The sequence below is a fragment of the Sorghum bicolor genome, chromosome 2 (genome assembly GCF_000003195.3).
Source record: "Sorghum bicolor cultivar BTx623 chromosome 2, Sorghum_bicolor_NCBIv3, whole genome shotgun sequence".
In the NCBI taxonomy this organism is placed as follows: Eukaryota; Viridiplantae; Streptophyta; class Magnoliopsida; order Poales; family Poaceae; genus Sorghum; species Sorghum bicolor.
The window spans coordinates 71102293-71173136 of NC_012871.2; the positions used below are offsets into that span (position 1 = coordinate 71102293).

Below are 70844 nucleotides of genomic sequence, written 5' to 3' on the forward strand. Positions count from 1 at the left end.
CTTATCAAGAAAATAAATGTGAAGATAAACACTTTCACTGGCCATTACGTTGTTTGTCTACTACTCTTATAGACATTTTTTTCTTTAATAATATATAATCAATAACTCCTCATGTTCAGTTCGTTAAGGCCTTGTGTTTAGATGTATGTGTATCTACTTGAATTCACACGTGTTAGAGTAGATTGTAATGGAACTTAGTTTACTTATATACTTCAATCCACTTCAAAATATGTGGATTGAGATGAATATATGTGCATGCAAACAAGACCTTAGGATGTGTATTAGGTTTAGGGTACCATACACTTGTATACTAAGAATCTTCTTTTGTGGTGCATTGACCTTCACTTGATCATTGAAGAAAACTCTTCCTTCTTGAGCTCCCTCGGTGTAACAATCCGCCGTCATAGAATTATCTTGAGACTTGAGTTCACAAAGCAATACACGAAGACAATCAATGAGCACACCCCTCTTCTTGTTAATTTTCTATCGAATTTGAGGGTTCCTTCATAAATGTCTCCCTAGAAGAAAGCTGATTATTCCTCGTGGATGTTTTTGTATTTCTCCGGTTTCATATCAATAAGAGCACTTACATTACTCTCAAGGAGAGGCCATACAATTGTTATAAGGTAGGTACATAAACCATAAAATGTTGTAAAAGAAGCAAAAAAGTTGTGTTGTGACTTTTTGTTTGGGGGGTTTTGTGATAGAAAGAATCCTTAGATATGTCCCTAGTTTTGTGACTTTCTGTGTTTTTGTTGGGTTTTCCCCACTTTTGTATCTCTAATTTGAAGTATTTTGGGGCTGGCTTTTCCCTCATAATCTATATCTATACCTAATAATAAAGAGGAAAAATTTCTCGCCACCTTAATTTTGGTCCGACTAATTCTTCATTCCTCATATTAAAGTGGTAAAATTTCTTAAGGTGAATAGGAATCCTAATGTTAAATAGACTCCTTGACTTCATGCCTAGAATAGGAATCCTTACAAAGGAGTTCAGAAGGAAAAGAAAACGGACTACGATAAAAAAGAGAGAAACAAAAGCCAAGAGCCGATGGAAAGGAAAAAAGCATGGACATGGAATAAAAGAGAAACAATATCGCGGAACAAAACCACAGAAGGAAAAAGGAAAATAAAAATGGAGTTTTTGACGAAATAAAACAGAACTATGGATAAGAGCACGGAACAACAAGGCACAAAATCTACCTCAGCCCGTGAGTCCTCACCCTATATGTATATATAGATACATAGTAGATTTTCTGACATGTACGACAAGAGATAACAAAGTGTTGAATGAAGTCTAGACGAACCAGAACACTAGTTGAAGCTTGCCGTTTGACTAAAGCTTTCTTAAGCTTTCTTAATTTATCATACTTTACAAAATAAAAAATAAATAATAAATAAAGATATATTTTAGCTATTACCTCCTAGAAGGTAATAGATGATTGTAGCCATCCAATCTATTTAAACGAATGGTTTACAGTTGAGGGTATGGGTACCACAACAAAGCCAAATAAATTTTCTTTAAAATACTACTTGCTGAGTAGTAACCACGACTAGATTATGCATATGGTTTTTCGGATACCCGCAGTAACCGATGAATGCACTCGGACACTATGAATAGGCATGTGTGCCCTTTCCTTCCTCTTCGTCATCATCACCCAATAGAGCAAAACTCTGCTTAGTTTCAGTTCTGCAATGAACGGTAACATTGTAGCGACGACGGGCTTGGTCCTCCTCCTCCTGACCTAGGTGAGTGATCGACTTCATCCTACCTACAAAAGCCCGAAAAAAGAAATATGAATCATGTAGTTACTCGTGGTTTCATTTATAGTTGATGAAAAAAGAAAAAAATGATTGGTTGGTTCATTTGACACAACAGGTGTCGAGGCCAAGGTATGGCAATGGGTGACTCCCTATGATGTTGTGTGCCAACAGTCTGACTTGTCTCCCATATTACACTAGGAGCATACTCCGCGAGTTGCTGCGAAAATTGTGGATTAATGGATTGTGTAGTATAATGATGTGGACTCTACTTATTTATCTTGCTGACGTGGACACTATAGTTGTCATGTGTGCTATTGGATTTTGATTGTATATGTGATAGTGCATTGCATGTTAAGATAAATAGTTATTGAGGTTTTACTTAGTGATTTTTAATTGAATATGATAGTGCATTGCTTAGGTGGATAGCTTGCATGCTTAAATAAATAGTTAGTGGGGTTTAGGATTATAAGAGTTATAGATTAGGTCACTTAGGGCAGTTTCAATGGTGTATTTATGATAGTTTCTATCTCTATTAATTAGCATGCCAACTAAGTAGATTGTTGATGTGGCACTAGATTTATTGAAGAGAGAAGAGAAAATAGAGAAACCATTTCCTACTGAGGAAATGGAGTCTTCACGTTCGCCGATGCTCGAGGAAACAAGCCGAACTGCGTTGGGGAGAAACGGGTAGTTTCCTTCCTTCTCGGCTCGGATCTCGTGCTCCGCTCCACTCGCATCTTTCCTGCACGGCTCCAAAACTATTCATGAAGTCATTAATATTATTTAAATTTAGAAACTACTGAGGAAACTATGTATTCACTATCAAAATGGTGGAGTTCTCCAAGTGTTTTTTTCTGAATCTATCATGTTGACATGTTACTATAGTGGATTAAAAACTAAAGTTACAACACAGTCGATTTGTATTTTAACCATTATGTCGAAATCACAGGGTTAAATCCGTTCCTAGGTCCTGAGTAACTAACAATCGACTGTGAAACTATATTTCTATAGTTGATTCCTAATTATAATTCACCGTACAATAAATAGAGAAAATTCCCCGTTGGTCAAATAAAATCCAACCTGTAGTAGAATTATCACATAATAAGGTTCTAGGAAACAATTTAATTTTATATGAAAATTGCTAGTTAGAGTTGGTTCTAGAAGAATTATTATTAGTAAGAGCCACTACTACATACGACTTACAGAGGCTTGCATTTTTTTGACACAAGCCACTCAATTCCCAACCGCCTCTATAAAGACTTCCACCGAATCCCACTAACCAAGCCGCATATAGAAAGACATTTTTTAGAGAAGGCTTAGATTTTTTTCTTTCGAACTTGTAGATCAACTTTGAAAATTCATAGTGTCTTCATACAATATATATTTCCATGATATCTATCTATACACAGCTTCAGAATTGATAATTTTTTTATTTGAAGTCTCTATCTATATTTGTATATGTATCTGTAACTATATCTATATCTTAGATTTTTATTTGAAGTCTCTATCTCTACTCATGTAATAAATATCTAATTAATGAATGAGAATCCGAAGCAATGATATGCACATCCATTTTGTTATGAATAGTGGTAATAGATGCACTTAGAGCACTATACATGAACACCTGTGCCATTCTCTTTCTCTTCACTCTTCTCATCCGACAAATCATAGCTCAACTCAACCATGAAAGGGAGGGCCTTAGCGGCAGCGGCAGCCTTAGTGCTGGCCCTTTTAACCTTAGGTGAGGGAGGATCGACTGCATCCAAATTACAAAGCATGGAACAAATGTATCGTACACATGTCTAGTCACTGGGTTTAGTTGATGAATATGTATAACTAGGATATATATTAACATCATAGCATGATAGTCAAACTAAATATTGATTGGTTCCTTCATTTGATTGCATAGGTGCTGAGACCAACGCAGGTGTCACGTGCTCTCCAGCCGAGTGTGAAAGTTATTGTAAAAGCAAGGGCTACAAAGACGGAATCTGTCGTGGGGGCGGGGTGGTACCAGAATACTGCATGTGCATTAAACTTTATACCAACTTTATGGGTAAAAAAGGAGGTAAAGGAGAAGGAGATGTTGATGATGGTGGAGGCGAAGCCTTGTTTCTAGAGGATGAGGCGACAATTCCTTGATAGTGTTGATGACTAGGACTCTTGAGAGCTGGGTCCATGAATAGGCATGACTGATAAATTAATTACTTATTCACAACTTGGTATTATGTGCTTGAGATTTAGTTATTATTATGCATGCCAAGTCAATCTTGAGTGGATTTGTCACCTTTACTTGTGTTTTTTTGTGAATCCTCTAGCTCCAGCTTCTTCTCCTCTACCCACAACCTCATCTCATCTTAGCCCAGTCCTTAGATAGATGTGTGCATAGTCGAAGGCATAGTTGGTACTCGAAACTGGTTACCAGTTACCACTATTTCTAATTTGGTTACCACTGTTCCTAATTTGGTTACGAATTTCTTTTAGCTCAGTGGCATGTTTCTAATTTCGTTAAGAATTATTTTTAGCTCAGTGGCACTAGCATAGCTGGTATTTCGTTAGAAATTAAGGTTTCCATAAAAAAGTCCAACTTTTGCATTTGTACCCATATACTGTCTCCAATAATCTAAGCTGTTGATTAACACAATATTTCTTTTTTTTCTCTTTTTAGTCTAACTAGCAAATATGCCCGCGTGTTGCAACAGGAGAAAAAACATATCAAAGAAATATTACATATCTATTTATGTTTTCCATAAATGTAAAGTTTATAATTTATTTTCATGAGCACGAAATCCACAATATTAATTAGTATTAACAATAATACGATAATATCATATTAAGTCTATATCTAAAATAATACTTTGATTCACATATTTCACCCGCTATAAGACAGAGTTTAATATTGAGTTACAACCCTTGTCGAGGATTGAACTGGTAATGACATACTACTTGTTCAAACATTTGCTTATTATTTGATTAATTGGATTATTGATTGATCTAAGTTTTGTTCATAATCAAAACTTTATCAACAACTTAGAGGTGGGAATAATTATTTATTAATGAAATATAAGTATATTTATTATTTGTTTTGTATGGAAGGACAAATAAAATGGAAAAAAACAAAATGCATGGGCAAAAAAATTGGTCGCATCACATTCTGCATGCATGCCTATACCATCTCCACACATATGTGAGCCTGTGACGATGATAACGGGCCATGGGTATATGTTTGTCAAGAAAAATAGGCATAGCAAAATCAGAACTCGTTCTCATTTGTAGGCCACACCGATCCATGATAATGGATCCGTGTGTGGTATATAGTAAATAAAAGGAGCATAGGTGTGAGAGTCTTACTCAAAAAGATGAAAAAGGATATCGAAGAAAAACAAAATGAGAGTTGGAAAAAAGCCACAAAAATGAATAGAGTCGGATAAAAAAACTTTCCATGATTTAATATTATTGGCGAACTGAGTTTGACCAAAAAAATTATTCTTGATTTCTATTATGTCCTTTCTTATTTGTTTAGTATTCATATTCAACTTACTCAGATTGGACATTTCTGTTGGGATTAGGATTATGATTCCTAACTATCTAGGTTATCTAGTACATCTTTGAGAGTTTTTTTTGTTAGCGTGGCTTATTTTTATTTACACAAATACTACGTGCATCATAACTTGCTGGCGTTGGATCTGGGGTTCCATTTTTTTGTTGCACACGCTCTGTCTGTTTTTCTATTTCCTTATTAGTGTAGAAATGTTTTTTTTGTGTTTGCCTTTCTTTTCTTTGTTGTTTTACATAATCTGATTGGGTTTCGTCTTCTTCACTATCTTCTTTTTTCATATCCCATTTGTTCCATCACTTGCTATTGATTTTTAATCCATCACATAGGAATCAAGATTTCCAGTTTCTAACCCGATACATTTTTGTAATGTTATATTTGAGACTAACCAAACATGGTTAGATATTTGTCTTTACCAGGCAATGTGAAATCTCATAATATTATAATATTATAATGAATATAGTGAGAAAAAACATAGATAAATGCCCTGTTATGGTGTCCTCGATGAAATAAACTATGAACGTAGATGCAGGCCAGCCTAGTCCAACAGAAGTGGTTGAACAAAAATATTATTCTTTTTCAAAATTTTACTGAATGATGAGAAAATGTTGAACTATAACTTCATATGACCAACACCTCTCCTGAATGATCCATGTAATGGCTTCGATCTCCTCAAGGTGTAAATATCAGTTATCTCACACAACTGCAGTGGCAGAGCATTTAGCACTATTGTTTCGTACTCGGTTGAATGGAGACTAACGATGGGTGGGGAGGTATATATGGTGGGTGTGGGGGTTGTATATTTCAAAATGATACTAAGTCAATGCAAACAATCGTAAGTTTGTCCTATTTTATCAGACTAAATAAGTCTCGTTAGATTCATTAGAAATATAATTTTCATAATATATCTATTCAAAGTCATACATATTGATTATATCTTCTATAAACTTATTAAACTTAAGATAGTCGAACTTTGACCAGATCTAGAATTGCATACTTATGAGACTAAGGTAGTATATATTTATGTATCGGATATAAAATTTGCAACTCAACTAGATAGTACTTGGTTTGGGCTTTGGGGTTTTCATTTTGCTTTGACAACGACATCCAACTTACACAACCGACTGAATGACCAATGTCTCTAATGATCCTATCAATAAGTGAGGAGGCCTACCTTGGAATGAGCATCTATACTATTTGATAGAAAGGAAGATGACATAGACGATTCAAAGGGAACGAGTTTCTTATCAAGAAAATAAAAATGGGAAGATAAACCTCACTCGTTGTTATCTACTACTCCTATAGACATTTTTCTTTAATAATATATAATCAACAACTCCTCATGTTTAGTCGTTAAGGCCTTGTTTAGATGCACATGTTTAGATTTGAATGAAACTTTACACGTCAAACCACTTCAAAACATATAGATTGAGATGAATACATGCGTATCCAAACAAGGCCTTAGGATGTGTGGGTTTAGGTGACACCTAGGGATGAAGAGTGGATACTCAAGTGTGCATGTTCTCTTTTTTTTTCTACACTACTATAAACATAAGTTGTGGTCCAGTTGCATAGAGGAGTTTTCTTTCTTTTCTTTTCTTTTCGTTTCTTTCAATCAAAACAACATACAATAACTTTAATGAAATAGTATCACTTCGAAAATAAGTTTGATGGAAATATAGATAATAGAAATAGTAATGGATCTCCTAAAAAAGCTTCGACCTAAATAATAAATGCTTCAACTTCATGAGAACAATATTTTAGCTTATAAAATATAAAACGAGAAAATTGTAAACCAAATGCTGATTCATGAAGGAAAAACATAAGTAAAATAAATCAAAATAAGAACATTAGGAAGTATAACAATCAATGGATGGCAAAAAGAGAGTAACAGGAAAAAGATAAAGACAAACAAGTAAAGTTGTACTGAATGATTGATTGAATACGAAATGACCCTTGATATTTATAGGGTGGGAGATCTATCTCCAAATTCATCAAGATTTGCAACTAAAAGTGACTCAAATGTTAGATGTTTTGGGCCTTGGGCCAAACAATTCCAAATAAATCCCAAAGGCCCACTCATACATGCATGTATATATGGAAAGGTGGGGGACTTTAGTCTCACCTTGCTACTTCAAGTGGAGTGAGGCCAACTTAAAAGGTTGAGCTATCTCCATCTTGTTGAAGCAATTGGAGAGAGGAAAGGAAGAACCACACGCGCGCGCGCTCGCTCGCCTCGCCGGGCGGGGCGGGGCGGGGCCAATGGGCGCGCATGCACGTCGCTCGCCTCGCCTCGCCGGGCGGGGCGAGGCCAATGGGCGCGCATGCACGACATGCGCGTGAATGGTCCGGCGATTTCCCGCTTCAACCCTTGCGGGTGCGCGGCTTCCTTTTGCTACTTGGAAGTTTTGCATGCATGGAGGAGATTGCGCTGGCCTATTTGGTAAGCAATTATTTTTGTATTATGGCAAGTGCGTAAACGGCAGGTAAAGTTTCCATAATACGGTGATTGATTGCTTGCCTATTTGCTACCCACTTGGTATTGAAGAGGATAGCAATGTTGTAGCTCCTAGAAGGAGTAAAAGACAAAGGGTTGAAAAATCCTTTGGTGATGACTTCATTGTCTATCTCATAGATGATACTCCCACGACCATTGCAGAGGCATATGCATCACCAGATGCAAATTATTGGAAGGATGCAGTCCGTAGTGAGATGGACTCCATCACTGCAAATGGAACATGGGAAGTAGTAGATAAACCAGCGGGTTGTAGACCAATTGGCTGTAAATGGGTATTTAAGAAGAAACTCAGGTCTGATGGTGCTATTGAAAAGTACTAGGCAAGGCTTGTTGCTAAAGGATTTACACAGAAAGAAGGTGAGGATTTCTTTGATACCTACTCACCTGTTGCCAGATTAACTACAATCCGAGTGCTATTATCCTTGGCTGCTTCCCATAAGCTTCTTGTCCATCAGATGGACGTGAAGACGGCTTTCCTTAATGGAGAGTTAGAGGAAGAAATTTATATGAATCAGCCTGATGGATTTATAGCACAAGGACAAGAGGGCAAGGTGTGCAGGTTACTCAAATCCTTGTACGGCTTAAAGCAAGCACCAAAGCAGTGGCATGAGAAGTTTGAAAAGACGTTGACCTCTGCTGGGTTTGCAATAAATGAAGCCGATACTTGTGTGTATTACCGTTATGGTGGGGGCAAAGGAGTAATCTTGTGTTTGTATGTTGACGACATACTAATTTTTGGGACGAGCCTCGTGAGATCAATGATGTTAAATCATTTTTATCCCAAAATTTTGACATGAAAGATTTGGGAGAAGCCGATGTGATCCTCAATATTAAACTTAATAAGGGTGAGAATGGGATTACTCTTTTGCAGTCTCATTATGTGGAAAAGGTTTTGAACCGTTTCGGTTATATGGATTGCAAACCTTCTCCAACACCCTATGATCCTAGTCTAATACTTCGAAAGAATAAAAGGCTAGGAAACGATCATCTAAGATACTCTCAAATTATTGGCTCATTGATGTATCTAGCTAGCGCAACCCGCCCTGATATCTCATTTGCTGTAAGCAAGTTGAGTAGATTTTCCTCTAATCCAGGAAGTGATCATTGGCGTGGTATTGATCGGGTAATGCGTTACTTAAAAGGTACAATGAGTTATGCAATTCACTATTCAGGGTACCCAGGGGTACTTGAAGGATATAGTGATTCAAACTGGATTTCAGAAGCTGATGAGCTTAAGGCCACTAGTGGATACATATTCACTCTGGGTGGTTGTGCTGTCTCTTGGAGGTCTTGTAAGCAGACTATACTTACAAAGTCCACAATGGAGGCAGAGCTTACAGCTCTGGATACAGCCTCTACTGAGGCTGAGTGGCTAAGAGATATGTTGATGGACTTGCCGTTGGTTGAGAAACCAATTCCTGCTATTCTCATAAACTGTGATAATCAAACAGTGATCACAAAGGTGAAGAATAGTCAGGATATGGAAAGAAGTCCAGCAAACATATAAAGCGTAGACTGAAGTCTGTTAGAAAATTAAGGAGCTCCGGAGTAATAGCTGTGGACTACATCCAGACAGCTAAAAACCTGGCAGATCCCTTTACAAAAGGACTATCACGCACCGTGATTGACAATGCATCGAAGGAGATGGGATTGAGACCCATGTGAGTTAACCTCAGCAGTAACCCAACCTATGTGATCGGAGATCCCGTGAATTTGGACCTGGGAAGAACAAGTTGTTGGTTAATGGGAGAGTACAATCGTTTCATTTGACCCACTCCGTTGGAGATGCAGTACTCTCATTTCTGTAAGGCAGGTTGACTTTGTCTTAATGTGTTCTGAGGCTTTATAGCAAGATACTGTCCTACAGAGTATTCTTATAAGAACACACCTATGTGAGCCCAACTGTTAGTCGCAGTTTATAAGAATTGGGTATTCTTTAATAGGCTCATCAAGTGAGTTAGGAGTATGACTTATACGCTCCACTCGCGGGGTTGGCTATGGCAGCCTAGTACCAATCAAGACTTTGAGTGAAGCCCATTCGCACCAAACTGCCAATTCAAGGCCTAGTCCATTGTGCAGTTGCGGATGGGTCTATCTTGTTGTTCTAGGTGGATGTTCAATCTTAACCGGTCTCCACTGAATAGCTGGTATATTAACAGTACTGTGGTACAGGGAGTATGACTCGCGTGCCCTTGGGATGTGGTGGGGGATTGTTAGATGTTTTGGGCCTTGGGCCAAACAATTCCAAATAAATCCCAAAGGCCCACTCATACATGCATGTATATATGGAAAGGTGGGGACTTTAGTCCCACCTTGCTACTTCAAGTGGAGTGAGGCCAACTTAAAAGGTTGAGCTATCTCCATCTTGTTGAAGGAATTGGGGAGAGGAAAGGAAGAACCACACGCGCTCGCTCGCCTCGCCTCGCCTCGCCGGGCGGGGCGGGGCCAATAGGCGCGCATGCACGACATGCGCGTGAATGGTCCGGCGATTTCCCGCTTCAACCCTTGTGATTGATTGCTTGCCTATTTGCTACGTGCGACGCGTGTATAAATATGAGGCGAGACGTCATCCTTTGTAGTGCGACGCGTGTATAAATATGAGGCGAGACGTCATCCTTTGTACCTGAGATTCATCTCTCTCTCGTCACACTACTGCGCTGCCGCCGTCTTCTCCATCCCGTCGCCGACGTGCCATCGGTGTCGGGAGAGCAGGCTCCGAAGCCTACGTCTCCTCGCGTCCCTGCACGGGGTAGGGGGTGTATCAAGTTTTTGGGAAGCGCCGTCGCGACTGCTCGCTGGACGTCTTCTTTCCACTACGCCCGGTGTTCGCCGATCTCCGTCGACGGTCTTCTTCTTCTTCTTCTTCTTCCTTCGCGCCGACAACCCCACTATAAGGATGTCTATTCTCCTTCTGTTATTCGGTTTCATATCCTTTCTGTTGCTAGCACTAGATCCCGTGAACTTGATTCAAATCGTAGTGCTAGTTTCGTTTCATATATCTGTGATACATGTTGTTAGCCTTTTTATTGTTGTCGGAATTAATTTATGCATCGCTAAATTGTTTTTATTTCCAACATCAAACTCGATCTGAACTATCCAAACCAGAACATCTGGTATATACACAATACCGGATCCCTGCAGCTGATTTTGAGAAGAAAATTTTCTGGAGACCGTAATTATCTCATTTAGACACTAAATTAGTCGTTGTCCATATGCAATTAAGAGAACTGAACCATCTGGTATTTAATACTAGATCACTCATTTTTTGCTGATTGCACAAAATTATCAATTTTGGTTATGAACAGGCACCTAATAAAAAAAATAAATTCTCGTTCAGTTTCCAAATGAATTTATATGAGAAAAAGGAGTATCCTGGTTCATTAGATACGAATATAAGGAGCGTACATTTACATGGATGCTACATCAGAATAGAATCTCAGTGGTGTATGTAATCCTTCATCCAGATGCTTTGCATATCTTCTCAGAATGTCATCACATCCTGAGGAATCACAATTCTTTTTTTATCCTATGAGCCGTGCGCTGTCGGCTGGAAGGTGGCTCAGTCCTACTCCTAGTCTCGATCGAGTGCAGTGAAGAAATACGGTGCAGGTATATATATTCCCCCAACAAGTCCAGATCTTTTAGGCACTGTCCGGTTCCTGTAGTTTGAGCAACAAGAATAATTTCAGGTAGGAACGATTCACTAATTTAAATACTTTGATAAACTGGAACTATTCCTGGCTCCAAACCAGGACAACCGTAGGCTTTGTTTGGTTAATTAGGATTCCATCCAGGAATCAATCCAGCTAATTAATCAAAGCCTGTACACATTACATAAGCAATCTAGTCTAGACTAGTTCTTGGCCACCGATCCCTAAGAACCAAACAAGCCCTTACAATGTTCGCAGACGATGATATGAGCCATCGATCGCCATCCATTGCTACAATCCAATCTACTCCGCTCCACGATCAATGGTACTGTGTAAAAGTGTATTGGTAGAGTTATGCCTAGCACGATGATGATCAAATAGGGCCACTTTAGAGTAGACGGTCTATTTAGGATCCAATTGCTTTCTTTTCCTCCACACAATAATTCAGAGTATAGGATATATATCTAGATAGAATGGCTATGCTCTCGGTGACGGTGACCCATAGAACAAGTTTTACTAGTTGGCTTAGTCGGCTAGGATGGCATGTTTAAGTTGGGGATAGTATGCTAAATGATCGGTTAATCCAACCGATTCACATATTGGATGTGTCCACGTGGAATGTTCGGACCAGCCGTATGATTTGGAAATGAAAGGCTAACAAAATGACTTTTGTTTTCTTCAGATTATCATATCATATTGAGTAGCACAATCCATTACATTCACTTGGCTGAAAGTACTGCTTGCTGATTTGTTGTGCAAGATATATACTAAATAACTGGCAAATTCGACAGATAATCTCAAGCGAACAAGCTTTGAAAAATGACTTGATGGATCCATGGCGTATACAGTGCCGCATACCAGAGCACGCTGCCACTGTACGTAACTGCCTTGCAGTAGGTCACTAAGAGTAAGACTAATAATACAACCGACTGTTGGCTGTAAGGTTTCTTTACAGCCTTCTTGCAGCTCACTCATATAGTGGTTAGCTCATCACTATTAATACATGACCCACTTGTCTTTCTCACAAACTTTCTTGATTCTTGTGTGTGAGCCGGCTGTAAGCTTACAATCCGCTTCTACTCTCTCCGACTTACAATCTAATATAATACTTGCTCTAACCCTTTTCATCTAAACATGAGCGCCAATTGATGTTGGGCTAACCTCATTGCCTTCCTTAGTGGGCCGACGGGGTGGCCCGCACATGCGAGGCCGCATTTTGCACTCGTTGGCACAATTTTTATTTAGCGTCTTTGCGCCGCTACGCAATATTTTTAACTGGACTCTTCCAATTTATTAGGTTCAACTTAAAAGACTAATTAATTTCTTGCATAGCTGATTAAACTTTTATTTTTCTTATACGGATTTCTAATTTTCCTCTTTCCCTGTATGAAAGTCTATAAATATCGCTGATTAGTTCAATGTCTTGATTAGCTTTTTTATATGGTCATGGATTTATTCGCTGCTAGCCTTAGCAATAAATCAGCGCACAACGAGAGTCCTAACTCGTAGGCGCTTGAAAAGGGAATCAAAGGCTTAAGTGGGCCTCCCCGTACATGTTTAAGGGGGCCGTTATTAGGACCGTGGGCCTTAGTTTCCGTTTTGCCACTTCACTAGGACAGAGGAACACAGCTCGAACTTGAACAAATAAACAAGCAACATATTACTACAAGAAAAGCCATACGACTTAGCTGGAGCCTGGAAACCTCCTACGTATTTTTTTAGGTAATGGATAAAATCTGACTTCACACCTCTTCTCTTTTCAAAAAGAGGGATGAACTCAAAATTATTACAAATTTCGCTCACTCCACACAATGTGTTTAACACTAATATCCAATATTAAAAATTAAAAAAGGTCATCTATTGGAGGCAAAGAACTCCATGCGAGTGGAGCCGACCGGAGTTGCCTGTGGCAGCCAGGTGGCTCACACATCCACAACGGCCCATAGCTAGATCTCATTTTGGAGCTACCACGGTTGGATCCATAGTGCTGGGTGCCTGGGTTCCAGCAACGGGGTTGGCACCCCCTACTGGTAGTCTAGGGTGGCAGAGGGATCCGTGTGGCATCCCCTGTGTTGCCATGCGTCATGCGTGGCGTCATGGGTGGAGTAGGGGGAGTTCTAGGTGGAAGCATAGCTCGATTTTGGCTAGGTGGACGACAATGAAGCCTCAACACGTCACATACATCTTTGGAGACGTAGTTGTTGAAGCCCTTGTTTCCCACCGACGGCGGCAAATTCTGGGCATAAGCATGCCTTACAGGTTGTAAGGCCAACAACGATGGCGTTCTGTAGTGGTACCCTTGGGAATCACCCCGTTTCTAAAGGCATCGCTGAAAAATATCTTACGGCTCGTCGCTTGTCCCCCGTGTGGTTGCAGACATCCATGGCTCATTCCATATCGTCGTTTTTGGTGGAGTTCCTCATTGTGTCTGAATGTGCATATGTTCTACCTGCAATGGTTTGTCATGCATTAATGGACCTTGTTGTCGTTGTTTGGCTATCATAGCGGATGCTTTGCCGCTATCGCTCTCTCCATGGCAGATACTTGGTTGTCATTGGCTTCTCTGGCAGATACTCTGTCGCCGTAGTTGTTGGCCTCCTCTTTTGTTAAATGTTTTGCTATCTAGTGTGTCATGGTCATTCCCCTTGTAGATACTTTGTCGTAGTGGGCGCCTTCACTTCTTCCCCGGTGGATGCTTGGGCCTTGTTTAGTTCCCAAAAAAATTTGTAAAATTTTTCAGATTCCCCGTTACATCAAATCTTTAGACGCATGCATGAAGTATTAAATATAGACGAAAATAAAAACTAATTACACAGTTTGGTCGGAATTGATGAGACGAATCTTTTGAATCTAGTTAGTACATGATTGGATAATATTTGTCAAATACAAACGAAAGTGGTACTATTCCTATTTTGCAAAAAAATTTGGAACTAAACAAGGCCTTGGCCATTGGTCGAATCCCTAGTGGATGCTTTGACGTCATTGGCTCTAGGTCCCCTCTCTGGTACATGTTGCCGAGAGCGTGTTGACCCTCAACTTAGTGGATACTTGGGTGCCATGGTCTTCGCTGGTGGATGCTTTGCCACCATTGCTCTGGGTGGATACTTTGCCACCAAGGCATCATCTAGTTTGTAGACATCCATTGTTTCGTTGTATCCTTTTCTTAAAAGCTTATTTGGTAGGTTTTGGGTGTTGACGATAGTCGCTCTTTCTTTCTTTCCTTCTTTTTCTTTTTCATTATGATGTATCTCAGATTACTCACCACTATGGTGGTTTGTAATCTTTGCTACGAGGGCTCTTGTAGTTGTGCCATGTAATTCTCTTTCTTATAATGAAAAGCTATCCCCGGTCGCGAAAAAGAACTCTATCGACCTTGCTTCTAGTAGCTGGCAAGAGTAAACTAGGTGGTTCTTCAACCTTAAGTTCCTATGTGCAATAGAGCTCGAAATCAATGCCAATGCATGCAAAGTGTTTGATATTTTTTGCAAATTACACAATACAATGCAGACATTCACAATGCACGCATACTCACCCCTAAGAAGTAAGAACACACACGCAAACCCTACCCCTATGAACACCTCTGAAGGACTAGTGCCCCGCTGTTGATGGGAACGTCTACCGTTGAAAGCATAACACTGTTAAATTCCGAAATAAATCCAGAAAAATACGAGCACCTGTGCTAAGTTGATGACTTGAATCTAGGTGGGTAGGTTCCGCCACAAGGAACCCAATTAACTGATCTATAATCAGTTCACAAGTGTTTGATATTGGTTGGCAATTGTTAAACACACAATCATTTGTTTTGAGCCAAATAGCCCAATCAACTCTAATAATGATGTGGCATAGTATGTATTGTTTAAGTGTGCAGACAGAATCCAAAATCTATACCCAATGAACAATATATAGCTTGATAGTTTATACTTGATAGTTCTCACTTCTAACTCTGATTAGAACAAACAAACTAAACCATTCTTAGATTCTAATCACACTGGGATCCTCATCCCTGTGTTCAAATTATCATGAGCTGTTGTTGCTCTAGCAAATGCCAACAAGTTGACATATGATTTAATAAGTAACACCGGTATACAACCTAAGATGTGCTTCTTATGTCTTACGCCGTTTCATCGCCTTCTCAAATGCATCTGCTAGCACAGAAGGGCAGGTTGTCTTGAGATTCTTATAACCTGGAGTTGCTATCACCATATCCAGCACATTTGAATTTGAAGCTGTGAGAAACTCATGGCAAGCATCCTTAAGCCTATCACAGTTATGTTGATAAGCCAAAGCCAATGTTATTGCCACGTCCTTCACATTAAGTCTCTCACAAAGAATGCTTTGACATATCAACTTGAGCCCATCCACAGCATACCTGTCTGCAGCTACGATTAAATGGCGGATCATTTCAGTGATAGCATCTCCCCTGTGATCAACCATGTCAGGCAAAGAATCAGTATAGATAAAATGCAGGAGGGCTCTAAACACAGTAGGCTGCATGTCTTGGATGGTAACGAGCTCCGACCTCCCCTCCATCATCGTCCCATAGAGCTCTGCTTTGAAAACCGGTGACCGCATAGCAAGCACAAGCCTGTGTGCTGCAAAGGTCTCACCTCCAACACTGAATCTGACATCTGCACCCTCCTCTGTTTCTAACAAGCTACCAAGGTTCTCTATGATGTTGGATGGTGGGAGACCGATGTTGTTTAGGAATCCTGTCGTAGCTACCTGTGGTTTCATCATGACAATAACAACACATTCGATCGTGAGGCGATCGTTCTGAAGGTACCCTGACGCCACGAGGTCGTTCCTCTTCATGAACAGGTTTGTCTGCGGGGCAAACGCACTGCTTTGACCCTGATGAAATATCCTGGGCCCTGTCTTGTGCACCGACGTCGACAAACCGGTGTTCTGGACGACCAGGCTCAGGTCGCAGGACGCCCGCACCTTGGCGCCCTTGTCCAAGAGCTCAAGATAGACTGAGATGAAATCTGTATCCACATTGCCGGAGCTGGAGCAGTACCCATCAGGGTGGAAGCGAATGGCCCACTCATGTCCACCAACGGAGAAAGTGCCGGACCTAATGAAGCCGTCGTGGCCCATTCCCCTGTGCTTGCTGTAGCCGACGATCTCAAACACGTGCCTGACTTCCTCCGTGACTGGAGTGCACGTCGACACCACCGTCGTTGTACGCATATGGCGAGGCATCTAGAGAAGACGACGATGGCCGAAGCTGAAGTAATCGAGGCGGCGGCGGCGTAAGCGCGTGCTCGTGAGTCGTGACCTTTGAGATGGCAAAAAAGGAAAAATTCACAAATCAGAATCTGAGGCAGAGGGGAGAGAAGAGCCCGCGCCCCGCGGTGGAGGCAAATACAACCTTGTGAAGATGGCTGCCGCGGGCAGTGGCAATGACGGCGCCGGAGAAGACGTGGAGAGTCTGGAGACCCGGTGACGGCAGTTGGACTTCCTGGGTCTTCTCTCTCCCTCTCTCTCTCCCTGCTTCGTAGGCCCGAATAGCAATCAGAACCCGACAACTTTGAAACTAGCGGGCTGAGGCTCTCTAAGGCCCATACGGTTCTTATACCCAAAGGCAACCGTGACTTGAGCTTCATCCGCCCATCGTTCTTTTTTCAACGTTTTCGTTTGATTTGTTATGTTGTATCTCATATCTCTATCTCTATTATAGATAAATTTAATTGAAGTTAGACTAAACTATATTTATACAAATAAATAAATTATTATAAATTGATGATAGTGGATGGCGTGGCGTCGAATGACAATAATTAAATGTATATTATAGTAAACTAGTGAAGTGGACTGCTTGCATGACGAGATAGAATGACTAGTGGGGTTTAATATTATAAGATATAGATATAGATATAGATATAGATATAGATATAGATATAGATATAGATATACATATACATAATATTAATCTATATCTCTCTCTATATATATACCTAATATTAAAAGGTTAAATTTCTCTCTATCTATTTTTTCGTCCACCCGCACTTAATATCCAGTTAGTGAAGAGCTTCTTCCGTCCCACTTCTTTTACTTTTCAAACTGTATTCATGCCCTCCGTGTCTCTTACATGGCCTGGATTCATGACCTATATGCATACAAGTTAGAACAACTCACATCTAGCAATGATGGATATACGTCTGATTCCAATACGTACTAGGTCACACCCATGTATCTTGTATGACCTATGTTTTTACAAGTTAGAATAACTTGCATCTGGCCATTCTTGTATTTATTGGGTTCCATTGCGATGTATGAGCATATTTGCTAGTGAATAAAAAACTTGACAATCTAGAAGAAATTAGGTGACATTTTATTTTAATTAAAATATAAACATTTAAATTTGGGACTAGGACTTGAATCTAAATAGTGTAGGTATACATTCACGCTCTAGAAAATACTCCCTCCGCCTGGTATATTCACTAGCGCTCATAAAGGTTTTTAGGGACTTAACTCTTGATTGTAGAAACACTTTGCTTCTCATGCTTCGTAGTCGTAACTTTACCTTGCTAAGATCTCGTTGGATAGAGCTCCTTCTTAAATTCTTCCCTAGAGGAACCGAAGCAATTGAGGAGAAGTCACTTGTTGTGGCCATGGCTCTTAACTTTAAAACAACTTTGGCTCTTCTTTCGTATGAAAATAGCTTATCCTCCTGAAGTATTTGGTATAGTTCCTCCAGCTCTTCGACCGAAGTTGTTGCTAGACCCAAAGCTGGAACCTTGCTAAACTGCCCTAAAAATTAGAAAGCGATGGCTAGTGCAATACACACGTACTAGACATGACGTATTGGATTCTTGACGACCTTGCCTACCTTGATTTTTGTGTTGGCAAGATTTTCCTCTCTAAATAGGCTTACTGGGCCAAATGAGCTTTTCTTTGCTTATGCTAGTAAGGCTATGCTAGGTTAGGCTAGGCAAACCTTTCCGTGGAATCAAACACGACATTTATCTTCCTACTTGTTTGTCCTCTTTAGCTTTGTTATCTCGCTAGATGTCCGTCGTAGTTGAACTTATATCCAAACATTGTTATTCTAAAAGTAGATTATATATGGTTTTAAAAAAAACAATGTGTATATGCTCCTTTGAATTCTTTCAAAACTAGACGCTAAAGGAGTCCTAGCCAATTTCTATTAGAAAAGGCGAATTGCTATATATTTATTGACGTAGCCATCATGTAGGCAATTATGCACAAGTGTTCTCCTTCACCCTCCTTTGCCCCTTCCCCCGCTCCATGCTAGTGCCCTTCATATTAGTAGAATCTTATCTTCAAAAAGGTGTTATACAGGAAGGACTTAACACCCCTCATGTGCCACCGTCCACCAACCACCTCTCCTAGCCTAGGTCATCTGGATCCCAATGGGTGAGTCGCACGCAGGTTGCATATCGAGGATAGAAAGAGATGAGGTTGGAAGGAGATCTAAGATGTTAATGTTATATTTCATTTAGTGGTTCATAAATCTAATAGATATAGGAGTATAGTATGGTAAATAGCAAATTTCTTAGAAAAAATATGGAAGATGAGGAATCCTCCCTGCATACACGTGGGATTGATATACCATAGTTATCCCCCAAGGACATACTCTCTCTGTCTCTTTTTAGTTGTCGCCGTTGGTGTACGTGCCACAAGTTTGACTCGATTTGTAGAAAATACGTGCAATATTTGTATTTCCAAATAAATTTGTTAAAAAACTAGATTCAAAGATCTTTCTAATGATACTAATTATGTATTATAAATATTAATATTTTTTAATATATAATTAGCGATAGTTATTTTTTGAGAAGCGCAAACGACAATTAAAAAGGGACGGAGGGAGTACTTCAAGAATATACGACCAGTTTCATAGTAAACGTCTGCGGTTTTCTCGTGAGAATATGGTAGGATCCGTTCTCCCGTAGCCTCCTCGTTCATCTGCCGAGAGAGGAAAATCCAGGTGCAAAAGGCCTTCCAAAAAAAGTAGCCTGTCTGCGTCAAAATAGGAAGCCGGACGTGTATCATCCTGCGAATCTACGATACGCCACGGAATCCAGTGTCCCCACTCACTCTCCAGCAGGCGTTGACCTAGTAAACCCGAGCATCTCGCTTCTTGTCCGATGGCCGCCGCAACCGCCGCCGACTTGGTCGCCGACAAACTCCCCTCCAACGTCTCCTCGGATTCGGACTCCGACGACCTACTCCTCCCGAACCTCCTCCCCTCCAGCGCCGCACCCTCCTCCCCATCGCGCGCGGAGCTCCACCACTTCCAAATCCCCTCCCTCCCGGCCCCCATCACCGTCCGCGCGCTCCCCTCGCGGGGCCTCTCGTTCCAGCTCTGGCCCTCGGCCTCCACCCTCCTGCGAGTCCTCCCGGCCACCCCGCGCTTGCTCCCGCGCTCGCCTGCCCCGGGGTGCCCGCTCAGCGTCCTCGAGCTCGGCTCCGGCACCGGCGCCGCGGGGCTCGCCCTGGCCGCGGCGCTCCCGGCGCGCGCCGTCCTCTCCGACCTCCCCGACGCGCTCCCTAACCTCCGCCACAACGCCGAGCTCAACGCGGCCCTCCTCGCCTCCGCCGGCGGCGCCGCCTCCGTCGTGCCGCTCCGCTGGGGCGACGCCGCCGCAATGGCGGACGTGGCCGCGGCGGCGTCCCCGTTCGACCTCGTCGTGGCGTCGGACGTGGTGTACTACGAGGCGTTGGTTGACCCCTTGATAGAGACGCTGCGGTTCTTCGTCAAGGGGGAGGTGGTGTTCGTCATGGCGCACATGAGGCGGTGGAAGCGCACGGACAAGAAGTTCTTCGGCAAGGCGAGGAAGGTGTTCGACGTCGAGGTGGTTCACGAGGACCCGCCGCTCGAAGGTTGGCGCCATGGGCCGGTGGTTTACCGGTTCACCGCCAAGAAGCAGCACGGCAAGAAGTGAAGAAAGTACCTCAAGGTAAAGGCTGCTTGCTTGCCTATGCCTCTGTGTTCATGTTGCACCGCTGCTGCTGCTGCTGCTGTCTGGACCAAAACTGGAAAATAGTTTGTTGCGTGCTAGATTCTAATGTTGGAAACAGAAAATAGTTCCTGTGAACAATGTAAACATTGTGCAACTCTGGACCAAAACTGGGTTGACTTTGCAGTTGGACGCATACTGATTTTAGATTGTATCGGTGAGGTTTTGCTCTGGTTTACTATATATTGAGTTCAATGTAAGAGTCATATTACATTTTTGAATTCCATGAGTTTTGAGGAATCTTATTCTCTCTGCTTTTAGTGGTACCTCATGTTGAGTTTCAACTCTAACCTACCCAAACTTGTGGTAACCTACCCAAACTTGTGGACTACAAGGCTTTTTTGTTGTTGAAGGATCTTATTCTTATGTAAGATTCATTTTTTCTAAAAAGTTCTTATGTGTGAAAAAAAATATGATTGAACTACGAGGTAGTTGGCACATGTGCTTTGCAAGGGTGCTTATCTTGTAGTTCGGACATGATGAAATTGCTGGTAATGCTAGTGTGTTTCATATTATGTTTCAAGTGATGATGGACCTCTGGTGAAGAGATCAATCACTATGTGCCTTATCATGACTGTAAAGTGTAAACTCATGACCGTTGTTAACAACGTTTTTTTTCATTTTAATGGTTTATTCAGCTAAAATTTAGTTCCTTCTGTAGTTCTGTTGTGTGAATAGTATTATACTCACATTATTGTTTGGATGGTGTAATTTCAAGTTTTGTACCGCCTAACTGCTTCTTTTTTTTTTTTTTGCTTCTAGGTCCTTGTGCAATACAAAACAAATATTTGCTTCACCATTAACTGAAGTAACATAAATTAACTGTTAATTTCAGATTTTCCAACACCACTGCTAAGCCGTTAAGCGATATATCCTCTCGTATGAGTTACAGGGAAACCCTGGATCTTATTACTTTCAATGTCTCTGATGTCTTACATCTTAAGTTATGCTGTGTCCTTTCTAAAGAGGGAAGTCATCAAACATCGCATGCAGGAAAACTTTGGAAAGGTACATCTTAAAAATAAAAAAAACTAATGATAAGTAGAAGAGATATAGGGATAGTGAGTGTTTATTCTATCAGTAGGTAATTGGCATGCCAGAGCTGGCCTTCACCTGTTATAGGACAATAGTAGAGCTTGACCATATCCAAAGCAAAGGAAAAAGGAAAGAAGAGAAAAGAAATGAAAACTTGACTTTCTAATTGATGAACAATATAAGAACGACCAGCACAGAAGTCTAGTTGGTAGATGAATGTTATAGCTTCACCTAGATTACTGCATTTACATAAAAATAATCATTGCCAGGAGCATTTCAGTACATAATAGTTATGTCCATGACAGCCTATACACAAGCTGTAAACATCCTGATAAAGTCAATAAAAGTATTTTGGCTGTGTGCCTCTCAAATACCATTGGCACAAAACACAATTAAACATATTTAGCATATAATAAAAGGGAAGTTGACAGACTTAGTAACCCATCTGTGGTAAGTGAACAGAGGGAGGTGAACTAGAAGCATTGGTTGCGCTGGACGAGCTTGTTGTCTTTGCATAAACGTTGGACCCCTCCAGTTCCTTTTGTGTTCCATCAGACGAGGTGTAGGAAAACCTGCAAAGATGGATTGGTGGTGCAAAATACATTGCCACAGGCATCTTTGGTGGAAGGCTTGGCAATGGTGCCTCAAACTTCAATACACTTATGACCTGGCGGATCGAAGGTCGGAAATTGTAGTCTGGGTGTGCACACCAGAGCCCCACAATCATCAAGCACACGGCTTCGTGCTCATCCAATGCACCATCAAGCCTCCCATCAACTGCATTAAGGATCTCATTTCTTCCATAGAGATCCCACACCCATTGAACCAGATTGATCTTGTCATCATCTTCCTTTAGCACAATAGGCCTCCTTCCACAGGCAACCTCCAATGCAAGAACACCAAAGCTGTATACATCAGATTCTTTGCTTGCTTTGCCAGTGGTGACGCACTCTGGAGCCAAGTAACCCATTGTGCCAGCTATCACTGTAGTCTGCGAGCCTCGGTCATGGTCTACAAGACGTGCCAGTCCGAAGTCCCCAAGCTTAGCACTGAATGAAGAATCAAGCATCACGTTGCTTGGCTTGACATCACGGTGCACAACACATTGCTCCCACTCCTCGTGGAGGTACAGGAGGGCAGATGCAACACCAGTGGTGATCTTGAACCGCAATGGCCATGCTAACAGGTTGTAATTGTCATATAGGTGTGTGTCCAAGCTCCTGTTTGGCATGAACTCATACACGAGCAAGAACTCCCCATGCTCATGACACCAGCCCACAAGTTGTACAAGGTTCCTATGCCTCAGCCGACTGATGATCTTAACCTCAGAGATGTACTCCTTCTTCCCCTGTGTTGATCCTTTGGCAACTCGTTTTATGGCGATGTTGAGGTTTCGGTCCTTCAAGAAACCCTTGTAAACTGCTCCAAAGCCTCCTTCTCCGAGTTTTCTCTCCAAAGCAAAATTCTCTGTAGCAGCCACAAGTTCATTGTATTGAAATCTTCTTGGACCCCTCCCTTTCTCAAACTCACCGTCAATGGACTCATCATATTCTATCTTCTCTTCTTCCTCCTTTCTTGTCCTCCTAGTCTTTTTATAACTCATGAAGCACCAAACCAAACCCATAAAACAGATTATGCCACTTATACTAGTAGCCAAGCTTATGACTAATACATTTTTCATCTTCTTACTCTTCAGCTGCAAATCAGTAGAACGGAATTCCCAGTAAAGTATCTGATGAGCCTCTACCAATTGACCAGTGGCAGCTGAGAAGCCGATAGCCACTTTTTCTGGGAGATATTTTCTGAGATCAACTGAATAAGATAGGGAGGAGCTGCCACTGAATAGGGGGTTGTCCTTGTACGTCAAGAAGACACTCAGGTTCCTGGAGCTGGCCCGGTAAGTTACCCATGCGTTGGCTATCTTGCCATCCTTGATGCTACTGTTCCATGTTACATTATCCACAGATACGATGGAATGGATATTGATCCCTACGTGGTTGTCATCTGGATCCCATGGGTTCTTGTGGCTGTCAAACTCGACGGCCACAATCTGATTGGATGTCTCACTCTGATCAGCACTACTACCGAAGAGGCCAAGATTACCATCCGTGGAATTATAGGGGACAACAGAAGGGTATGGTGAGAGGAAAAAGGCGAGACCCTCACCATACGAGCCATGAGCAACAGGAGCTTTTATCATGAATGTGAAGCGAGTTGTGAAGTCAGCTAACTGACCAGTGGTGCTATCCCAGAGTGTCACCGGATCTGCGAAGACTGCTCGGCCGACACTATGAGCAATCTGGCCATCCAGCTCTTCCTTGGTAAGCCTGATCGCCCTGTTGTAGAAGGCATCCTCCTGAAACTGGATTGTGGTTGCTCCCTTGTTGTTTGACTCGGTGAAGTTCAGCTTGAAAGACACAGGACTGACACCGGTGATATTGAAAGATACGATTAAGTGGAGAGCTAAAAAGCAAGTAGATGTGGTTCTTGATCTCATGGCTTGGTGAGGAAACTGGAGGGAGAGGGAAGGAAGGAAGGAGAGGCGAGGAGCTGAAAAACCTCTTCCTATGCTTGCTAATGTAAATAACTATGAACTCTCGACTTGGTCAGTTTGGTTACTTCACATTTCACACACGCTTCTTGTTATTTTGTGCATCAGTACTGGCGCAGTGCGGCTTGTAAATAGGACACAGGCCTTGTGTAAGCCACAAGAGAAGCAGCTCAAATTTGTAGTTTATATTGATTGTATCAGAGGTGGCTGTAAAATAATGGGATGATGTTGAACTACGAATTGAAAATTTCCAGAGGGAGGATGCTGAAGATGCTTGGTTTCTATCGCCATTGCCGGCCTAGAGCATAGACAAAAACAGATAATAACACGCAAGAAGGTCAAGAATCGTCCGTCCACACACAGTTTTGTTTGGTTGCCGGCCAAAGAACTTTGCTTCTTTCAGCAAACGGAGCAGGTTTCATCTGTGATATCCCTGGAGCTCAGAGGATCCTTTCCATCTGGCATCTGTGCTTACCAAACTGGGTCTGTATAACGCAGCATTCCGTGTATCTGTATCTAATCTATTACCTGGCCTTAAAGATCAGGTCAGTGACACTGACAGCCTGAGAGCTAGTAAAAGTTTCGTTTCTTAATACCGTGTAAGCTTCAGTCTGTGCGTAAACCTGGCACAAATAAGGTCACACGTAGTTGTAAGGGTTATTCTTATTAGGGTATCTGATATGTTCAGAATTGAGAACTAAAATCAACTACTTGATCTTTGTAACTGCCGTCAAATGAGGTTTGTTTTATCAAATCTGTCTCAGTATGCTTTGTCCAGTATCTCAATATCTCATTGGGCATTGCCCCCTAAAACAATCTCTGAAAATCAGAATTAATAATAAGGAAGAAAAAGGGGACAAGCAAGGGGAACTTGTACCTTCATTGCAAAATCTATGCACAAGACACAGCATCCATGTTAAAGCCCGCCAGAACACACACACGCACGCCATCTTACAATGTTTCATTTCACCGAGTTGTATTGTAAGGACAAAAAGGGTCCCAGCTCACTAGTCACTACAGACCCCTAGTAGAAGAGTAGTATACATCAACTGCTCTATCCATGCAGAGCTGCCATATACAGAAATGACAGTGAAGAAAATATACACTATCTACTGAAGCAGCCATTGCTCAGCGTGAATCCTTAGAACTCGCCGGTGTTTGTGTCATCCGTCGGCCAGACCACTGTCTCGACCAACCTTTGGCGCATGATATCCAGGTTCTCCTTGGAGATCCGCTCGTACATCATCGTGTGTGGTCGCATTTCTGCTCAGATCAGACGCGGGTTTCAACAGAAAGGTAAGTTAATTAACCTGTTTATGCCATCGAATATCCTTTTCAGATTCAGCTAAACTTGAGTTCGTTCTCTAAATCACTACCTTGATCCATTTGCCGTATAGATGGAGGCGCGTGACCATCACTCTCTCCGCTAGGTCTTGCCTCTCCTATCACACGCGAACAAGAAACAGATCAAATAAATGAACCCAGGAACAATGCTTGGATGCTACTCGTGTTTTTGTCAGTTTCGTCAGAACAAGAAGCCAAGGCGAAAAATCAAATACCTTGGCGAGCAAGCGAAGGAAATAATCGCCATCTAATGGATCGTTGACGTTAATGTAACTGACAAAAGAGTTGTGTTATGGTATAATTTAGAAAAAAAAAAGCAGTTGCACATACAAAAGGAGGTAGTACAAATTGGGATTGAGGAAATCAGTCCACTCATCACCTGTAGAGCCAAGTGTAGGCTGGGGGATTCATCTCGTACAGCTGATGGAGAACCGTGTGCGTGGCCTTGTAAGTGAAGTAGTTGATGATGTTCTGCACACACAACAAGCACGAACGGTAGGTAGGTAAATCATCAGTCAATTCACACACCACATTCAGGCTAAACGTGTCCATGCCGGCTTCCACGACGCTACATGTTGGAGCTGAGTTGGTGAGTGCGGCCGGCGCAACTGCACCGTGTGTTATGTTACGTACCTTGTGCACGTCTTCGAACCCGTCCTCGTACGTCCCGCCGAACTCGGCCACGACGACGAGCCCCAGCCCCCGGCCGCGGACCGTGGCTCGGCTCCCGCGCCGCGCCGGCCGTGCCAGCGTGCGCCGCCGGGGTCGCCACCTGAACCTGAACGCGCCAGTCGTCGTCCCGTTCGCCGCCCGCGGCGAAATGCCCCTGCACGCGGCGGGAAGGTAGACGGTGTGTGCGGCGGCCGCAGTCACCACCGGTGCGGCCTGGGCGACTGCTGCCATCGTTCGTGGGGATGCGGTAGCTAGCGGGCCAGATATTTTCCGTCGGCAGTCGGCTGGCCTCGCCCAATGCACTCCCTGGTCCTGGAGTGCGGGGGCTTTTCGTTTGGAGAATGAGAGGGCAACGGCACGCCTACGAGCGCCGTGGGCTGATATTTGTGACCCGCGCTGCGGTCAGGAATGCGGTGAGATTCTTGTGGGACACTGAAGCTTCAAGGGATGATATTTCGTTGATTCAGCATTGGGCTTTTGTCCCTCTTGGTGTTTTTGCAGTCTTGTTGGAGAATACTTGTTGTTTCAACTGATATATCGCGAGCGTGAACTGAAAAGTTCTTCTACAGTTTGGTGGAACATATGTGTATTTTCAAAAGCGACTCCTGGATTGTGATGAAAAAACTAAAACCACTTTCAGTTCGTATTTACCCTCTCCCTCTCCCTGTCTTGTACCTCTCTATTTGCATCAGCTCAGGGGAGGGAGCGAGAGGGCGATTTTCGTTTTTTTTGAAAGGACACTGCATTAATTAAAGGGGATCATTACAATCAGTTTATAGTAAACATTATTATAGGAAGCTAACAGGAATAAGCCAACAAAAGTTTTGCTTTGTCGATGTTGTTTCATCCTTAAATCTTAAAGATTGTGCACAAATACCCTACGGAAATGTTTGGGACTGCTTCGCTCCATGTTTTCAGCTTCACTTCACGTTTTTAGCCAAACAATTTTAGATCCACGCACTCTGTTCGATGAAAAAGGGTTGAGTTATAAAAGCATTTAAAGAGTTGTTTCACAAATTCTAGTGTTTTATGAAGCTGCTCTATAGAGGAGTTTGTGGAACAGTCCTACGCACCCCTTTTTTCATGGTTGTTTGTGTCTGTTGCTCTTACGATGGTGATGAAGATTAATGATGAGGGGATGAGAAGAAGTGTGTGTGGTTGAGGATTGTTCTTACTGTGTTTGCACTTTATCATGTACTCCCTCCGTTCGGTTGAAAATGTTATTTTTAATTTTTAATTTTTTATTTAACCATTCGTTTTATTCAAAAAATTTATATAAATATTGTTTACTCCATTCATTTCAAATTGTAAGTCATTTAAAAAATATTAGAGAGTCAAAACATCTCAACTTTAACCAAAATTATAGAGACAAATTATAAAGATTTATAGCTTCAAATAGCTATAATATGAAAATATAATTAATGAACAATGTAATGATACTAGCCTTGTTTAGTTCACCCCACAAACTAAAATCTTTTCAAGATTCCTCGTCACATCGAATCTTACGGCATATGCATGGAGCATTAAATATAGACAAAAACTAAAGCTAATTGCACAGTTTGTCTGTAAATCGCGAGACGGATCTTTTAAGCCTAGTTACTCCATAATTGGATAATGTTCGTTAAATAAAAACGAAAGTGCTACAGTGTCAAAATTTAAAAAAAATTTGGAACTAAATAAGGCACCATTAATATTATTATCTTACCATATAAATTTAATCAAACTTAAGATGGTTTGACTCTCCAAAATTCTTGAAATGACTTATAATTTAGGACGGAGGGAGTATTTTATTATGACTTATTTTATCGTTAGAGATATTGTAATAATAATTTCTTTATTTTATTATTTATATAAAATTTAAATAAAACGAATGGTTAAACAAGAAAATTAAAGAAAAAAACGACACTTACAATCAGACGGAGGAAATATGTGGTCGAGTACATGTTCGCTTAAGTTTATCAGCCGAATCAGCCAGCCATTTAGCAGTATTTTTTCCTCACAATAAATCAGTCAACGATACTATGTCATGACTTAACGAACAAGACAACGTGGAACGATAAGGCCTTGTTAAGTTCACCAAAAATTTTGCAAAATTTTTCAGATTTCCCGTCACATCGAATCTTTAGACGTATGCATGGAGTATTAAATATAGATGAAAATAAAAACTAATTACAAAGTTTGGTCGAAATTGACGAGACGAATCTTTTGAGCCTAGTTAGTCCATAATTGAACAATATTTATCAAATACAAATAAAAGTGCTACTATTCCTATTTTGTAAAAAATTTGGAAGTAAACAAGGCCTAACTTTGCCCAACCTAGAACAGCAGCACCCTCGATCGTCCAATTAACCGATCCATATTTTGCTCATCTGGGCTGGATGAGCCTAATTCTCGTCCGATCGTCGTGGCCAGTTTCCCTGCCCGCGAAAACTGAAAACCAGAGTCGTTTTCCGGATGTTCCTGAGCTCCTCCAGATCAAATCAACCCAATCCCTCGTTGCGCGGCGGGCAAAACGGCGGCTGATGATGCGTGATGCGTCCACGGAATCCGGCAAAGGAATGCACCGAAAAGCGAAAGCGACAACACCGTCGCACGGGCATGGCACACAACCCCACCAACGAAAACGAGGACGCGGGCTTGCCGGGTGGACTAGCTCGCCGGTCGTCCTTGATGTTAGGCTAGTCTCAATGTATAATTTTATGACATAGTTACCAAGACTTTAAACTAGATAACCGAGCCACAAGAGTTTTATGGGGATGAAACTTCTCTCTCATCTGATGAAACTCCTTCATTTAATGACCTTGCCAAATCAGCAATTTTATTTATGTGTCATCCTATTTAATGCGCACGACACTCTCGTGAAAGATGCATTGAGAGTGAACTTATCTCATGCTGAAGGGAATCGGTCGCGATCGGACGGTCGCCGCCCCGTGGACTGAGGGATTCGTCGCACCGGCACCCGGAAGTCCGGCACGGCGTCCGTGGTGGGGCGGGTTCAGCGCCGCATTCTCAACGTACGAACCCGTGGCCGTTTGGTGTCATCATCACGCGTAACGCGTCTTCGGAGTTGGTGGATGCGGAGCACCCAACACGTATCCGTTCATGTTTCATCCAAGTTTAACGGACTCGTCGTTAAGGCCTTGTTTAGTTCCTAAAAAATTTTGCAAAATTTTTCACATTCCTCGTCACATCGAATCTTTAGACTCATGCATGGAGTATTAAATATAGATGAAAATAAAAACTAATTGCATAGTTTGGTCGAAATTGACAAGACGAATCTTTTGAGCCTAGTTAGTCCATGATTGGATAATTTTTGTCAAATACAAATGAAAATGCTACAACGTCGATTTTGCAAAAATTTTTAGAACTAAACAAGGCCTAAGGTAAAAGCTAGCTAGAAAGTGTCTCGTGCATGTACGGTGGTTCGGTGAACCCGAAACGGTTGGAACTTTGGAACTAAAAATGTACGTGTAGATTTTCTTGGCGTGAAGGTTTAGCAAAACTCACACGATGAGCTAGTATCCCTAGTTTTCTTGGCAAAAAAACGCCAGCACCACAACCACATGATAAATTGGCCAAAATATAACCATATCGGCAATTGCAGCCAAAAATTGTGACACTCCGAGTACGGACTACACCAAGTGGCTAGTCGGTCACCTGCCGTAGTGTTCACGTCCAAAAGTCTCATTCTCATCGGCTCAAACTCTCACGGTCTCACCTGCTCTGAGAAAAAAAAAAAGGGGGGAAGGCTTGTGGCTGTTAACAACTAACCCCGGGCCCACAAGCACAGAAGCACTCGAGGGCCTCGACCCGAACTCGAATAAATCAGAGGGCCTTTTAAAGAAAACAACCCCCCGCGTCAATTTGTTATGTTGATTTCGTGTCCCGTCCGTTTGACGACCGAGCCCCCTCCCTTTTCCTCCTCCCTGCCTGCCGCTGCGGCGGTGGCGGCAACGACTTGCCACTTGCGGCCTTGCGGGCGACGCCGAGGCGCGGAGGCGGTCCTCCTCGGCTCTCCCGGAGTGGGGGCGCGCGCAGCGCGGTTCGGCGGGATGGGCACGCCGGAGTTCCCCGACCTGGGGAAGCACTGCAGCGTCGGCGACTGCAACCAGATCGACTTCCTCCCCTTCACCTGCGACCGCTGCGACCATGTACGTTTCCTGCAATCTCTCCCCCCGCGTTGCTTTCGGTGCTTGATTGTGGCGATGCTTGTCTACTTACTCCGAATCGGACTGTTGGCTGGCGCAACCAAATTTGTGTTGCGCTGTAGACTTGATCTCCTGTAGATTATGGAACTCGAGAACGGTATCGCGAGACAGATCTTGGGAGGAGCTGTAGTAGCTGGTGGGGCAAACATTGAGTAGCTTTGGGTTTTGGATAATGATAGCCATCTAGGCAGTAGGCACGAACCTTGGGAGATGGAAAGGGAGCCTTAACCACTCGTGCTAGTGACCGGGCAACACTTTATGGTGGCCTTTTTCACTGCTTTGGTGAGATTGAGTTGTTGTATCTAACCATGAACAAGATAATGATCCTCTATGCATCTTTGGGCCCTGCTTTTGCTGAGGTAGAGTTCTTGTGTCACCCTTCACCATTGGTATTTTATATTTTCATCTAATGTCAACATTTTTGGTATGGAACCTCAACCGCTTGGCTGTCCAGATGTTCAAGAAATAAGATCAATTAGTTTATTACTAGAACCTATTAAAATGTTTACTGATTCACGTACTGTTGTTGTTTGGGGTCCAAACTATAAGAGCCTTCATGAAGGTTTTAGTATTATTTTTAGTCTGAAAGAATAGCAGCTTTGTCATTCGGATAATAGCCTGAGGCATGCTGCTTAATGCTTCACACAATAATAGGCACCAGGAAAACAGTATCTAACTGCAAACACAAAACGTCTTTTCTTATTGCAAAAATTTGTTGCTTCAGTTACAAGCCAATATTGGACACTGATAAAATCGGGAAACCGGGTAGAAGAAAAGATTGTCCTAGTCGATGACAGCCACTACCACTATACGCAAAATGTCAATAATATTGATGATAATTGGTAACTAAATGCATGGAATGCTAAGGATACCAACATCCACTTGTTTCACACAATTATAATTAACACATTATGCCGGTCACATACCTGGAATCTGCTCACATACGACGCCAGAAAGTTGATTTAGTTGCTTTTCCCCTGTTAGATGCTTAGTTTCTGTATTTGACATTGCAACTTGCAGTTCCTAGATTATGTATTGTTACTCGACTTAATGATGGAACTATCAATTGACAACGTCATTTACCAGCACCATGGTCACAAGGTTTAAATGTAGCAGATAGCGAATTTTGGGCTTTTACTTATTTCTTTTTGCAGAATTTATTTAATCCTTTTGATGTTTTTTTACTACAATAGCAATAATGGGAAGTTCATAGTTAACAATTATATGGAAGGACATTTCCTGAGGCCATTTTTACATATTTCTTTAGAAAAAAAGGTAGTGTATAAATTTGGTCAAACTGACTCACATTTAAATGACAACTTATCTATTGCCTGAAATCTTACTGTACATATCTAGTATGTATAGTTATCCTCACTAAATACTGTCAGCCAAAATACTAATGCGGCTGTCGGACATTGTATAGGTCTTTTGCCTTCAACACCGAAGTTATACATCACACCAATGCCCAAATGCAAATATGAAAGATGTCACTGTCCTCATCTGCCCACTCTGTGCTAAAGGTGTTCGCCTCAATCCAAGTGAAGACCCAAATATCACCTGGGATACTCATGTTAACACTGATTGTGATCCATCAAATTACCAAAAAGTGACGAAGAAAAAGAAATGCCCTGTTCCTGGGTGCAGAGAGACACTAACATTTTCCAACACCATCAGATGCAAAGATTGCACCAAAGAACACTGCCTGAAACATAGATTTGGGCCTGATCATAAGTGCCCAGGACCAAGAAAAGTGGATTCTGGCTTTCCCTTTGTAAGCATGCTAAGGAGAAGTCAGAAAGCAGAGACACGCTCAAATAGCAGTAACAACAATGGTTCTTCATGGTGGAGTTCCAGTCTTGTGAATGCAGCAACGAATTTCAAATCGTCAGCCGAAGCTGGAATGCAGAAGCTGAGCACTGTGACTAGCCAAGCCTTCCAGAAGGCTAAGGATGGGATGTCCCCAAATAGCAGCAGCAGCAGTGGTGACCTTGTGGAGCAATGTGTTCACTGCCCAGCAAGATTTTCCACCGTGGGGGCCTTAATTGAACATGTTGAGAAATCCCACCAGATGAACTCACAACCAAGTCATGGCCGAGTGACGATTGATGTTTGCCCAAAATGCAGCAAGGGGTTCCGAGATCCTGTGTTGCTTGTGGAGCATGTTGAGAGGGAACATGGAGGAACGTCAAGAGTGTAAAGCTTCGTGTGTACTCTAAACCTTTGTAATTTGTGACTTTTCTTTTCCTTTTCCCATTTCATCAATTTGATTACACTCTACACTTTTGGGCTCAACATTTGCCCACAGAACAAGTATAGTACGTTGGATTGAAGGCAAAGCGGCCATTGTCCATCGGTTCTCTTTCCAGAAACTAAAGTATGGTTTGTTAAGATAATGTTAATATCTGTCCCAACTAGTGGAAAAAAAGGCAGCAGCTGTTGTTGGTCTATCGTATGCTTTGCTTCAAGCGAGGAAGAGCACCATTGGTATTTCATCTGTTACTAAGACCAGTCTCAATGCATAGTTTCATGGCACAGTTACCAAGACTATAAACTAGGTAACCGAGCCATAGGAGTTTCATGGGGATGAAACTTCTCTCTCATCTGATGAAACTCCTTCATTTAATGACCCTGCTAAGTCAGCAATTTTGCTTATGTGGCATGTTATTTAATGTGCATGACACTTTCATGAAACATGCATTGAGACTGGCCTAATAATAACACGGTCGGGAATGACGACACTTCTAACCAGTAGGCTGATTCTGCGATCCAATTCCAATGAAAAAGATCAATATATTCAAAAAAAATGTTCATTTGTTCAATTATTAGTTTAAGTACTAGACACCACTTTATTGATTCATCATAGGCCATCATGTTTAGGGTCCATAGTATAAAACCTTCTAGTTCCCCTTGGTGCATACCAAACTATGTTATGTTTTTTATAAGATTATATATGAATCATATTAGGCCTTGTTTAGTTTTTAAATTTTTGGAATTTTGGGTACTGTAGCACTTTCGTTTGTATTTGACAAATATTGTCCAATTATAGACTAACTAGGCTCAAAAGTTAGTTTTTGTTTTCGTCTATATTTAATACTTCATGCATGTGTCGCAAGATTCGATTTGACGGAGAATCTAAATTTTTTGGTAAAACTTTTTAGGAACTAAACAAGGCCTTAGCTGAACAGGCCCTCATGAAAGTTGCAGTATTTTTCTTCCGGTCTGTATGAAAACTAGACATGTCATCAGATTTCCTAACCGTGTGTTTGGTTGGAGAGTGGGACGAGCCGGGTCGGAGCGAACCCGTTCATGTGCTGTTTGGTTGGAGGATGGGAGGGTTGGGTTGGCTCCAGGATGGAATATTCCTCTCAGATGCAGGTTGGACTCGTCCGTCAAAATCTGGCGGACGGAGCCGCTCCAGCCGGGTTGGCTCCCACCAAACACTGAATTTCTTCAACCAAACACTGAACGGAGCCGCTCTGTCCCTAATTCTTCAACCAAACACTAAAATGGGTTGGCTCCATCTCCAAAAGCAAAAATGCAACCAAACACTGAACGGGTTGACTCTGTCCCAAAAACTGGGTTGGATCCAACCCAACCCCCAACCAAACACGGTAAATGTTGCTGCCAAACACGGTAAATGTTGCTGTTTGGATGTGCGTATAATAGGATTTGGCATTGGACCCGAGGTGAACAAATAGGCATGCTCAATGGACGTCAATGGGATCTAGGAGGCCAAGCGATTCCTGTCTTCCTGATGTCAGTGCACTCAGGGACTCCGTCGAGGATGAGTGCTAGTTGGTGACTGTCTCCACAAAGGAACTAGGGATATGCACGACCCCGCTGGTGGCGGCCTGCAACCAGAGATCCGGGATCCCCTTCTTCCTCAAGTCTGGTCACATCATTTCATCAATTTTATTTGCATTGTTGTCTTCAATCTGCTTGAATTAGATTGCTTCCATCATCCTCAATCACAACAATGTACAATTTGACTTGTCATTTCAATACAATGCTTCTGGTTGAACCTCAGATACACTCCTTGTCATAAAACCATTTTTTTCTTTAAGTGTATGTAATATACTTAATTTCCTGTTCAACACTTAGCAAACTTGTTAGGCCTTTATTTGTGTTGTCATTCAATCTACCAAAACCTACTAAAGGGCTAGATGCACTTTTACCTATGGTTCCCAACACTTAGAGAGATGTTTGTTAAGCATTCGGAGACCCACCTAAGCTAAATGAGATCGGAATGTGTTAGCCCAGAGTGCTTTCAGTGTTCATGCTTGGATTTTCTCGAGGAAAAATTTGAAGACTAGTTACTTTTGGTGTTTGTCAACACCTAGATGGTCTGATGAAGGACTCCTAATTAGCAATGTTTTATTATTATGTTAAGTACTTTAATCTAATCTTAGTGTGAAACTTTATTAAGGATATCGGTTTGTTGGCCCTAAGGACTTTCTAATTTATTGCTTTGTAGAATAACCTAAGAGCTAAGAAACTTACAGGTTTTAGTTTTTGCATAGATTGAAGTTTGTTGCTTTCATTTTTAGGGCCCAGTTCACTTCGACCCTCTCTTGGGTTATTTGATCCTTTTACCACCAATCTAGTTACGCTTTTATTCTTACTTCGCGTAAAAGGGTGTCGGCGTCTAGACTCGTGGTCTAGGCACTAACAAGTATAAGTCTTCGTGACTGACCAAACTTGGATGGTGATGCAAGTGAGACACAGAGGGTTTATACTGGTTCGGACCAAGAATGCCCTACGTCCAGTGCGATCGAGGGTTCTGTATAACCTTGCACCCAAAAGGTGCTTGTAGTAGTGGGTACAAGCTGGTTGCGAGAGAGGGCTAAGTCCCAGGTCTCGGCTTGGTGGTGGACAGAGTGCGGGTTGCTGCTCTGAGAAAGAGTGCTATGTGTGCGTGTGAACTTGGTTTTCTGGACTTCTTTTTTTTCTAGCTATGAGCCCTGGCTCCCCCTTTTATAGCCTCAAGGGGAAGACAAGTTTTTACAAGAGTAGATTTCTTCTGTTGAATGGTGAAACCACAGTCCCGACCCTGTTGACGCTGGTCCATCTCGTCCTTGGGGGATGGTTGACAGTATGGCTGCTTCTGTAGAGGGTTACCGAACCCTGTAGGGGTCGCGGGGATCGGATCGCCGGTACTGCTGCTCATGCTATAAATAGTGGGAAGTGACCTCAAACAGTGGTGCTGGTTAACCTCCCCCATTCCCTGTCCACTGTGAGGCAGTACGCCACAGTGAAAGAGGTAAGGGCACAGTGACCAGGGTGGTTGGAACAGTCGGCGCCCTGCCCTGCCGCAGTATGGAAGCCATCACGTCTGTCACATCGTGGGTACGGGCGCCGTGCGGTGGAAGTCTCGCTGCCCAGGCGGAGTTGGGTCCGGCGCCCGAGCCTGGACGGGGTCGGGCGAGACGGAACTTGCGTCCGAGGCCCTGAGGGGTCGGGCGAGTCGGAACTTACGTCCGAGGCCCTGAGGGGTCGGGCGAGTCGGAGCTCGCGTCCGAGGCCCTGTGGGGTCGGGCGAGTCGGAACTTGCGTCCGAGGCCCTGAGGGGTCGGGCGAGTCGGAACTTGCGTCCGAGGCCCTGAGGGGTCGGGCGAGTCGAATGAACTGGGGCCCGTACCCTGATGATTGTGGTTAGTGTGTTTGTTTTGCGTTTTTTATTGCTCTGATTTGGGTATCCCTTATTATGGTACCCAACAAAGGGTTAACATCGAGTTGATAATAAACTCTAAAAGCCTTATATGTTAGTCTAATCTACTCTAAACAACCAAGATGAGACTGAAACACATACAATCTGACATTAGACCAATGTCAAACAAAATGGCATTAATCTTGACCATTCTCACCCCCTATGCAAGCCTATTCGGCCAATCACAATCCACAACATGCAAACTTATCTTTCCAGACTTTGCGCCACAACACAACCCATTATGATGCACAACTCTATACCCTTCTTCGAACCGTCATGCTGATAATGACAAAAGATGAATATAAAATAGAGTGTACATGTCTGTAGGTGAGCGCATTGTAGATTGTACTATGATCTATAAAGATATATGCAATTTATTAAAAAAGATATGCATAATAAATGCACATAAACAAATCTCTTTACTTAATATGCAAGTATCAAAAACAAAAATAAAAGGCGTCGTCGCAGCAGTATAAATGGACACCTGCGCCCTTCCTTTCCTCCTCACTCGACATAGCAAATCTCAGCCTAATTTCAGTCATGAAGGTCCAGGTCGTAGCAGCAACTGCCTTGGTCTTGCTCCTCCTAACCATTGGTGAGTATAAGTTCATCCAATCCCTTTTATCCATCCAAATATGCTGACTCGCGATTGATTGATTGATTATTTGGTTGGAGCATGTAGCTGCGGAGGCGCGTACTCCGTCCCCGGATCCCATGTGCAAGGAGCGAAGCCACGAATACAAAGGGAGGTGCCTTCACGATACGGATTGTAACGCCGTCTGCGTCAAAGAGTCACAGAGCTACGCCGGAGGCTTCTGCCAGGGACGGCCACCGTTCAAGCACTGCTTCTGCACAAAGCCATGCAAGAGAGGGAGAGCTGATGCTACACTTCGGTCGCCAGGCCTCTGATTATGTGTGTACTCACTCATGTCGTGCCGCATGGCAAGGCGACTCTCGCATGTATGCCTAGGTTGATGAGAGTATATATGATAAATAAAAGGAAATAGTGAATGATGTGATTTTCTTGCATGAAAGTCAAGCGATTTTGCTTATCTAACCTGTGTCCGCGTGGATTTGATCTAAGATCTGTGAAAACTCTTTTGTTGATGACGAAAGTCACGCACAAATAAAGGTTGAATTTGGACGCGAGGGCTAATTGTGTTAGCCTATTAGTAACGGATTATAAAGGAGGTAATGGATTGAGAAAAGATCAAAATAGTCCACCCCACTTACCTCTTTCATACCTCACGTGCACATATCAAGGTCACACAGGATACCGAGAATCCTCATATATTAGCTCATGTATTTATCAAATAACCATTAATTAATTTTAACCAGCTAACAGTTTAGCTCTAGCCATTAAGAGCCAAAAACTAATTATGTCTCATCCAAACAGCCAGAAGTTAGCGTTAAGATGGCGGCAGATATATACATTAGTGAATATACGTATTGAGATGTTAAAGAATGGACGTATGATATTTTTTGCACTCACAGACGCAGACGCTCACATACATGAGTGCACACTCACCCATATGAACGTACACACGCACACCTTATCCCTATAAGCACCTCTGAAGAACCGAGTTAGACGGGCAACTCTTGACATTAATAAAGTCACCACATGTGTCTCGCTGTCGACGGACACATCGTCTACCACTGAAAGTATAGCGTCGTTAAATCCTGAAATAAATTCAGGGAAATGCGAGCACCCATGTTAAGTCGGAGATTTAAACTCGGGCGCGCATATTCCACCACAAGGATATGACATTTACATTGAACATTGTCACGAATATGTGTTGCATTGTGAAGAAGATAATACAACACGCCAACACCTCAATCGAGCATACTAGCTTAGCTGATTAGGTTTCCTTCTGGTGGAACTAACCTAATTTAATGTTTCAGAGGTGCTCATAGTGATATGATTTGGAAACATGTATTCACAAGGGGTTAAATATATATGCGTGCTTATGGATGTATGTACCAAATAATTTGAAAAAAATAAAAAGTACTGCATTTATGAACAGAGCACTTCTATCTGCTAGAGGAACAAACTAAAAGCAAGCAAACCACTCGGGTATCTCCAATATATAATATAGCCACCCACCTATCTCTATCTCTATATATATCTGACTATATGTGTACTTTTACATATGTCTATATATCTATATCCATAACTAACTAATATAAAACTTAGATGCAAATCACATGTCACTTCAATCTATATCTATATCTATATCTATATCTATATCTATATCTATATCTATATCTATATCTATATCTATATCTATATCTATATCTATATCTATATCTATATCTATATCTATATCTATATCTATATAATATTTGTAGTGTCCATAATGGCTCTATATCTGCTAAGATCGCTATTCTAGAATTTGGCGCTGCTAAATTACATAGCATGACATAGTGTTTAACGCCGCTATTTCAGATTTGGCAGGGGCAAGCTGGTCGTATCTGCAACCGAAACAATTTGCATCATGTTTTTGACCTATTATTGGCCTAGGCCAACTCTATTAGGTGTTGGAAACCCTAGTCACCCCCACCCAACACATCAACATAAAAAAGTTGTGTTTTGGCGACGGCTACCATTGCTGCTCCAAGTGATAGGTGACAGTTGAGCGACAACAAGGGTTGCTGTCAAATGAAAATCCTCCCAAATGAAACTTTGCTAAACACCTTTGTTAATCCTAAGCTAAGACTTTGCTAACCCCTTGAGCTATAACCTAGGTGCAACATAGACAAAGCCTCTTCTGTCTCTAAGTTGGATGACGTGGCCTCTAGACTCTATTTCAACCTCCTAAAGCATCTTTATCAACCATCCCCTTGTCCTACCTAGTTAACCTTACTGTTTGACCCCAATCTCTCCAAGACTGATAATTGATCTTCAAATGTAGGGACCACAAATGAAACCTTGCTCATCCCAAGATGTTTTGCATAATACAAATTCAAGCTACAAGGAAGTAGAACCTCATCACAAAGTTGCAGCAACCTCAGAGTAAGATAGGATCGAGTGCCATGTGTAGCTCAGGCAAGTGGTTGAAGCAACAAATAGGGACCTCACCAAGGATCATGGGTGTGCCCTAAAGGCTTCGCTCAGTCAACTAAGTCAAGAAACTTGGCAACCAATGTCTTTTGTGTTTCTGTGGATTGTCCATTGGTCAACTAGTCAACAAGCTAAATAGTCAACCTATTGGAGTCCTAAGGGTCCCAATCGACTGTTCGTCGCGTCATAGTGAACTGCCTACAACATGCAAGTGTTGTCTTGTCATCCTGCCCACCTCCTTGTCCCCACATGGTAGCTCGTGGGAGAGCTCAAGTCACCAAAACCAACCTCTCTACTCATCTCTCTTCACCGCTCTCATCTCCACCTTTTTGGTGATTGTTGACGGTCACTAAACACCATTTTGACAATCAACATTGCACTAAAAGTGAAAGAATAATCAACATCATAGTGGTATTTTTGTTTTCAAATTAATATAGTTTCACTTGTACTTGGAGATCTTTGCTTATATGGAGAAAAATATTTAAATACACCAAAGATTAAGCACAAGCAAGTGGGATAAGTCAGGGCCACAAGGGGGCACTTGGTGAGGCTGGCCAACCCCACCATAGGTCGCCTGACCTTGCCCCACCAGGTGCCATGTCACCAATCCATGTCAAGCCATGAAAACACAATCTAGAGCAAATCCATCCATTGGTTCAAAGCCGGGTGATGATTTGCTCAAACGAAGCACCACATGGATCCATGATCCCACCATCCAACCGTCGGCGATCAAATGGACACTAAACTACCTTACCCACACTCTACTATCAAATTAAATACTAGAGATTTTGTGAGAATTTATAGAATTTAATTTTTTCCTAACATGTCTTATGAGGACTAATGTCACGGTTCATTTTTATTTTTAGTAATAATAAGATAAAATAAGGTGGTAGTCAATGCTCAATGTATACAAGGACACTAGTAAATTTCCCATTTAATTACTACTTGTTGAGTAGTATCCAAGACTGGTTATGCATATCCTTTTCCGGATACCCGGCGGTAACCGATGCATGCAGTGGGACACTATGAATAGGCATTTGTGCCCTTTCCTTGATTCCTTCCTCTTCGACTCTTCATCGCCCAACAAAACAAACCTCTGCTTAGTTTCAGATCTGTCATGAAGGGTAAAATTGCAGCGACGACTGGCTTGGTCCTCCTCCTCCTGACCTTAGGTGAGTGATCGACTTCATCCTACCTACAAAAGCCTGAAAAAAGAAATATGAATCATGTTGTAGTCACTAGCGGTTTTAACTGATGGAAAAAAATAAAAACATTGATTGGTTGGTTCATCTGATTCAGCAGGTGCCGAGGCCAAGGTATGCCAATGGGTGGCACCGACGGATGTTGTGTGCCAACAATCGACTTGTCTCCCACTTTGCATCAGCAAGGGCTACACCGACGGCTACTGCACCCAACTTGACAGGAAGTGTGCGTGCACAAAGGAATGCACAGGTGATGGAGGCAGCGGTAGGGGTGAAGGGAGTAGCGGTGATGATCGAGTTTAACGCTGGACATGCGAGAAGATAGAGCTGCTCGGACATGCTTGAACTTTCGTTATTGTGTGTCCGAGAGTCATTTTCTTGTGGTATTTGTGCATGTCAAGATTAGCTAGCAGATCTTGAGTTAGTGATAATAATGAAATGGTTGTGTTACTTACCTGTCATCAGTTGATCTTTTTTTCTGAATCTATCATGTTGACATGCTAACAGTGATTTAAAAAAAATACTACAAGGACACAGTCGCGGGGGGGGGGGGGGGGGGGGGTGGGGTTGGCTAAAAACACAGTCGGTAGTTTTTTAATCACCATGTGAAACTTACACTACACTTTCGGTTTACATGTTAACTGCTCTTAAGATCCGTCCCTAGGTCCCAACTACTTCTTCCGTTTCAAATTATTATTCTCAAATAAACTCCAATCTGTAATAGAATTATCACATAATAAGGTTCTAGGAAACGATTGGTTATATGAAAATTGCTCGTTCCTATGGTTGGTTCTAGATTAAGCATCATTATTAGTAATAGCCATTACTACAGACGACTTATAGAGACCTGTTGTTGTACACAAGTCACTCAATTTCCAACCACCTCGATCGCTTTCATGGAATTCCACCAACCAAGCCGCATATAGAAATACATTTTTTAGAGAAGGCTCAGATTTCTTTTATCCGAACTTGTAGATCAACTTTGAAAATTTATGTCTTCATACAAAATCGGATGGAGACATTTTATTTGAAAATTGTATATATCTATCTATATACAACTTCACAATTGACAAACTTTTTATTTAAAGTAATTTTGATGCCTAAAATTGTTTTATAATCAATTTAGCATCCTTGAGTATATCACTTCTTCTGATGTGGTGCACTCATTTTTTAAGAGCATATAAATTGGACACGCAGAACCTATACATTTTATACTTACACCACACGCACACACACAAGCGTGCACGTTCAAAGACACTCAAAGAAAAAGATTGGAGGCTCTAGCCTCTTGTGCGCGAAAAACATACAGCACCACCGGACGTGTACACATACATACATGTACCCTAGTTTTTTTTTTTCCACATCGGTGTGGGTAGCGTCCGGCGCCGGGAGCCGGAGGACTTTCTGTAATTCTTGCACATCTGTTTACGTGGCATAACTTTAAACTTTGAGGCATTTTCATCATTTGGCACAAGAAAGTTGGGCTGCCTTGGTGTTTGTGCCACAGTCAAAATTGCCAAGTAAAACGAAACGGAGGATAATAATACTCCTTCCGTCTATGAAAGAATTAATTTCTACGATTTGTGCGAGTCAAACTTTTTTAAATTTGACTAACTTTATATAAAAGAGTAACAACATCTATGACATAAAATGCGCATCATATGAAAATATATTCTATGATGAATCTAATGATACTAATTTGATACAATAAATCTTAGCAATTTTTTCTTGAAATTTGGTCAAAGTTTAAAAAGTTTGACTTCAACTCGATTCTTTCGTGGACGGAGGAAGAACATGCAACACGCGTTGCTAAAAGAATAGTTGCATGCTGCATGCGGAATTATATTTGTGGTACTAATGGTATTGTTTATATTCAACAATTTATTTGGTTCATGTTTAGGCCATATAAAGACAACGTTGGTCTGCACTATTCAGTGATATAGTAGGAAAAAGTTATAAATGTCATAAAAACTAGGATGAAGAAAGGCAACGTTAGTTGGGCCACAAAATTATAGTATGGCCTGCTCGCGTAGAAGTCACTTGAGTTGAACTAATGATTTTTTTACAACAAACAATTTTATTATTAGCAGCAACGTGCTGCAAGGATGATTACATCATTCAAGTCTACAGATTGTAAAGCTTGTAGAAGATTGCACTGGTGTACATGATGCTCATAAGAGCAAAAAGACTCTAAGTTAGTGTTTTGGGTGCTCGAGTCTTCTGCAGTTTGGCGTGCCATTGCATCGGCTGTGGTATTCAACCCCCTGTTAATCTTGAAAATCTTGGATTCCCTGGTTCTTGAGTGATAGAGAACACATTTGACTGAAATGTTTTATTCTCCAGTTAGGAGGATTAGAAAAATCAGTTTCATTGAGGAAGTGAACCAACTGTTCACAGTCCGATAAGTAGTTGATGCAGCGCAGGTTCAAGCTGTGACAGTGGAAGCAAATGCAAGACTTACAGCCTCAGCCATGAGCACTGATGTACAGGCTGCAAGTTTTGCCTTGACGATGTAGATCGCCCGAGCTGGTTGTACCTGCAAGTTAAGAATGAAAACACCAAGACCAGCCGGCCTAGGTGGCAAAATTTGGTTGGTCTGGCACAGTGGATGCATCTACATAACATCTGGTCCCTTGGTGATACATGTTCGTCATTCGCACCTGAAGCAGTGAAAGGCTCATACCTGATGGTACTGGTGGTGGATGTGAAGTCTGTTGTGCTGGGTACAGAAGTGCGTCTCCAGCAGCAGCTGATGCTCCATTGTGGACAGCCATGCCTGCAGGTAGAGGGCATACCTTGCTGAGTATGGCGTGCATGGTGTGATGGCTGTGGTGTTCCGTTGGCGTGGCTAGTCGCAGCAGCGGCGCCTAATACAGATATACCAATGAAAGAAAATAAATGTGATTTCAGTGGAAATATGTACCTATAATTAATATAAATATCTATATTTATAACTGTATGACATAAAAGGCACGATTTTCTCGACTAAGGTCTTGTTTAGTTCCGAAAACTTTTTGGTTTTTGGTACTGTAGCACTTTTATTTTTATTTGACAATCATTGTCCAATCATAGAGTAACTAGACTCAAAAGATTCATCTCGTAATTTACAGGTAAACTGTGCAATTAGTTTTTATTTTCGTCTATATTTAGTACTTCATGCATGTGCCGCAAGATTCAATGTGACGGGAAATCTTGAAAAGTTTTTGGTTTTTTGGGTGAACTAAACAAGGCCTAAGAGATGCTTGCAGGGAGAATGAAAAGGCTACCTAGATGGATTTATTTAAGGTGCCTTTTAAAACATAAAAAAAAAGACATGCCATGCAATGACAAAAAGATGTGCATATCCATTTTGCTGCTGCTGGTAGCAAGATATCATATCTAGTTATCTAGTTCTTGCATTCCAAATTACAAGTTAGAATAAGTTTATTGCAAAGTCAAAACATTTTAAGTTTGACCAAATTAATAAAATAATAACATTTATGATACCAAATAAGAATCATTAAATTCTTCATTTATTATACTTTTATTATATGCCTATTTGATGTCATAAATCTTTATACTCCACTATAATTTTGGTCAAATTTGAAATACTTTGACTCCCTAAGAAAGTTGAAATGACTTACATTAAATTCTTCATTTATTATATTTTTATTATATGCCTATTTGATGTCATAAATCTTTATAATTCCACTATAATTTTGGTCAAACTTGAAATACTTTAACTCTCTAAAAAGTTAGAATGACTTACAATTTAAAACAGAGGAAGTAGTCACATAATAAATCATCTAATTAATAAATGAGAATCCGAGGCAAGGATATGCATATCTATTTTGTTCTGAATAGTGGTAATGGATGCACTCATAGTATTATAAATGAACACTTGTGACATTCTCTTTCTCTTCAATCTTCTCACCTGACAAAGCAAAGCCCTATTCAGCCATGAAAGGGAAGGCCTTAGCGGTGGTGGCCTTAGTGCTGGCCCTTCTGACCTTGGGTGAGGGAGGATGGACTTCATCCAAACTCCAAAGCATGGAACAAATGAATGGTACGGTCTAGTCACTGGGCTTTAGCTGATGAATATGTATAACTAGGAAATATATTAACATCATAACATGATAATTATCAAACTCTATTCTTTAATATTTTGGTTCGTTCATTTGATTGTGCAGGTGTTGAGGCCAAGCAAGGTGAATCACCTCTCTTCAAGGGCCCCGTTCCGTGCTATCCGGGCGAATGTGCCAGATCTTGTAGAAGCAAGGGCTTCAAAAACGGTTTCTGTCGTGGGGGTGGGGTGATACCACAATATTGTGCATGCGTTAATTCTACGAATTTTATGGGTAGAAAAGGAGGTAATGAGGGTAAAGACGATGTTGGTGATGGTGGAAGCAAATCCTTGTTTCTAGAGGATGAGGCGATGAGTCCATGATATTGTCGATGACTAGCTAGGCTCTTGAGAGCTGAGAATTAATTAATTACTCACAACTTGGTATGTGCTTGAGATTTAGTTATTATTATGTCCTAGAGTGACACTGATGCATGCCAACTCGATCTTGAGTTGGGGGTAATAACAAAGTGGATTTGTCGCCTTTACCTATGTTTTATTTTATTTTATTAATCCTCTTGCTCTAGTTGGTATTAGACGGCCAGCAGATAATATGGCGGTATCAGAGGCTTGGCCGCTGTGCGATATTGTGCAAAGACATGCACCGGACAATCTAGCGCGATAGGAATTGCACGATAAGAAAATACAAGCACCGTATTGTCTAGTGGTGTTCCTAGTTTTCTGGCAATTTTTTCGAACGGCTCTTTGTGGATGGGGCTATATATATGAGGTTGCCTCACATTATTTGGGTATGCTGAAGTCAAGTATTTTACGAATTCAAAGAAGTGTTTCTACACTCCAACCACCCACTAAAGTCATTCAAGATAGTATCCAAGACCAGATAGACATTATAGTGCACCCTTTGTGAGGTTCAGGCCACCTTTCCCTTCTATCTTGGTGGTTGGAAGGGGCTTGAGGTCTTTGTGACCTTTCATTGAAAACAAAAACCAAATATGAAATCATGAAAGCCGCTAAAAAAACGAAGCACAAAATAGAATTTGAAACCAAGAAAAGAAAACTTGTCTATGAAAAAACAAATTGAAACTCACGGTTGTGCCGTTATTTGAATTAAGGTTCCTATTCACGTTATTCAGGATCGGTTTGGTATAGGATTCCTGACTATTCAGGTTACCTTAAGAAACCTTGTGTCATATAGAAAGAGAAACACAGACAGTTTCCACTTTCATTAAGTTAGAAGAACATGGACAAAAATTGAGCTGAAATGTTAGCTCTTTAATATTATACTAATACTAATAATAGATATAGATTTGTTGTATCTCAGACCAACCAGACATGACTAGATATTTGTCTTTACCAAGCAATGCGAAATCTCATAATATCATAATATTTTAATGATCATAGTGAAAAAAGAAACACAGGTAAATGCCCTAATATGGTGTCCTCGATTAAATGAACTATGAACGTAGATGCAGGCCAGCCTAGTCCAACAAAAGCAGTTGAACAAAAATATTATTCTTTTTTTCAGAATTTTACAGAAAGATGAGAAAATGTTGAACTATAACTTCATCTGACCAACACCTCCCCTGAATGATCCATATAAAGGCCTCGATCTCCTGAAGCTGTAAATATCAGTTATCTCACACGACTGCGGCGGCGGAGCATTTTGCACTATTGTTTCGTACTCCGCAGAATGGAGACCACCGTACACTTGTATACTAAGAATCTTCTTTTGTGGTGCATTAACCTTCACATGATCATTGAAGAAGTCTATCAACTCTTCCTTCTTGAGCTCCCTCAGTGCAGCAACCTGCCATCACAGAATTATCTTGAGACTTGAGTTCACAGAACAATACACGAAGACAATCAAATGAGTACACACCTCTTCTTGTTTTCTATCGAATTTGAGGGTTCCTTCAGAAATCTCTCCCCAGAAGAAAGCTGATTCCTCGCGTATATTTTTGTATTTCTCCAGTTTCATATCAATAAGAGCACTTACATTACTCTGCAGGAGAGGCCATTCAATTGTTATAGCTGCATGCATAACCATGTCACAAAGCCAGAGAATGCTGTAAGAGAAGCAAACAGGTTGAGTTGTCACTTTTTGTTCGGGGGGTTTGTGTACTGATTTGATTTTGTGACTTTCTGTGTTTTTGTTGGGTCTTCTTTTCCACTTTTGTATCTCTACTTTGAAGTGTTATTGGACCAGCTTTCCCCTGATAATAATAACACATGCAGATCTCCTGCATTATTCCAGGGAAAAAATCAAACAATTCTCCTAATAAAAATGTCAGTCTCTCCGTTCTGGCTAGAATTTAGAATCAAGCCCAATGTAATAATTTTCACTGTAGGCCTGGCCATGGTGCTCCAGATGCTAATGCTCGGTGGCCAAGTGCCAAAAGATCAGAAAACACGAGAATCATGTCAGAAGTAAGAGCATCTCCAACAACTTGGTAAAATTCACTTGTCAAATCTTGAGTTATAGCAAGTTGCTAATTTGTTTAGCAAAAGAAAAAAGGATGTGTCTCCAATAAGTTGCTATTCTCACTTGGTAAAAATAGAGGATGACAGATGGGACCCGCTCACTTGGTAAAAGAATATGTGTCTCCAACAAGTTGCGCTCGGGATAGCAACTTGGGATAGCAACTTGACAAATCTCGGCAGTAGAAACCTCTGGATAGCAACTTGGGAATTTTAGCAAGTTGAGATAAGGAGTTGTTGGAGGAGGATTTTTATGCTTTTAGCAAATTTGGTAGGATAACATGTTGAAATACCAAGTTGTTGGAGATGCTCTAAGCAGCCATAATTCCAAGCAAAGAAAATCCATAGCACAGCAAAATTTGAACCAAAAATAAGGCCAACGTCTTGGGAATAAGATAAGAAAGCTCACTTATGAGTCCTACCCTTGTTCATTACCAACACATGGGTGAAGAAAGAGTATCATCCTTCACAATTAATAATAAGTATCGGTGGTTGGAAATGCAACTAGCTTTCATTCTGGCTGATATAACAATACTAGAAAACTCAACTTGCAATAGGTTTGTCTTACTTGTCAGTCAAATAACAGAATCAAGACCTGGTGCCAGACAGCATAGATTTTTCAGCTATGATTACCAAGCATGTAATTTTTCACTACTAATTAAGCAGTTTAGGTATGGGTTTTTAATTTCAACACAATGATGTGACTCTGAGTGGGGTGTGTCTTGTATGGGTTCCTTTCCCATTTTTTCTATTTAATATAATGATGCCTACAAATAGGAAATAGGAACCAACATCGTTATAGATTGGAACTGGGTGCAAATAGCTTGATAATTCAGTAATTACATGGAAAGAGAAACATGTCTAACCTTGAACTCTGTATCAGACATATTGTAGAGAGTGCCTTCAAACATGTTGAGAAAATTTACAACTCTGGCATCCAGATTGGCAGGATCCTGTTGAAAATTGTACTGAACTTATTAGAGCTGAAGAGTAATTACACATGTTCAAAAGAAGCACTAGAATTGTGAAGAGGATATTTTAAAATTAAAATAACAGAAATGGATAAAATTAGTAATTGAGTATATTTACCTTAACAGTTGACTGGATTATAAATTGCAACCCACGAACACCTGAATCATTTCTGGGCAAACAAACGTACACATTTTATTGCCAAATTCATCACACAAAAAGAAAAGACAAGATAAATTCTCATGTAATCATAAAAATAAGAAAGGCTTCCTTGTACCTTTGCCTAAGAAGCGCTATGTAGCCAAGTTGCTCAACTGATCGCAATTGATGAAAAGCTGGCTGCTTGCCAACAAGAGCAAGTAGTTGAAGTAGAACATTTTGCTTGACATTATCCTGATGAGTCTGCAAATATGAGGATATTGTTATAGCACTAGATTGTGTGGCAGATGGCAAATCCTGAGACCTGGCACAATGGAATTGATACACGCATGCACAAAATTAAAGAACAGGACTGCTTGAGCATCAACTATGTCGCACAGTTGACATGGTGTAGCACTATGCAGATTCAATAGTCTGTCCATAGCACATTTTTAGAATCAATTGATATTACTTGAGGTACTTTTCACTGAAAACAATCATTCAAGAACAAATATAGAAAGCATGCCTGAATATAGTGCAGAAGAGCAGAATTTTCATCTTGGTGATTTGAGCACATTGCTGGATAATAGTATCTCAAACCCTTTTCAAGCTTTACAATCCTCTTGGCAAGATGCTGTGATGGGGATAGTGGCTTGCAAGCACTAATAGGTGCATTGAATAAGACATCTTCAAGATGGTGAACGATATTTTTTGCTTCATTGGCTTCAATATTACCTGAAAATGATATATGCAGTTAAGAAGGGTAACGATGCAGAATATCCTCAGTCAAGACAGAAAAATATGAAATCAGGGTATTGAATCAAATTCTTTTGAGGATGAATCAAATATTCAAGACAACTGATAAATAGATAAACCTGCAAAATAACACTCGATGAAGGTTTTTGATAGCAAACGGGGCAAAAAAATTCCCAGATCACTAGCTTCGAGATGGGAAAGTGCAGAAAATTCCTCATCCCATGGCCATGCTTGGTCCTCCAGTATCAGAGAACAATAATATAAGACTTGCTGGTATGGCTGCCGAAACTTGAAATTTTCATACTCCTTTGTCATAGCTTCCTGATGACAAAAGAAAATGCCTTTAGTTCATACAAAGTGCAAAGGCAGTCTCAGCTTGCAATTGCATCACCTGGAAACAAGTACAGTAGGTTGAGCGGAATAATAAAGAAGACATGACCAGAAGCACCTTTTGATATTCTAGAACACCTAGGGTAACAGATACTATCAACTCGATTATTAGATAATAAAAGTCACAATTCGAATAACAAGCAACAAACGTATGTCATGCTAATTGCCCAAAGATATTCAGATAATTTGCTTTACATAAAAAGATACTACAACAGGGTCGCAAAAAAAAAGTGTACTCAGTCCCAGCCACCAAAACTATTACCTTTTCTATTAAAAAAACAACAAGAAAGAATATCTGATCCTTGTACTGTGTTTAGCAAATTAAAATAAGACGTCGAGAAGGTTCTTTGTTCTGTAAGAGAGAGATAGGGGAACAAAAATTCTCACGGTTAAATTGGAGTTTCCAAATTGGGTATTTGAATGTGAACCCAGTCCCAACTCTTAAGGACTCATAGAAGTTCTGGACATACAACTCACAAAAGAACCAAACAACATGCAAATTTGCAGGGAACTATTGTCGATCACCTTTATCACAGAAAAACGGTCAGCCTTAACTTCAAATTCTGCAATTTTGCCAATAACAGTCTCCAAAAGGGTTCTCATTTTGTCATTGAAGCCAACCATAGTTACCTACAAGATAGTACAGACATCGAATGGTAAAGAAATAGCATTAAGTTTTCAAACAGAACACAAGAAATCTATTTTGTATCATGTTATGAATTGTACTTCCCATTCCAAATTATAAGATGTTTCGACTTTTTAGATACATTGATTTACTATGTATCTAGACATAGTGTATATCTAAGTGCATAGCAAAAACTATGTATCTAGAAAGGCCAAAACATCTTATAATTTGGAGTGGGGGGAGTAGGTAGTAACCCACTGAATACTAGTTAGAAAAATGTATCCATCATCAAGGAACAACATCAGGCAGGCACTCTGGTACCAGCAGTTTCCATGAGCACATCAGCATTGCAAGGGGCGTCAGAACTTACAACCCACTAAAATGTGATTTGTATATAAAAGCACCAAACAGCAAAGAAACTGTAAAACTTCATATTGCGCGTGTGAGCATGCATGTTGTACATTAGGGCCAATGCTCAAGCAAGATCCAAGGCATTATATCAGTCCAAGTACTATATTTTTACAACAGTCAAAAAATACAAATAACCAAATTATAGCACTAATATATGTGTGTGAATTACTTGAAAAAACCAACCTGAAAACCAGTGTCATTTGGCTTAACAGCATAATAGAGGCCAGCAACTTGCGCGTCATAAGCTGAAAGCAAAAACAAAATTGGTGTATCATTACAAAAGATAGAGTGGAAGTCTGGAACAAGCTAACTTAAAAAAAAACAATAACAACCTTCCATGATACAATCCCTGACTCATGACAAAACATGTATCTGAGAAAGTCAAGGCCATAACATTTGTAAAAACTCATTTCACGGACATCCCATATTGGCATTTCATGCTAACTTTTATTTCTTTAACTGCTTGTATTAACTGATATATATGCATACGAATCATTGCTAAACACATTCCAATAAGATTTTTTTTCCACAGTTCCCATTTCCAGTATCTAATACATGCTGTATCCATTAATATACCCATGACAAATTATATGAGAAACAAGTGAAAGAATGCACTAAAGAAATTGATCAGCCTGTGCTGGAACTTGGAAGAATCATAAAAACAGATATCTAAGGGAGTCATACACACCATAATCATTCAAATAATCCATAAGCAACCTCGTGAATACATCAGTAAGAACTGCTGACTCAGGTGAGCTTTGGGACAGTGGACAGTGAAAATCCATCTTGATATAAGCCTTGGGTGTGAAAAACATTGTATCGGGCTTGTACCAGAGTCTCGAAAATGATGTCTTCCTCAGCATGGCAGGAAAACTTGCCTGGATGTAACAGAGAGATAGAGAATAAGCAAACCAGATAAAGTTAAGCAGGCAAACCATTCAAAATATTACCTTTTCCTCTACACATTTCAATGAAAGATCATTTGGAATAAAGATGTTACGTTTTGGCAGGTCTAGATCTTCCTTAGGGGCTTTATCTACCCAATTCTGCAAAATAATTACAGGATATAAGACACAGGTACTTTTCTAGCTTCAATACAGAAAGTAATGGTGTCCAAAAATGTACCTGTATGATTGATGGAGGGACAGCTTCAACAGAATATGATGTACCATACCATGGCTCTGCTAAGTTTGTTTTCCCTTCAAACTTTTTTGATTCCCAGAATATTCTGATAGGAAATATGGAGAGCAAAGAGAGATTTAAACAGAGGGAGCAAAAAAATGCAAGACAGAAAAAAAAAATCTCCATTTGTAATTTGTATGCTCCCGTACTCCCTCCGTCCCAGAAAGACTGCAATTCTGGACTCGGGAGAGAAACCAAGGTGGCCGGCAAATGAAGAAAATCCCCTATAAGATGCTAGTGATTGAATCAGACACTGCAGTTCTGTTTTTTAATCATAACAAAATAAGAACGCACACTCCATGGATAGATCCACTACGGCGGCAGACCTCACCTCCCCAGCAGCCCTGCCTGCGGCATCCGAGATTTGAAGGAACTTTGATGGGGAACGGGGAGGTTCGAGAGCACTCCACGGAGCGGCAGAGATGAAAAGTGCACAAATCTTTTACTTCTTTTTACGGGCATGGGGTCTTTTTTACAGGAGATGTGGATATTTTTTTTACGGGAGACATAAATATTTGGCGTGCAGTGGTTATATGAATGGGTCCCACATAGGCCTGCTATCCTATCCTGTTGCCTATATTGGCGTTTTTTTCTGAGACAAAATTCAAATCGTATGCGGTCTTTGTGGAACGGAGGGAGTAGTGCCCTGAGAATTACCTTACAGTCTCAGGAGTCAATTCATTTAAAATATTCTGAATAGCATCTGGTGAAAACTTTGATGGCACAGATGATGCAATCAACCAATCTTCTGGTGGGAAAATCTGTGGACAAAAAGGATCCATTAATGGGTGGCATAGTTTAGCATTATTTAAAAACAAAATAAGCATTTGGGATAGCTTATACTATATTAATCTAGGGAACTACCATATCCCAACATTATATATAAAACCACATTGTACAACATTTGTATAATTGTGTGAATTTGCCTACATAATACATATAGATCAACATTTAGCACACTCAGATTGCAATGTGCCTAGACATATGACTACCACAACCATGGAAGTAACGAAATGTATAGTTCTGTGGAAATCAAACACACTGTTTCTACGTATTATTTTGGTACTTCAATGGTATGCAAATTAAAGAAAATGTTGATATGTTGCTTTTCTTTCATTCAATCAATAAGCATTACTAATATAAAGCTATTCACAAAGACAATAGGTTGCAAAAGTCAAGATATGATTTAAATATGTGACCAATTTTTAGTTTTCAACAGGCATGTGCAAATAAATCCAGTATACAAAAGGGCAACAGTTGTGAAAATAAATCTAAGATAAGCATAACTGAAGTACCTGCATGTTTGAAGAAATATTTACAACATAATTGATAGGGGGGCTCTTGTCTCGATAGTGAAATCCTGTCTCACAGATAGCTTGAAGCTGCAAAGTCCAACCAAAAATGTATTAGTACACGAAAAAGTACATTTAAAAAATCTGAAGCAAAGGGAGAGAGAGAGAGAGAGAGAGAGATCAACATCTTTACATTGTTGAACAATACATTTGTATGACTTGATTGCTTTATCTCGCACGTCACAGAAGCATATTTTAGTTATGCAAGTGTTGATGATACAAACATAAATGACTGTTTCAAGACAACCCATGTTCAATTGGGTGATGAAGGAACATGCATTACATTGCAAGAATACCCCAAAATCAGAACTGTCTTGTATGTTCAACTAACTACAGTGGAACATATCAGACAACTAGCTACGAAATAAGAACAAGGGTCGAAGAAATCATAACATGGTACTATATCTCATGAAAAATTATTTTCAATGCAGACTTTTGTTCATATTATAGTGTAAGGCAGGTATTACTGATAAAGGGGAAGTGGCCTGATCGACTAAATTCCAAGATATACTAATATATTCATGGAAAGTTGGAAACTGAAAGAATCGCTGACATGCATGCACAAAGCTTTTGACTCCTAAAAAATTAAAAATGATTTGGTTGGTAAGTGCAACATTGTTCATGTTTATAATAAAAAAACATGTATTCCAGACCAAATTACCTCATCAAATATCCACTTAGGAGTTCCAGAGGTCTGCAGCAACTTTATATATCTGAACAATAGTCCAACAGTATCCTCCATGTGTTCTATCACCAGTAACCAGATTTGTGATCTTCATTTGCATTTAAAAAGTTCATATCAAAATGGCCCTTCAGAAATTACAACTCACCCTGGCCTACATCTGTAAGCTGAATAACAACGGAGAAGAAAGAAAAATCATGACTCCAATCCCCTTCGCCAGCTTCCAAACTTATAGCCCATCCTGAATATTGAACAGAACTACAATTCAATCATGATGACAAAATAAAGAGGATAAAAAGCAGAGTTCTCTTGGGGAGGAATGAGAATGTCAGCAAATAAATTTCATACATGGAAAAGGAGTGACACGAGCATGATATATAGTTCACACACACACACAGAGGAGGCAACCCAACCCAACCCAAAAGCCCCAGCAAACACACGTCTTTCCTCTTCTGGCATGCAGTAAAGATTCCTAAACTGCAAAGAAGGTCACGGAAGGATAACTTACCCAACTTCTTAAGTATGTAAAAAAGAGATCCTTCTCCTTCATGACCAATCAGATGGCTAATGTACTTGCAAGGGCCTTCTTTGTAACGCCGAATATTGGGAGTGATTGGAAATAGGATTCTCAAAGTGTGCCCTTGTTTAATGGGAACTGCTTTGACAAGGATCTGCAAGGGAACAACTCGCATAAACAAGTGCATGAGCATCTGTAGCTGCAAGTCTCATTTGTCAACTCATCATATCCTGTAAATAGTAAACCTGGAGATGTTCACGTGTACATGGATGACCAGGAAATGAAAATGGCTTCCTCCCAACATCTCTAATATCGCAGAACTTATTTTCAACAAGGTTCTGCAGGTTATCAAGACTATCTGCAAAATACAAAAGATATGAGAAGCAAAATAACCAAAAAAAAATAGCAGCATATAACTTGTAAGAAATACAGAACAGTTTGATGGAGAACCTTTTCCATACACAACGAGTTGCATCAAGTTGGCTGAGTAGTGTGAATCATAAAATTTAATAAGCTCAAGCCTTGTGTCCAATCCTTTCTCCTTTGCTTTAACTTCAAGAGTATTCCAATTTCCTAATCAATAAGAATTCTTAATATCAATTCTAAGGAATTGTCCAATATTTCAAGCAAGCAGTGACCAGTGAGAATCATTTCTAAGGAATTGTCCACTATTTGAAGCAAGCAGTGAAAATCAGTTCTAAGGAACTGTCCAATATTTCAAGCAAGCAGTGAAGCATATATCACAAAAAGTCTTTATTACACTGAAACATTAGCAAAGAGAAAACATCTAAGATGGCTGTAGGAGGTTCATACCACACACCGAGTCATTGACCAAGTCATCATTCACAGAGTCAAGTATTTGCTTAGTTATTTTCAAAATATTAAGTTCTTTATACTATGAACTCCATTTATTTTAATATTAACAGCAAGACACTCATATCTACTGGGGAGCTTTTGTGCCCTTACAAGATTCTATCACAAACAAAAACTGAAATAAAAGGTTTCTGTAAACAACCAGTATGAATGCCAAAATGAAGAGATATCACGCCATTCAAAGAAATATACGTAGAAAGTAAGCAGTATATCATCAATGTCATTAATGGTATGTGATGTAAGAACAGAAAGGAAAGGAAAAAAACATTGTTCAGATAACAACCAGTGCTGAACTTATGATAAGGATGATTCTCTGCACAAAGATGCTTCTGAAGCTGAAAACAAAAAAGGACAGATATAAATAAAATCAGATCTCTGTAACTAAGCTGCCTGCTTATTTAACATAAGCTTGGAAAATGCAAGTACCTGACTCATTCGCCAAGGATCTGACAAGAGGTTTTTCTGATTTTCTAAAAGTGGAAAATGGAAATTAGAATTTAAAATGTGATTCCAGCAACAGCAACAGAAAAAGAAATCACATACCAGAGTCAACAGCTTTTATTTCCCTAAGTGTAGCATCTGGAGACATCAATGGCTTGATAAAAAATTGTGCAAACCTAAGATTAGATGGCATAAGCATAAGTGAAATTCCTCAAAAGGAAAATAAGGTAAAAACAAAGAAAGCAATAGGAGATACCTATCTAAAGCATCATGCAGGCTATCACTGTTCACATCGAAATAGAAGTTTGTGTGTTCAGATGATGTGAAAGCATTGGTTGAACCACCATGCTACAAGAAAACACACATTATCCAAGCACTTATACCATAAGCAACACATAGTGACATAAATTTAGTGGAGTAAAATGCATGGGTGGTCCAGTAAACTTTGAACATTAATTTGTGTTAGCACATTATCATATTTTTACAAACTTTTGTCATATTAAAAAATAATATAATTTGACGAATTGTTAGTCAAAACTTATGAAGACTGACCTCTTAATACAGTAATACACCTTACAGAAAGAAAAGGAGGGAATACTATGGAATCACAAATCAGTATATGCTCCTTCCCAAGAAATCAAACAAAGGCTAAGTGATAATTTGGATCGCAAGTTCTATTCATAAGGGTTTGTTGGTTTGTGCCCAAATTTGCCGCACCAAATCTTGTCCAGCTACATAACTCTGGCACTCATTTCGATTGTTGCCAAAATTTTAGCAATTCCAAGCCTCCTAGCTCTCATCCTGTCCATTTCTTGCCAATCTTTTCTGAAACTGTGAGCTAGCGAAACCTTGATCAAAATTTGGCACATTTGGATTTCGCCACAAACCAAAGAGGACCGATCTGTGGAATAGTGCCTTTTGTTTTGCAAATTTGTTAATGTTGATTGGTTATTGTTAGTTCAGGATTTAGGATATATCGAGCGAAAATGTTCCTTTGGCTATTACCAGCTTTCAATTTTCAATTGTTTGTTTTTCAATTGTCTTTTCTGGGAAAAGAAAAGTTCAAGTAGTTCTCCAGAACTCATTATTTGAGTTAGAGAAAGCTGATTTTCTCTACAGTTGAGGCTTTCATCAGATCTAAAAACAAGTAAAACAACAAATTACATAAAACAATTACATACATTTACAGGGATCTATATGTAAGTAGTATAAACAAGACAAAGAAAATTCTCAACGTGGCGAAATAAGACATACCTCTGCAATGTACTTTGAGTAACTGTCTTCTTCTGGATATTTTTCACTGGCATAGAAAAGCATATGCTCTGGAAAATTGGAAACATTCATAAGGATAGGGGGGGAAAGAACGACCCACATAGTATTCAATTTTCATCAAGATGTTAGTAAAACTGCAACTAAAGCAATATAAAAACAGAACATAAGTGTCTATATATGTAAAAAATACAAATTAGATATATTGTTTATATATTACTGAGTCCACAGATATTTAATTATCAGCTTAAAGGATCCCAGCAATTGAGTAAAGCATCAAACAAAGCAAAAAATGCATAGATAAAATTCAGGAAACTTTATAGAATGTCAGACAACTTGCATGTTCATCAGCTAATTCAACGGAACTTTCAACTAGCATATGCCACCCATAAATGGGAGCATACTATCAAAATGACAACATGTACTGGTATTTTCTCAGCACCAATCACATTATTGGCTTTTATTTTGTTGTCATGCATGTATGGTTTAAGATGAGTAAGTTGTCTCGATGCTTTTTCACCACTAAGCAACAAGATACTTGCAGATTTACTGGGTAGAACTTAGTTTCTCCAAACCAAGTGACTCTACGACTCATCATTTTTCAGGATTACTTTTTTTGAGAGAGTATTTTCAGGATTACTGGGGTGTCCCAGTCCACACATCATCAAACAATTCATACTTTCTTGTAAATTTCAAATTTAGCAAAAAAAAATGCCAAGGAAGTTCTTTATTCAGCACGGCATGTTCGCTCCACGCATCAAATTCAACGATATTTTGACGGGTGATAAAAGTTCATTTTGAGATGTTTTTTCACAGAAACCAGTACAGACTTGGATGCTCAAATGGAATATGGCAGGTTTCAGGAGAGAGAAAAGGTAACATATTTAACTGGACCTAGAGTATCGCTCATCCTCCTTTTTCGTGTTTGATTGCACCTAATGCCTATACTATAGCCCTCTTTATTTCCATGTATAATCACAGGAATAGACAAGTAACATCTGTTTAACAACCAAATGCACTGTAACAAGCATTGGGACCTAAGTTGTCATAAGACGGCAGTACATCAAGATAGCACAGCAAAATATACTACCGTTCACGTATTTCTCACTTCCGAGCTATTCACAACTTATCAGGCAAAAGCTACTAACAAAAATCAGGATCAAGCTGAAGCTAAACAGTAAGCGAGTCCATAGCTTCAGATGCAGCAAGACGAAACAAAACACTGACCGAGGAAGTGTGCGAGCCCCTCCAGCCCATCGGGGTCGCAGAAGTACCCCACCGAAACATTCATTGACGCCGCCGCCTGCAAAACAAGCACAATTCACAACCTCGAAATCTCGCACCAAATTCCAAAACCCACCGGCAAAACCCCGTTCAGTCCATCCTAGCCCGATCGAAGTAGCAGACCTTATCGGTGTCGGGGTCGCTGATGAGCAGGCACTCGAGCGAGTTGGGGAGCACGACGCGGCGGTACCCACGCTTGTCGTTGCGGGGCCTGATGATCTCGACGTCCCCGGTCGCGGTCGCGGACGTCACCGCCGCGGCCTGCGGAGGGGCGGCGCCGTTGGCCGGGTCGCCGGGGGCGTCAGTCTCGCGGGGCCTCGAATCCATCGCGGCGGCAGCACAGCCACCGGGCTCGCCGATGAGACTTGGCGACCGCGACGCTTGGAGCGGAAGTTGGCAACGAAGCGGGGCGGAGCAGTCGAGCTGAGCTAGTTTGGTTTGGCTTTGCTCGCCGCTGTCTGGATTTGGTGGGGAGGGGTGGGGGCTGACGGCGACCTGCGGCGCGGGTCAGATATCAGATGGTCAGATTTTTTTTATTTTTTTTATTTTTTTTTTTTTTTTGAATGGTCAGATTGGCTGGCCACATGGCTTCAGGAGTAGGAATGGACTGGGCCGGGCCGGTTGGGTGAGCGAATCTGAAGGTTCACGGTCCACGTGCTGCGGCGTGCACCCTCCACGGATCGCGGAAAATACGGGAAACCTAGAGACGAATTCAAAAATACATTTTAATCGTTTAATAAAATTTAAATTTTAGTATATTTACTATAAGTCTATCTTAACATGCAATCTATCTACAATCATACCCCACTATCTATCTAGAACATCTTTCACTAATGGTTATGTCATTCCGCTAACTTACAACCTTTAATTGCAAGTTAAACATCATCTTCACTCATTTTCATTCTATAAATTCTTTGTAATACCCACGTCAACACGTGGATATCTTCTATAGAGTAGTAATATACAGAGAAGTCCATGAAAAAGCAGTCATCCTGCTGCTTGCATTAATATTGAGACAAGAAGAATAGTCTTCTCTCTAAAGTCTATTCATACAAAACACCGACCCCTCCATGACTATGGCCTTGTTTAGATGTAAAAAATTTTTGATTTCGTTACCGTATGTTTGTGACAAATATTATCCAATCATGGACTAACTAGGATCAAAAGATTCATCTCGTGATTTACAGCTAAACTGTGCAATTAGTTTTTGTTTTCGTCTATATTTAATGCTTCATGCATATGCCGCAAGATTCGATGTGACGGGGAATCTTAAAAACTTTTTGGTTTTTCGGTGAACTAAACAATATGCATGATCAGGCACCGCGCCTCACTTATTTCAGATCAGTGCCACACCCATGTAAACCACCCTGTCATCAGCCATTCAGTAATTATAGTGGACTTGATAGTTGATCATACATTCGGGTCAGTCTTTCTCGATCTGCATGCGCGCGTCTTACAATAATCTTAGTTTCAAGTCAGAGGCATGCATGTACATGTGCATGTCTAACAATACATATATCATCGTCGCCACTGGTTCAAACACTATCCTTTAAAAACAATAACGATGCTTCCAATGACGTGAACAAAGAGATTAACAACCGTGCTTGCATCTTAGTTTATAGAAATGACGTAACAAAGGCAAAGCCTGTCCATCTTAGGCCTTGTTTAATTTCTCACCCAAAAATTTTCCCTCATTCCATCGAATATTTTGACACATGTATGGAGCATTAAATATAGACAAAAAAACTAATTGCATAGGTTGGTTTTAAATCGTGAGACGAATCTTTTAAGCCTAATTAGCCATAATTGCTACAGTAATCCACATATATTAATGATGACTTAATTATGCTTAATAAATTTATCTTGCAGTTTCCAGACGAGCTACGTAATTTATTTTTGATTAGTTTACGTATAATATTTTATATGCCGGCAATATCCGATGTAACATCTAATTTTTTAAACTAAATAAGACCTTAGATTCTATAGTGCACCCATCCCTTGACTTTGATCACACAATATATGCACCTGAAATGCTCGTCTGGCTCACATGCCATGCACATGAACGTGAACTACCTGTGAGTCACTGGCTATACCGCATCAAAATAAAAATATGTGTTAGGAGATGGCATCCAAAGGGAAGAATCTGTTCAAGATATTAAAAAAAGGAACTAGTAAAATTGACAATGAATGACGTAATTAGGCTGATGTCAATGCAAGTTTCGTCAAAATGTCAAATACTAACTTCCCTTATGCTTGTTAAAACTATGCTTTATCTATAACTAAGTTATATATGATATAATGAATATAAAATTTTTACTATAATTAAAGTATACAGTAATTAGCCAACCATAAAAATTTCACCATAATTGGAAGCTATGGATTATTCAAATTAATTACTGAAAAGCATAGATCTAAAGCTACCATAAAAACTTTATACTGAAACAAATTGTATTATATGTTCATTGTGTAGACCAACAAAATTAGATTTTCTATTTTACATTTCTTGTGTGATTTACTATGATTTTTCAGTAAATAAATAAGACAAAACTACTATACAAAACTGTTTGGGGGGTTAATTGACTGACTGGTTTTAGAAAGTTTAGGGGTACATAGAAAAACTGATTTTTATAGTTTTGTGGATAAAGTAGTCCAACCTGAAAATTAAGAAGGTTATATAGACTTTTTCCTTCAGAAGTAGGAATAGACCGGGTCGGGCGGCGCTTGCTGGGTGAGCCAAGCTGAAGTCAGCACAGTCCACGCGCTGCGGTCACTCCGCACACCCTCCAGGGATCGTGGAAATGGAAAACCTAGAACCAAATTCAAAAAATACATTTTAATCATTTAAAAAATTAAAATATAGTATATACAAATATATACTTGTGTGTAAAATTTAGGATACAAAACCAAACTAGAAAATTTCAATTAAAAAGACAAAATTTAGGTATATGTGCACTATAAGTCAAAATCCTAGATTCAAAATCTAGGGATTTTGTCTTCTAGTACACATACACATGTCATTTTCTATGATTTTTTTAGTTCAAGGATTTTGTTTTTTTGGTGCACATGCATGCATTTTAATTTTTCATTTTTATATTTTTTGCATCCTAACTTTGCATGTGAGTACATAGTATTTGTATGCACTATGAATATGCCAAATTTTAGATTTTTAAACAACCATAATATATTTTTTTGAATTGTTTCCAATTTTTTCACCCAGCATGTAATGTGCCCCTCGTATTTTGCCTGGTTCCTGAAGGTTCGCTTCTAAACCGAAACTCTCCAACGGCTTTTCTTTACACCAAAAAAAATGAAAAGTTATAAGTAAAATTTAATACTTTCAGCTATGATTTTTTTTATCGAATCTGTCAGTCATTCAATAGTGTTTTTCTCTCACAATAAATTAGCGAATCATATTTTTAGTCATGTCTTTTCTGCGAAGCAAAGAATGACTTCTCATCATACTTTTTTAATATACCTTTTGATATAATTTTATAGATAACCTTTCATGACAACAGACCTATAGAACATTTGTAACCAATTTTTGCTCGTAACTCTCAGTGAACAACACTTTTTCATATACACTTTTCACTACATGCTGTACAAATTTTATTAGATCTTTATTTGCATTGCCATTGATTTACCAAAACCGAAAATAGGGTTAGATGCGCTTTCACTTTTCTGCACACACAACTCATCCCAGCATGTCTCACTGCCAGTTTTGTCCTTTTTCGCTTTTGATTGACAACACCGATCTGGTACGTTGGCTGTCCTCCACCACATTAACTAGTATTCTTTCTTGCTGTCAAAAAAAAACTAGTATTCTTTCTCCAGGAAAAGATGCAACTGAATCAAAAACAAGGTGTGATCAAGTTTATAGTGAGACGTATTAATATTTAGGAGTATGCCTCTAACAAGATTTAGGATAAATATATATTTTATAATTATTTAATGATTCTTATTTTATATTATATAAATGTTAGTATTTTTTATAGTTTTGATCAAAATTTCAACTGTCTAACTCTTCAGAAGTTACAATTGTATTCTTTGTAAGACGTAGGGAATAACTCACATGGCCTTGTTTAGTTCCCAATTTTATTTGAGTTTGGGTACTGTAGTATTTTTGTTTTTATTTAGTAAATATTATCTAATCATAGACTAACTAGACTCAAATTCATTTCACGATTTATAGGCAAACTGTGCAATTAGTTTTTATTTTTATCTATATTTAATGCTCCATACATGTGTCACAAGATTTGATGTGATGAAGATTTTTGAAAAGTTTTTAGTTTTTGGGTGAACTAAAGCCATAGGAAACGTCCCTTCGTTGACGTTCTAAACCTACAGACATAGAAAACCTAGTAATAAAAAAATAAATTCTTCAAAATCATTAAATGCATGTTTGGAACAAAGAAATATAAAACATAAAAATTAACATAGAGTGGATAGTTAAAAAACAGTAGCATTTCAAAAACACAGGAGCTGATGTTCTGAGCTATTTGGAATAGAGGAAAAACAGTACAAGAACATGAGCAAGCATAGCAAAAGAATGAGATCAAAGATTCTTTTCCTGAAGTGGATGTTTTATTTCGTATATTTTTTCACAACTATGGTTTCCTTTTCCTTTGGAAAAAAAAACTCAATTCATTCCAAACATTAGGAAGTGATTCCTTTCATACGGACTTTATTCATTCATAATTCTTTCGAGAATTCTTCGATCCAAACATGCTCTAAGCTCAATGTGTCAGGAAATCCTGGCCTCCCAATTCGTTTTATGCCTTGGTGAATGCCTTCTACGGTTCTACCTCTAGAAGAAAAATGAACTAGAAAGAGGAGATAAAAAATAAAGGCATAATTTTTTTTTTATTTTGTCGGCTCTAGATGTCTACATTACGGCTACAAGGGAGTCGAAGTCAGCGTAAAACACACCGAATTTCAGACGAATATAAACAGCCCAAAACATGAGGAAATTAATTAACAACCGGCAGAAATCCCCATGGCATACCAGGATCCACAGAATCAGAGCAGTGCATGAAACCAGGCGGGGGAAAAAAAAAGGGAAAACAAGCACAGATCCAGGTGCTAAATGCTCATACGGCCACAGACACGGTACGGTCCCTCACAATTCACAAAGGCAACGTCCCCTAGCCGACAGACACCACATGACCCTGATCATGCAAGCACGGCCGCGGCTAGAGAGAGCAGGGACGCGGCGACGGTCGCTGCCAGGGAGCTGGCGGAGAGGGCCTTCGGCGCGGCGTTGGGGTGCGGCGACGGCGCGGCCGTGGCGCCGCCGGAGGGCTTGGAGCCGGAGGGGGTCGGGGACGGTGCGGCGGTGGGGGACGCGGAAGGGGCAGCAGAGGAGGCGGCGACGCGGATGTCCACCTTCTGGCCGGCGGCGCAGTGGCCCGTGAAGCCGCAGAGGAAGTAGTGGTGGCCCGTGGTGTTGAGGACGACGGAGTCGTTGCCCGTGGACCAGGTGGCCGTCGGTTTGGTGGCGTCGCAGTTCTTGTAGTCCGCCTTGCTCACTGCCAGCACGTTGTGGAACTGCTTGTTGTACGTGAACACTGCAATCATGCGTCAACAAGATCACAAGTCGTCAGACATGAATATATATACGGGTTTTTTTATTCCAGAATTTAAAATACAAAATGCCAACTACTTTGGAGTGATGAAATACAAAATGCCAAAATTTTCAGGGTCATGTTTAGTTTCATCCAAAATAAAGAATTTATTGCTCTCATGAGAGCCTTTTGAGGCTTTTTTTGGATTTTTTTAGCCTCTTGAGATCAAAATCCAAAATGAAGAATAACCACCTTTTTGCTAAAATTTTTGCATTGTGTTTGGTTCCATTTTGCAAAACGTTGGACCAAAACCCAAATTTTTTTGGAGAAAAAGGGGAAGTAAACATCCCCTAGTCACTAGCTTCTTTCTTTTTTACTATATATTAACTATAACTAAACAGCAGGAGCATTGCGCTACATATGAGTATCATAAAATTAAGGAGGAGAATGCCAGTTTTTACAAAGGTTGTTACTTGGATAACACAAACAAACACAAACACAGGCACTAAACTAAAGCGATGTGGAGCATTTTATCCATGTTCCATGGATCCCCACACGCAGCGTAGCCAATAGCTTCAACAACTGACGAACAAAACCACTGAACAGTAAGATGTCCTAAATAGTCAATAAGTCTGCCAGCTGAAGTCTGAAGAGGCTAGTGCCATGTTTAAATCTGACACCAGCATGATGGCATCGTGAATTTGACAAAGTAATAAATTGCTGAGAGCTTAGATGACCAATTTCATCTATGCACCTCATCATGCTATATCCTATTGTATCGTAAACGTAAGAAACGTCAACATCCTCATGGACAAACTTTTTGGTTGCTGGGGATTAAAGCATAATCAATTATTTATCAAGCATAGCTCATATCAGCACGGAACATATCCTACCAACCCACCCAATGGCAGTACTGGTCGCCTTTGATGAAAGTGTTACGATTCTACACTATCTAGTTACCTGCGTTATTCATGAAACTTCCACACAGCATGGTCATCTGAATCCATACCAGAAAACCAGAATTTTTATCTCCACTCAACAGCTACTTTACTAATTGCATACATATGGTGGACAGACGATACACCTTGGTCCAACAAAGGCAGAATTCAGTGCAGCTGAGGAATAAACAGGTAAAGAAAACATGCAATTTTGACTTGAGTGGCATGCATCTCTAGTGGATGAAATGAAAGGAGAAGTGATCATGATGCCAACTTTACAGCTCATGGGCCTACCCCAATCTGGCATCCACATACCACATGTCCACACTGCAAGCATGACACTGGAGCTGTGCTCCACATTGACAATCATGGAAACCTTTCTGGATGGGTCTATCCTCATTTGAAGTCCTCTCATTACTATAGCTATAAAGATGCTATGCACGCCCTCATCTTTTGGACCCTGAGAGGGCCGGCAAAGAGCTACCAACCAGCGAGCCAACAGATGGAATCGCTGGACCGGACGAATTGAAAGAGAAGAGATCGTGGATGAAAGTGAAACGCGAGCCATACAATGAGAGCGCATGCAGCATCCGTGAGTTGGCAACAGGGCCCAGCATTATTTGACAAGTCGTTGTTGCATGCATATAAAAGCCAAAAGGTGATGTATTTCAGGCTGATGCGGAGAACAAGTGAACAGCACATCACATCATGCTACCGGAGTACTCTAGCTACTCCGTATGTAGCTGAGCAGTGGTAGACAATGCATGGTTCACCAAGAATAAAGTATCGCATTGGTGAATGGCAGTGATGTTCATCAGCTAGGGATTGTAGGCTTGCCAAGATTGCAAACCTGCAACCTCTCTCATGCTAGATCCAGGCGAGCGAGTTGACAAGTGCTAGTAGGAAACTACTGGATCAGTCTACAGCTTAGACTGATCCACTACATCAATGACTTCCCTTTGCCAGCGGAGGCAATATATCGATCGATCTGTCATCCATTTCCACCCGAAACAGAAGGATGTGGCCTGCGTCTCAAACCCTCAATGCCTCATTGGAGTAAGAGAAGAGATGTGGACGTTCATGGTTCATTTCTGGCAACCCTAACATGGGTTGCCCGTTGGCGTCTAGTCTGAAACGATTGCATTGCTTGCCAATGGAATCCCGATAATGCTGCAGAAGCACGCGCAAGGTAAGGCAAAGCCTACCCTATTTTCTTACCAAAACCTTCCCTAACTTGGCTGTGGCCTGTGGCATTAAGGATTCAAGGTTAGATAGGAGTTGGGGACAAATGAGAAGGTGCTGTGTGTTCTGTCCCGGCCTCACGGGGAGGAGAACACCGTAGGAGTAGGAATGCTCTAGAATTAATGTTTTTCTTTATGTCCGTCATGTGTACCAAGTGTGGGATTTATTTTTGTACTGTATTTATTTGCTGCGTGCCTCAAAACTGTCATGATGGATAGCACTGAAGTTAGATCAATGAAGCAAATTAATTAAGCGCAAGCTAAGAATCATTTGTATTCCAGTACACTTCAACTTTCTTATAAGATGGTGGTGGTCCATCAGCAAAAGCAACTTCAAGTTTCTATTTTCCAGAAAGGAGAAAGCTCGCTCGAATAAGCACCTTCACTAAAAGCTACGGAGTACTTAGAAAAGCTTCCTTCATCAGAGGATTAACCAGCAAAGGCAACAGAGCCTTTATACTACCTGATAAGAGAAGGCAAAAGCATGTTGACCTCTCGACAATTCTGGAGCACCGGCATAGCGTACGTTCTTTTGTCCTTTCGCTAGCGAGGCAGTTGTAATGTACTGTGCGTGACTGCACGATGACATCATTGGCAGGTCATGCTCTTTGATCTGGTTCTGGCCAGAGACAAAAGTCCCGGAGCACCGGAGCAGCAGGCATTTTTTTTTGGGGGGTTCGGCAAAAGCGTCGTTTTCCCCGGAGGAGCCTCGGAGCCAGACGAGTGCAACGGACGGCAGGTTGGCAGCACGCTGCACGCGGATGATGAGCAGACGAGCAGTGGCCGCCAGGAGCGCGCGCGAACCCACTATAGGCCAGGCCACCACCGTCCACTGTCCACCACCACCACCACGGGATTGTGCGTGCTGCCACGACCACGAGCCCGCGCTGCCGTGCAGTCCTGCGGCGACTGTTAGGAGTGGAGTGGAGGGCGCCCGATCGACCAGCTGGTGGCAGCAGCAGCGCCAGCGCCATCCTGCGGCGCATTGTGCGTGCTGCTGCCCTGCCCTGCACCGCGCCGTGCCCCCACCATATATTAGCACCGGCCACCGGGCAGTTGGGTGGGGGCGTGCGTCACGCCGAGAAAAAACGCCGGAACGTCCCCTGCCGGGCGGGGCACGAGCACGGCCACACCACATGGCGGAGGCGGAGGCGGAGGCGGGCCACCACGGTGAAGGGGATTAGGGAAGGCCGTACGTGTCGCGCGCGTCGCGTCAAGAGCCTACGTACCAACCTCGTGTTTCCATCTCCTGATCTCCATCGATCGCATTCCGGAAAGGAACGCCGGAAAGCCTGCAGGTCGCTAGCCTGGCCACTCATCCTTCCTGCCCAGCTAGGGCCTAGGGCGGCCCCGCAGTCTGCTGGTGCTGCACAAGGCGCGCGCACCCACAGTCCCAGATCGAACGAACGATCCGCCGACGCTCAATCTGTTTCCTTACGGGCTACGGCCAACGTTCCGTCACGTCGGCCGTCAATGAGATTATTACTGCTAATCTAATCCTCGACACGGACATCCACCATTAACGGATCATTAACTTTCATGGCGGTACCTCCTCCCGGTTGTGCTGCCATGCCACCGCTACCGCTACTGCTGCCGTACGAGAGCAGGTAATAAAGCCGGCGTCGTAGCTACGCGCCGCACAGGCTGACGAACAACACGGCGCGGTGCTGTACTGTAATCTGTAAATGGTGCTGTACCTCGGCTTCCAGCCAAGCAGGCACCGCTCGCCGTGCCGCGCCAGCGCCAAGGTACACGTAGCTAGCAGTCTAGCACGGCCACCGATTTTGGGGTGCTACGGCTTTCACGTGTAAAGCGGCCACGGGTAAACGCCGAGGGTCTTGTGGATAGCGACGCGGACGGGGGTGGATACGAATGCGAGGGTTCGGTGGTGCCGCACCACGTCCACACCACACTAGCTACGCACCAAACGGAGGTGCGCGGCCTTTTCTTTGCTGCTGGCGCTGGGACGAGTCGACGCGAGCCGAGTTCTCGCCCGGAATTAGGGCGTGGGGGCCCGCTTCCGGATTCTAGCAGGTAGTACTGGTGTTTAATTAGCGGTGTTCTCCTCCATGGCCTGTGGCCGCTACCGGAAGCCTGAAACTGACAATCACAGGAGAACAACTCTGTCTCTGTGTGTTGGGACTATACGCTCTCCGACGCCGAAGAGGAGAGGGAAATTAGTTTGTACGTACTTCCTTGGTGCAACTACGCGTCTTCCGATCGCTGTTCAATTTTTGAAGAGTTGCTGTCATCTTGTCAGGCCTAGTTTGTTACTCCTACGTACTACAACCATGCGTCTGCTGGCCCCCAGTGCCACTATAGTGCACTAATCCATCCGGGGTCTAGTTGTTGAAGGAATTTCCCAACAATTTCAGGGAACAAATCGACAAAGTAAAATTTGCCCGAAACAAATCGAATAAGTTGGTTCTAATGCGCCCTAGTAGACTTCTGAAGAAAATCTAGCCGGAGCAAAACAGAAAAGGATTGCTCCTACGCTGCTCGATCAGCAGAGAGAGGAAAGAGAGAGAGAGAGAGAGAGGGCAAGCAATCGAGAGACAGACGACGCACCAACAGTGTCGCCGAGGTGGAACTTCTTGGAGTTGGCCCAGGCGGCATAGTCGGGGTTGCCCATGATGGTCCACCCGGTCTTGTCGCCCACCTCGTACACGGCCGCCGACGCCACGCCCGCCCACAGCACCACCACCACCAGCGCCGCCGCCACGGCCGCCGCGCCACCACCGCCCATGGCTCCGGCCGACGATCGAGCTAGCAGCAGCGAGCGAAGGGACGAGACGCGCGGCTGGGCACAGAGCGATGGCAGTTACTCCTGCTCACGCGCCTCTAGCAGCGTGAGGAGAGCGATGGCAGTGTGCAGTACTGACTGGCTGGCTGGCTGACCAACCGGCCGATTAAATAAAAGCTCCGCGGCCTTCCATCCAGACCCGAGCCCGCCCGCGTCGAGGTTTCCGGAAATGCCCCTGCGGCCAGCGTTTGGTGCGTGACCAGGGTGGTAATTTCTCGTGGTCTTCCGCTTTGGCCTTCCGGGTTCCCCGCTTTGTTGCCGTTGAGCTGCCTCCGGCCTGACCAGGGTCTCGTCTGTGCTGGTGCTGGTGCTGCTGATACGGTGTACCGGCCGCCGGCCCGCCGGCGCGGGTCGCTGTCCACGGCACGCGACCACTGCTGGCAGTTGCGACTGCTCGCTCTCGCTTCATCATCATCCGAACGAATCTGCACATGGGGTGCAGAAGCGATCGAACCAACATGTGGATGCATGCCCGTCCGGTCGCCCAGATATCGTACGCAGCCGCAGGAGATGATCCGGGATACTCCCGTAGATGTGCAGATCCGGGTCTCGTCTTTGTCCGCAGCTAATAAGATGTGCATGGCGCTTACCGCGGAGAATACGTCCAGGAGCGGGACCCTGGAGTCTGCTCGCCGTCGACCAAGGCCGGCGTTTTGCATACTGGGTCTTGTTTAGTTCACTCAAAAACTTTTTTTTAAAAAAAAAATTCTCCACATCGCTAGATCAAATCTTGCGGTACATACATAAAGCATTAAATATAGATAAAAAATAAAAAATAATTATATAGTTTATCTGTAAATTGTGAGACGAATTTTTTAAGTATAGTTACTTAATGATTGAACAATGTTTATAAAATAAAAACGAAATTGCTGCAGTATCAAAATTCAAAAACTTTTCCAATCTAAACAAGACATCGTACAGACGGCATAAAGCGCCGGGGCTGAGGCTTTCCAGTTTTCTACCCGGGTCCCTCAAGGCCCCAACGCTTTTGGCGTGTGTGCACATACTCATGAGTACTTCTATTCAATTTTTTTTTATTTTTTATAGAAATAATAAAATAAGTTATAATAAAATAAATAATATTTATTATTATCTTTGAATAAAAGGTTAAATAAGAAGTCTAAAAGATTAAAAAATTGGAAGGGAAGGGGTACGTGCATATCGACGCGCCTAATAAGTCACCGAGGTGGAAGATGTTTGATGTCAAAACATGACAACCACAGCAGGTGTGCTTGAGAGTCCATGTCACCATGTGTAGATCGACACGTACCGCAGAACGGAAGAAACAGGTACATTTCTCGGGAGTTGCCGCTAGGGGGTGTAGTAGTCATTGATCAGTGGAGTCCACTGTCCAGTCCAATCTCTAAAGGCTACAGCACGGCAAGCCGGACTCTCTAGCTTGTCGTATCCTTCTTCACAGGATGACCACGACACGGCGCGAGTGTTGATCTGATGAATATCTGATCGATGACGGCTAGCGGGCGGTCGACGACCGGCCGATCCAGCGATCCTACACGTCGCGCACGAGCTTCTGGAAACGACGGAGGCGGCCGGCCGTCCACAAGCGGAAGTTGCACTCGACAAACGTGTCTTCGTGAACCGGCTGGCGCTGCTCGTGAAGTCGCGAGTCGTGAGTTACTGCTGTCGGCTGACGCTGGGCGTGATGACACCATGAGCTCAGGCCTTTCGCCGGACGCCGCGAGCCCGCGAGGCAAAGCATTTGGCGGACGACGAGAGCGGAGGCCCAAAGGCCGAAGCAGTGGATACTGGAGCACATGTGTGGCCCGTTTCAGAAATTCAGATTCAGATGTTGCCCGCTCCGGAACTCTTTACCTCTCACCGATAACAGACCGACCCGCATGCACGCGCCTTTGAGACTTGAGAGACCGCAACGACGGGGGCCGTGTTGTTCCTGAGATGGCGGTGGGATCGTGTGCGTTAAGACTACAACAAATCAAAGAGCTTAACAGTAGGACTTCGTATCGATCATACTTAGCCACTGTCAATATGGCATCTGTTAACGTCGGATTTGATCCCAACTCACATACTACTGGCTAGGATTAGATAGCTCGGACCGCTACGGCCGGACCGAGAAGAACAACAAGAATGTCACACTTTTGTGGTGAAGAATAAAAAAGTTTATGAGCAAACCACCAAAGGATAACCAACATATAAGAATGATTAGTTTTTAGAGAAACTAGTAAAGGTACCATCGAAGCTCTCGGCCAGAAGGGATCTCGTTAGAACAAGAATGTCACGGCAAGCCTAAGACATCATCTTTTGTCATCAGATCAAGATAGGAACAATAACATGGGGGGTTTGGAAGAGAGCAAAATAGAGTTGTATATAGATATAAAAAGAATGATTACATGGTGGATGTCTCAATCAAATGCCATCCTTTATGTATTTATAATAAGGCGGCTAGTCTTTATCTCTATATATAAAAATTCTAAAACATGTCTATTTAATTCGTCTGCGTAAGTATAGCGACGTTGGTCTTGTGTTCCCGTGTATGGACTCCTCTTGGACTTGCCTTGCATCAACTCTAGATTCCTTCGTGCATATAAAAATTCCTTGGCCGAAGCAAAGAACCACGGATTCCTTTCCTAGCACCTAGACTCC

At 41.5% G+C, this 70844-nt stretch overlaps 7 protein-coding genes, 2 long non-coding RNA genes and 1 pseudogene across 12 annotated transcripts; 5 read left to right on the top strand and 5 right to left on the bottom strand.

Moving 5' to 3' along the window:
* LOC110432355 lies at positions 3424–4032 on the top strand. Its single transcript, XR_002449776.1, has 2 exons — positions 3424–3505; positions 3674–4032. It is a non-coding gene; the product is annotated as an uncharacterized LOC110432355 (long non-coding RNA).
* Positions 15477–16757, bottom strand: LOC8056363 (BTB/POZ and MATH domain-containing protein 1). Its single transcript, XM_002463008.2, has one exon. The coding sequence runs from the start codon at positions 16688–16690 to the stop codon at positions 15593–15595; it is 1098 nt and encodes a 365-aa protein (XP_002463053.1). The 5' UTR covers positions 16691–16757; the 3' UTR covers positions 15477–15592.
* LOC8056364 (protein-lysine methyltransferase METTL21D) lies at positions 19506–23329 on the top strand. Of its 2 annotated transcripts, none has more exons than XM_021452248.1 (2): positions 19506–20409; positions 23201–23329. In XM_021452248.1, exon 1 carries the CDS (start codon positions 19597–19599, stop codon positions 20392–20394), a length of 798 nt encoding a protein of 265 aa, XP_021307923.1. In that variant the 5' UTR covers positions 19506–19596; the 3' UTR covers positions 20395–20409; positions 23201–23329. The 2 variants fall into 2 exon arrangements, with proteins under 2 accessions (XP_021307923.1, XP_002460883.1); XM_002460838.2 differs by lacking the exon at positions 23201–23329 and adding an exon at positions 21232–21627.
* On the bottom strand, positions 21664–24827 carry LOC110432241 (L-type lectin-domain containing receptor kinase IX.1-like). Its single transcript, XM_021452247.1, has one exon. It carries the CDS (start codon positions 23999–24001, stop codon positions 21938–21940), a length of 2064 nt encoding a protein of 687 aa, XP_021307922.1. The 5' UTR covers positions 24002–24827; the 3' UTR covers positions 21664–21937.
* LOC8056365 lies at positions 24909–26428 on the bottom strand (annotated as a pseudogene).
* LOC8056366 (zinc finger AN1 and C2H2 domain-containing stress-associated protein 16) lies at positions 29938–32724 on the top strand. Its single transcript, XM_002460839.2, has 2 exons — positions 29938–30222; positions 31703–32724. The coding sequence occupies exons 1-2, from the start codon at positions 29941–29943 to the stop codon at positions 32474–32476; spliced, it is 1056 nt and encodes a 351-aa protein (XP_002460884.1). The 5' UTR covers positions 29938–29940; the 3' UTR covers positions 32477–32724.
* Positions 36459–37000, top strand: LOC8083899 (defensin-like protein). Its single transcript, XM_002460840.2, has 2 exons — positions 36459–36581; positions 36669–37000. The coding sequence occupies exons 1-2, from the start codon at positions 36527–36529 to the stop codon at positions 36893–36895; spliced, it is 282 nt and encodes a 93-aa protein (XP_002460885.1). The 5' UTR covers positions 36459–36526; the 3' UTR covers positions 36896–37000.
* On the top strand, positions 44161–44757 carry LOC110432266. Its single transcript, XR_002449684.1, has 2 exons — positions 44161–44294; positions 44419–44757. It is a non-coding gene; the product is annotated as an uncharacterized LOC110432266 (long non-coding RNA).
* LOC110432528 (insulin-degrading enzyme-like 1, peroxisomal) lies at positions 45656–58152 on the bottom strand. 3 transcript variants are annotated; one of them, XR_002449969.1, is made up of 27 exons: positions 57803–58152; positions 57623–57698; positions 56381–56448; positions 55383–55474; positions 55229–55302; positions 55112–55155; positions 54969–55020; positions 54263–54385; positions 54058–54170; positions 53804–53966; positions 53444–53536; positions 53275–53360; positions 52557–52643; positions 51919–52022; positions 51205–51307; positions 51030–51125; positions 50768–50957; positions 50263–50324; positions 49569–49673; positions 48773–48974; positions 48424–48632; positions 48037–48161; positions 47880–47931; positions 47657–47743; positions 46411–46552; positions 46192–46314; positions 45656–46119 (listed from the first exon to the last, which is right to left on the bottom strand). XR_002449969.1 is itself a non-coding variant. In XM_021453158.1 (26 exons), the coding sequence occupies exons 1-26, from the start codon at positions 58004–58006 to the stop codon at positions 45868–45870; spliced, it is 2985 nt and encodes a 994-aa protein (XP_021308833.1). In that variant the 5' UTR covers positions 58007–58149; the 3' UTR covers positions 45656–45867. The 3 variants fall into 3 exon arrangements, 2 of the variants coding, with proteins under 2 accessions (XP_021308833.1, XP_021308834.1); XM_021453158.1 differs by lacking the exon at positions 46411–46552 and having other exon boundaries at positions 57803–58149; XM_021453159.1 differs by lacking the exon at positions 45656–46119 and having other exon boundaries at positions 46411–46525.
* LOC8083900 (mavicyanin) lies at positions 62590–68317 on the bottom strand. The gene is made up of 2 exons (XM_002463011.2): positions 67988–68317; positions 62590–63243 (listed from the first exon to the last, which is right to left on the bottom strand). The coding sequence occupies exons 1-2, from the start codon at positions 68163–68165 to the stop codon at positions 62849–62851; spliced, it is 573 nt and encodes a 190-aa protein (XP_002463056.1). The 5' UTR covers positions 68166–68317; the 3' UTR covers positions 62590–62848.

Coding starts and splice junctions, on each gene's coding strand:
- LOC8056363 (XM_002463008.2), bottom strand. CDS start 16,690: ATGCCTCGCCATATGCGTACAACGACGGTGGTGTCGACGTGCACTCCA.
- LOC8056364 (XM_021452248.1), top strand. CDS start 19,597: ATGGCCGCCGCAACCGCCGCCGACTTGGTCGCCGACAAACTCCCCTCC.
- LOC110432241 (XM_021452247.1), bottom strand. CDS start 24,001: ATGAGATCAAGAACCACATCTACTTGCTTTTTAGCTCTCCACTTAATC.
- LOC8056366 (XM_002460839.2), top strand. CDS start 29,941: ATGTTGATTTCGTGTCCCGTCCGTTTGACGACCGAGCCCCCTCCCTTT. Junction 30,223..31,702: donor CCTGCGACCGCTGCGACCAT/GTACGTTTCCTG, acceptor GACATTGTATAG/GTCTTTTGCCTTCAACACCG.
- LOC8083899 (XM_002460840.2), top strand. CDS start 36,527: ATGAAGGTCCAGGTCGTAGCAGCAACTGCCTTGGTCTTGCTCCTCCTA. Junction 36,582..36,668: donor CTTGCTCCTCCTAACCATTG/GTGAGTATAAGT, acceptor TGGAGCATGTAG/CTGCGGAGGCGCGTACTCCG.
- LOC110432528 (XM_021453158.1), bottom strand. CDS start 58,006: ATGGATTCGAGGCCCCGCGAGACTGACGCCCCCGGCGACCCGGCCAAC. Junction 55,021..55,111: donor ATCCTTGGCGAATGAGTCAG/GTACTTGCATTT, acceptor TTTTGTTTTCAG/CTTCAGAAGCATCTTTGTGC. Junction 48,162..48,423: donor CTCTTCTGCACTATATTCAG/GCATGCTTTCTA, acceptor TCATATTTGCAG/ACTCATCAGGATAATGTCAA.
- LOC8083900 (XM_002463011.2), bottom strand. CDS start 68,165: ATGGGCGGTGGTGGCGCGGCGGCCGTGGCGGCGGCGCTGGTGGTGGTG. Junction 63,244..67,987: donor CCACCTCGGCGACACTGTTG/GTGCGTCGTCTG, acceptor GCATGATTGCAG/TGTTCACGTACAACAAGCAG.